At 29.6% G+C, this 56,614-nt stretch overlaps 6 protein-coding genes and 1 pseudogene across 8 annotated transcripts; 2 read left to right on the plus strand and 5 right to left on the minus strand.

Annotated features, from left to right (window-relative positions):
* Positions 1–584: 584 nt before the first annotated feature.
* On the minus strand, positions 585–2,168 carry LOC113857616 (RING-H2 finger protein ATL54-like). Its single transcript, XM_027489692.1, has one exon. It carries the CDS (start codon positions 2,024–2,026, stop codon positions 989–991), a length of 1,038 nt encoding a protein of 345 aa, XP_027345493.1. The 5' UTR covers positions 2,027–2,168; the 3' UTR covers positions 585–988.
* A 1,463-nt stretch (positions 2,169–3,631) lies between these two features.
* LOC113857617 lies at positions 3,632–4,976 on the plus strand. The gene is made up of 5 exons (XM_027489693.1): positions 3,632–3,933; positions 4,043–4,105; positions 4,353–4,435; positions 4,558–4,760; positions 4,877–4,976. Exons 1-5 carry the CDS (start codon positions 3,731–3,733, stop codon positions 4,967–4,969), a joined length of 645 nt encoding a protein of 214 aa, XP_027345494.1. The 5' UTR covers positions 3,632–3,730; the 3' UTR covers positions 4,970–4,976.
* Positions 4,977–8,337: 3,361 nt separating this feature from the next.
* LOC113857618 (classical arabinogalactan protein 1-like) lies at positions 8,338–9,014 on the minus strand. The gene has a single exon (XM_027489694.1). The coding sequence runs from the start codon at positions 8,928–8,930 to the stop codon at positions 8,520–8,522; it is 411 nt and encodes a 136-aa protein (XP_027345495.1). The 5' UTR covers positions 8,931–9,014; the 3' UTR covers positions 8,338–8,519.
* Positions 9,015–11,458: 2,444 nt separating this feature from the next.
* Positions 11,459–16,580, minus strand: LOC113857615 (bifunctional riboflavin biosynthesis protein RIBA 1, chloroplastic-like). Of its 2 annotated transcripts, XM_027489691.1 has the most exons (7): positions 16,411–16,580; positions 15,513–15,894; positions 15,169–15,390; positions 14,738–15,060; positions 14,126–14,255; positions 12,507–12,803; positions 11,459–12,148 (listed from the first exon to the last, which is right to left on the minus strand). In XM_027489691.1, the coding sequence occupies exons 1-7, from the start codon at positions 16,455–16,457 to the stop codon at positions 11,879–11,881; spliced, it is 1,671 nt and encodes a 556-aa protein (XP_027345492.1). In that variant the 5' UTR covers positions 16,458–16,580; the 3' UTR covers positions 11,459–11,878. The 2 variants fall into 2 exon arrangements, with proteins under 2 accessions (XP_027345492.1, XP_027345491.1); XM_027489690.1 differs by lacking the exon at positions 16,411–16,580 and having other exon boundaries at positions 11,513–12,148; positions 15,513–16,239.
* A 1,729-nt stretch (positions 16,581–18,309) lies between these two features.
* LOC113857614 (LMBR1 domain-containing protein 2 homolog A-like) lies at positions 18,310–25,377 on the minus strand. The gene is made up of 14 exons (XM_027489689.1): positions 25,210–25,377; positions 24,729–24,805; positions 24,167–24,328; positions 23,754–23,967; positions 23,215–23,301; positions 22,993–23,132; positions 22,411–22,491; positions 22,028–22,092; positions 21,449–21,624; positions 20,756–20,886; positions 20,576–20,663; positions 19,623–19,836; positions 19,141–19,241; positions 18,310–18,965 (listed from the first exon to the last, which is right to left on the minus strand). The coding sequence occupies exons 1-14, from the start codon at positions 25,375–25,377 to the stop codon at positions 18,543–18,545; spliced, it is 2,127 nt and encodes a 708-aa protein (XP_027345490.1). The 3' UTR covers positions 18,310–18,542.
* An 872-nt stretch (positions 25,378–26,249) lies between these two features.
* LOC113857810 (2-carboxy-1,4-naphthoquinone phytyltransferase, chloroplastic) lies at positions 26,250–29,768 on the minus strand. 2 transcript variants are annotated; one of them, XM_027490021.1, is made up of 11 exons: positions 29,630–29,768; positions 29,277–29,517; positions 28,860–28,963; positions 28,253–28,324; positions 28,005–28,143; positions 27,798–27,904; positions 27,614–27,713; positions 27,502–27,540; positions 27,388–27,417; positions 27,107–27,172; positions 26,250–27,021 (listed from the first exon to the last, which is right to left on the minus strand). In XM_027490021.1, exons 1-11 carry the CDS (start codon positions 29,713–29,715, stop codon positions 26,887–26,889), a joined length of 1,119 nt encoding a protein of 372 aa, XP_027345822.1. In that variant the 5' UTR covers positions 29,716–29,768; the 3' UTR covers positions 26,250–26,886. The 2 variants fall into 2 exon arrangements, with proteins under 2 accessions (XP_027345822.1, XP_027345821.1); XM_027490020.1 differs by having other exon boundaries at positions 27,307–27,417; positions 29,630–29,753.
* Positions 29,769–34,019: 4,251 nt separating this feature from the next.
* Positions 34,020–49,178, plus strand: LOC113859945 (annotated as a pseudogene).
* The last annotated feature ends 7,436 nt before the right edge of the window (positions 49,179–56,614 follow it).

Here is a 56,614-nt window from a genome sequence, read left to right on the forward strand (position 1 = left end):
TTTTATGATTCATGGAAGGACCAAACGCTTCAAAATCAAGTACTATGTCTTAAGAGAAGTGCAGAAGACAGGTGAGATAAAACTAATACATTGCAAGTTATAAAATCAAGTTCAAGTTGCAGATTTGAAATTTTTAGAAACAAGTGTTTACAGCACTTGAGTCATGAGGAGAATGTTAGCGTCTCAAGACAGCAAAGTTTGTGTTTATTTGTTATGTTTGATTCAATTTGAGTCGAGTCATAGGGAAGTTGATTGTAAATATTTATGCTTAAGTTGTTATTTTTGTCGGTTGCTGTTTTTAAGGATTAGTGGTGTCTAAAATTGCTTTTTGTTCAGCAAGTTAGAGTCATGTACTTGTGTTTTGCAGTTAGAGCTTAATGAATTACTTCCCTTTTGTTTTTGCTCTCTGAGTTCTTTCTACAACAGTTGATAAAACCTCAACCCAACAGGAACACCACCTATAACAGGCAATTCATCTTGTGGGAACGTGACCTTCATCTATGAGTTTTATGAAAACAGCTGCATTTTGAGATATTTCTAAATAGAGCAACATCCATGAGTTTTCTTTTCTTTAATCTATAATCAAAAGGTGCAAATAATATTTCATTTTCGTACGAATTTTCACAAGGGGAAATTATTAAACATTAATTGAATAAGTTGTTTATATAAGTGGCCTAGGCCCTTAAATCTATATAAGGTGCCCTGCGTTTAATTTCAGCATCCATGCATTTGAATTTAAATGAAGGAAAAGGTCTAAATAGATTTGATGGTTGGCTCTACAAAACCCAAACATACATCAGGTGTGGCACCCTCTGAGCCAAACTTGGCAATGATAATAAACAACCTTCAATTAGTTCAAGACCTTTTGATTTGCTATAATACACTTGATCATCACATGACTTACTTCATTTCATACAGAAACCTTTCAAACTCTCACCTTGTTGAGAGTAAGAAATACATTTAGTTTTCAAGAACTGACCTGAACCAATCAAAAGCTTCTGAGAGGAGCATTTGGCTTTCTCTGACTGCGGCTATACCATGATAATAGATGTTTGGCGTTGAAGGACCTTGACCTCTTCATTGAACTAGGCTCACTATGCAGATACCTTGTCCTAGAAGAAGAACCCCCTTTTGCAGCAGTAGCAATCCTCTTTGAATTCCCACGAGATTCCACTGACATAACAGTTGCAAGAGCAAGATTGATCTTAGCAGCAGAAGAAGAATCCAAAGACACTGATCTTCTAGGTTGCATGTTAACCAAATCGGAATCTGATCTCTCAGTTTCACATACTCTTCTCCCTTCTCCAACTTCTTGTCCTTCTTCCTCTTCTCTATTCCTCAACTGATCAACACTATTTTCCATTCCACCATTGTCCTCACCCCTATCTTCCAAAACTTCCATCTGGGCAGTTTCCAAAGAACTTGAACCAAAAGCATTAGGCTCCATAGATGGAATCCTTGTAGGGTCAATAACAATAGGAGCACGGCACATGGGGCAATTGGTATGTGATCTAAGCCAAGTATCAATACAAGGTAAATGGAAAGCGTGGTTACACTTTGGCAAAAGCCTAAGATTCTCATCCTCTTGAAACTCACTCAAACAAACAGCACATTCTGTTCCCTCAATCAACCCTTCGCCTCCCTTGTACTTACAAACAGTGATGGCACCAATGATTGATTGTTGAAGACCAATGGTGCGGATATACCAAATGGGGTGGTCAATCACAGGACCATCTTCTTCATCAACAAAAGGATCTTCTGTTTGCTGCTGTGACAAAGCCCTTCTCCTCGACCTACTCCTACTAGAGAAAAACTTTGCATAGATGGCGTAGCAGCAAAGACCAAAGAAAGCTGTGGCTGCAAGAGCAAAACTTATGATCAAGTAGGTGGAGATTTTGTTGTGTTTGCTGGGAGTTTGAATCTCTCCTCCTTCATCTGGGTAGTAAGGAGGGATTGGTGACGGTGGAGTGTAAGGATCACAATAATAACAAGATGGTGGAAACAACTTTCTGTATTGCAGCCCCATGTCAGAAAGAGGGATTTGGATGTGAAGGGAAAGATAGAAAGCATCAAAACAACATGGATGAAGGAGGAGAAGGATGTGTGGTTTGGATGAACACAGGGTTTGGTGAGGAGGGGTTGGAAGTTTGACTTCGGACCAATACGCAAGAGAAGGAAAATTATGTTCTTTTTGGTGCCTTCTACGCGTTTGTTGTGTTGACTTTTATGTTTAGTTTGACTTACGTTTCGCTTTCTGGCGGCTGAGGTCGGTGTACTTGGGCCTCACTTTGCACTGGCCCAGCCCACCTGCTACAAAAATTTTACATCAATAGAGCATGTGAAAAAATGGAAAATATAATGTGAAAATGGTACTAAGCAGCAAAATGCTCTGCAATTTCAAAGATTGTTAATTACTATGGTATATGTATTATAAACAGAAATATATAGCATACATGTCTTTCAACTTCAATGAACCCTAAGGTAGAGATTCTTTTTCTCAAGATTTAGTTACCCATTTAAGATACCAATGGGTTGTAATTGTATGGCTCTCTCTTATTCTTAAGTTTGTTTACCTGCAAATTTTATGGAGGGGGTTACGTGAATCTTTAATTATTTTTTAAAGTGTCATTGTCAAATGATCTTGTAGCATGTTCAACTTGCAAACAACAAATGATAACTTATTGGAGTTGTTAACTTAAGATGAACTTGCTAAGCCAACCAAATTACAAATTAATTATAAACTAGTGGGAAAAGCCAACAACTTCTTTAGAGGGACAAAAGGATAATAATGATATTTGGTGGGAAAGTTTTCTATAAGGATTGTTAATAATATCTCACAGTCAATTTTGATTAAAGAAGCCAATAATTAATAAAATACAATAAAGCTCCCTTTTTCAAAATAACCAGAAGAAAATAAATTCAGCTTTTTTCCCCCTCTTTATTATAATTACATTTTTAATGTTCTCAAATTTCAAACTTTCTTTTTTCTTTATACCATTAAGCTATTTCTGTTTTCTTTTACTCTTTCTTCTTAGTCACGAAATGGTTTTGAAATATTGAAAAGCAGTCTCAAAGCAAGCCTTGTTTTGTTTTTTAAGCTGATTGCCTAAGACCAACAACCCCTATGTTCATATTCTTGTAGCACTGAGACCAACCCAGAAGAAAAGAAAATCTCATCCAAAAATTCCCTTTGCCCCATATTCTAGTTTAGGCCCAAAGTCCAAACTTAAACTACCAAATGTCCAAATCAATGAGAAGGAAAGAGCGATGCTTCCTTCCCTCAAATCAAGGCTTGCTATTTCCCCTTCCCTTTCCCTACTAATAATATCACGTTGTTGTTGCATATTTTAGGAAGCAACAAATCAAGATGACCAAAAAACTGGCCAAAGAAAGGGCCAAATTTCAGTAACTTTGGCCAAAAGGGAGAAAAAAATACCACAAGCTTTGCCTTCAAAGCCAGAAAGTTTAACTAACTTACAAGGAACACACGTCATAATGTATCCAACCCTTAGCGTACGTTTTCCTTATTTAGGCCTCACTTTACTTGGAGTAACCAAATTCATATTTGTTACTCATAGTGATTTTAGCCTGCAAGAGTAACCAATCTCACATGTAAATACCAATTGAAAAGCCAGGCATCTACGTTACAGAATTGATTATTTTAAACCAACTCTTACAATCATCGCCACTCATTTCAGCCATTGTGAAAGAAATTTAAAATCTGTTCAATATGTCAACGAGAGGCTCATGGATAACTCTGAAATTCAGAAGTGTTCTTGATGTAATTTATGCCACCAAATTTCAATTAAGCTATAGTGGCCTACGGAGAAACAGACCAATTGTGTCAGCAGCTAGGATTGAAAGTGGTTATTGGATGCACTCTGGTCTACAATTCTTTAGCACCAATAACAACACAAACACTAATGCAAAAGGGTAACTACTAACTACCCACAACCTTTATTTTTGTTTTCATCTCAAGTCAGTTCCAATCTGACCGTTTAATTTACATGGTGAAATTTGTTTTTAACATGTACTTTGGTAGAGTAAAGAATGTCACAGTTCAACCTCAAGCTCCCGCTTCTACAATCTTCACCTTCCCTCATTGGTATGAACTAGCATTACTTACTATTGATTTGAAATTTAGAGGTCCATTTACTAATTTGGATAAACCAAACTAACCATTGATATCCGAATGTTAAGTTAGCTATGGTCAAGATAACTACTATTTCACTAGTCCTTGTTTAATTGTAAAAGTTCACCTAAAACTACGACATGATTAGGAGTACTAACCAACAAATGAAAATAATAATTGTGCAAAACATTTAGTGAACATTTACTTAATGAACATGCAGGCTAAGATGGGTTTTGGGCACGGTACTTTCTTTCTTGCTACCTTTCTGGAAACATAATTGGGAAAAACTACAAAGAATAGAAGGTATATATATCTTATACACATGGAATATTTAACAAACTAGCCACTTTCTTAATTTTTGGACATTTACTTTGAGAATTGCAATATTATTTAACATCCGGTAAAATGGGCATGGACATATTTAGGAGAGGTAGAGGTTGTGGCTGAAGAGGTGGAAAAGGTGGCAAAAGTGGTAGAAAAGGTGGCAACAGTAGCAGAGAAGGTATCTGAAGACATGGCAGAGATTCTTCCTGAGAATGGTAAGCTAAAGAAAGCAGCTTTGGTGGTAGAACGTGCATCAGAACAAGTTGTTCATGATGCTCAATTAACAGAAGAGTTTATACACATGGTACTATATCCTTATTTACCATATCGTAATATTTTCACATGGCTTCATCAATTCTATGAGTGACTTATGATTATTTTTTGCTTATAGTTTTAAATAACTTGCTTAATGAAACACAGGTTGAGGAACTCAAGAATGACCTGGATGATTTGGAAACTTTTGCTGAACCCGTAATTGACAAGATTGTGAAGAAAGTACCCGCGAATAATTGATGCCAATATAAAAAATCACTTTTATTTCTTTCATGCTATTGTTTGTATTACTGTATTTACGATCTCTATGCACGTATTAATATATTCTTTACTGTGAATTTTAGCTATTTGTAACTTTTTGCCAGATTTTGTTAATTTAGTTTTAATTGGACTGCCCATATTCGAAAAATCTTACTAGAGAAATTGAATATATCAAAGTTTATGAAATTGAAATGAATTAATACTTCATTTTAACATTAAAAAAGTTACTTAAAGATCATCCCTCAACTGCTGTTAACATGAATACCAGAAGGGAAATCAGAGTTGATTCTATCCTAGTTTTTTCATTGTGTAATATTTTTTTTATTCAAATAAGATATTTGGCAAATAATTATTATTTTTCATGAATAATAATTTATCTTCAAAACTAACTAGTAAATGACTATGTTTGGACTTTGTTCAGCTCGATTAATTATCTAGTTCAAATGTTAATATACACTGATTTATTCTTCCTCTTTATTTATATTTTTATTATTTTGGTCTATAATTGACGTGTTAAGCAATTAAATATAACTATTTGCTTTTCTTAAGGGAACTCTTTGCATCTATGTCTGTTAAAATTTCTAATAAATCCATTACACTATTTGGTTGGGTGAATTAAGATGAAAAACAAAAATTACAAAGAAGTAAATTATGAAAGTAATCGGAAACTCATTCGAATGGCAAGTGATGAAGGGGACAACAAATTAAGGCAAATGGGGTCCATTTTAAATATTTAATCTAATTAGAGATTTAAGTATTTTTTATATTATTTATTAAAGTCATTGTAAAAGTGGTACTTTATTTTTTATTTTTAACGATTTATACATAAATTTTAAAACAATAAAAGTTAGTCTCGCTATTTCTTAACAATTTTTTCAAAAATAAAAATATGATAACACGTTTATAATTTAAAGAATATAAAATCAAACATGCCCTAAAGTTTTGCCTATTTTCTTTAATCGAAGTGAGAAACAATTTATGTTTGTCTCTTTTCCTTTTCTTATCTTTTCTGTCTCAACTTTACCGCTTGTCTGCGCTGAATATCTTTTACCCCCCATCACCCAATATTAAATTAAATTTTAAATTTGAACTTAACCTATTAATAATTATAAATTTTAAACTTAACTCATAAACTCGTTTATAATTCTTTTATAAATTTAAAATGATATTTTATTAATTTGATATTTTTATGCTATAAAATAATAATAAAATATAATTTTATCAACATAAAAATATTTTAATATTAAAATAATATTATATATATTTTAGAAAATAAGATCATTTATTTAAAATATATTTTTAAAATAAATCAATAATACACATGATTATGATGATGATAATAATAATAATAATTTTTAAATAAATATAATTTTAACTATCTAAATATACTTATATATTAAAGTTAATTATGAGTTATTGATGTTAAATTTATAAAATTTAAATTTAAATCATTTAAATAAATATTTTAATTTTAAATTTTAATTAATTATATTTAGTTAAATATTTAACAAATCGAGTTCAAATAATTTACCCATTTACTCTTCACGGTCCTAAAAACAGCGTTGGGTTGCTCCATCGTACCTTAATTTTAGCAGGATCGTTGTTTTTCATTCTTTTATTTTTTTTAATAATTTTAATTTTCGAATTTAATTAATAATTGTATTCTATTTTATTAATTGAAAACAATAATACCCTTTAGGGGTAAAATTAACTCTGACCAATTTTTTTCACTTTTTAATTCATCTAAATAAATGAAAAAATTAATATTTTTCATTACAATTTACGTTCAAATAACACAATTTTTATTTCTTTATTATGGTATTTATTTCCTCTTAATTTATTTCCTTTATTTAAATTGCGGGTTAGTTTCAACTATCGATAACTCAAAGGGTGGAGTGAAAAGATAAAACAATATTATGAGTATAATTTAAAAAAAAAATCATAGGAAATAACTATAATTTATCCTATAAAAGGTAGGGATAAAAATTGGATAGACTGGTTTGATTGGTTACAGTGAGAGCCAATAACATCCTTGAGCTAAACAAATAAAAAATATGCAAAATAAAATATCTTTTCTATCTTATTTACAAAAAAAGTAATTATTAATATTTTTATTCAAAATATAAAAAAAAAAACATCCATTTTTAAAATGTATAAATTTTTAATATATTAATTGATAAATTCTCTTTATATTTGTATTTATTTTGAGATTTATATTAACAAAATATTTATTCATTATTTATATAAATTGATATATTTGTTTAATATATAAGACGTCACTTTGATGTTTTAATGTTATACGGATTAAAAAAAATTATATGTTGGGATAATCATATGTTTATGATCGCTAAACATCGCATAACACATAAATTTGTTTAATTTATAAAAAATATTAAAATTTAATGACAAATACAAATAATATTTTCTTGAGTTGGTAAGAAAATGATTGTGGATAGGCACCTTCGTTACGGTACATCTATTATATGCTTTTATGATAATGCTTTTTTCACGTTTCGCCTGCCTTGGAGCGATTAAAAGAACCTCCTACATGTCAATGCCAGCCTCAACACGCACCTTTTCCTTTTTCCCATTATTATTATTATTATTATTATTAGTCTTTAAAATAAAATTATTTATAAAAGAAGAAAGAGGAGCAAAAATGCTCTGACTACTGATTTATTCTACATATTAAAATAAAATGCCCACTCTCATCAAAACGAAGGGTTACACTTTTCCATGTCCTTAACAGGGGCCGTCCATAAAGCAAGTCCTTTGTTAAGACGGTGGTACATCTCATGCCTCGTCACTTCGCTTTAGACATGTGATCTTGGTTTCGTTGGTTCTTGCACTGTCTCAATGGTACAATAATACATTTTCTATATTTCTCTTCGTACAATGAGCGTCAAAGTGAGGCCAATTTTACACCAGCAAAGAAGGAAAAGTAAAGTTGTAGTCCTCCAAAGTATAATTTTTATCGTTCAATTTTCCACTAACTTCGAAAGAGAAAAAAAAAGCATTCATAAAAGAACCACCAAGTTCCTTGCATATGATTCCACCCAATGACCCCATTCCCACTTTAGATTCGATTCTTCACATCTTTTCGTGCGTGTTTTAATAATTACAAGTTTTTACTTACTTTTACAATGTACAATATTTTCCCCATTCGAATAATCTCCTCAATTTTCATAACCTTGAACGGTTACATTAATATAACCAGCTTCACATTGAGGCTTAATCGGTTATATTTTCCTTGAGATTGGTTGTTGTGTATGAAATTGAAGGTGCAAACGTAATTAAAAAATTAAGATTAATAAGCGAATGTAAATAACAGAAGTTAAGAAGAATAAAAATGTATCTCATTCATAATAATAATGATAATAAATAGAATACACAAAATAATGGAAAGAATAATCCTCACACAGCAAATCAGAGCAACCAAAAATGAAGTACAAGAGTTCACGATCCGAGTAAATACGTGATACAATAAGAAAAAAGGAAAAAAAGAAAAATAAAATCAACGAAACTCTCTCTACATAAGCAAAGCCGCAGCGAAGACAACGACGGCTGCAGATCCGGCGACGGTGAATCTGTTCAAAGCCACACCGTTTTGGACAGGAGATGGTGCTTCAGATGGTGGAGTGGAAATCGACGAGGGAGTAATGGAAGGAACTCCGGCCGGCGAAATGCTGGGAGACAAAGGAGGAGACGGAGGAGAGTTGACGGTGGCCGGTGAAGGAGAGGGACCGCTCACCACCGGAGCAGGAGGAGAGGCTGCAGGTGACTCAGCGGAAGGAGAAACGGCAGGCGACGGAGACTTCGGCGGAGAGGCCACGGGCGTCCTCTTTGGAGACAAAGCCGGTGAAGACGCCGGTGATTGAGCGACGGTGGAGCTCACAAACAATGCGGCGACTAGCATCAACACGACGGTGGAGCTAGCCATTCTGAAAAGAGAGTGAGTGGAAACAGAGATTTTAGAGAGAGATAGCGTTTAAACAGAGAATAACTGAAAGATTGAGAAGGTGACAGTGGTGAAGAGAAACAGAGGTTTGTGGGGGTATTTATAGAACCGTAACCGCGTGGAGACGAGTCGTTACGAGCCGTTGATTCGTTTAAATGATTATCAGGGTTGAGCTGACGGTCGCTATTCGATTTGTGAGTGTAAGATAAAAAGAAAAACAGAAAAGAAAACAATGTTATGACCGACCAAAAATGTTCAACAAAACAATTTCTAGATGAATTTTAGTGTTTTTTTTTACATGTATTTTGAGGATTTGTGTACACAATAAAATTATATATATATAAGATATATGATATTATTTTTACTTGTTCAAAAAATAAACGTATATAATTAATTAATACATCTCTAAAATTATAATGATGATATTACGAAATAAAAATTATTCTTTAAAATAAGCTATCATTGATATGTACGACAATAATTTTAGTCTCTAATATCATGATACTGATATTTATCATTCAAAGATCAAATTAATGAGAATTAATAAATTTAAGAATTATATTGATTTTTTTTTTTTAAAAAAAGAGTGACTGGTCATTGATATTTTAGAAATTAAAGATATTTGGTATCAATTTGGCTATTTTGGTTGATAGTTTAACAATGCGAAGAAAGTACATAGGGTAAGAAAAATCCGTCTTAATATGTATTATTTAGAAAACTACCATTAGCTTTTTTAAAAAATAAAGCTATGAAAAAACTTACAAAAAAAAATTGAAAATTCAATTGCATTTAAAAAATGAAAAGGATAAATTCAGTTAAAACTAAAGTATTAAATTGGAGTAATAAAAAATTATTAAATTGGATGGTAAAAAAGAATTTTGAAGTAAATAATTAGCAAAATAACTGCACTCTTTGAGTAAATATAATTTTGGAGTTGTCTTTACCATTTATCATATAAATCCATAAATAAAAATACAAGAAGATGTGAATTGGAAAAAGATGGTTGAGTTGCCTTAAAGGGTCGCACACGACACGCGGGGAGAGTGAAGTGCGAGGGCAAGCTGGTACAGCTGTCTTTTTGAATCAGGACCGTACACGTGTGAGAAGTTTCAAGGATTGGATGTTGGATGGACGCTTATTAGGGAAAGTCGTAACGGTCAGAAACACACAAAAGAAAGAAGAAATCATGTGGATTTTTTTATATATAATTTCGGCGACAAAGTCGGAGTCGGTACCAAAATTGCTCGCACGATACGGCGAGGGACCACCTCGTTTGTTTTCATAAGATTATTAACAATGATAAAAAATTTCTTCTGATAGCCGTTGAACAAAAGAAATTCAGGAACTACAGAAATAATTTATATTCATGTAAATGGTGATAATGTTGACATGCTTTATTGCATATCACCTCGAATTGTTAGAATTGTTGTCCTCCGAGAATCATCAAAATTTCCTACACCAGAGAGGATCACGGTGTTTTAATTGAAGAGAGGAGGAGATTTTACAAGTTTTTAAATATACAGGTTCATTATTTCTAAAAATATTCGCTCAATGTTACAAAATTATCCTTACATTATTCTTAATAATACATGCCAGCTGAAAGGGAAGTGAACCGTATGTAAGCCTTGTTTTTTTAACTGAAAAGTTGCATTAGCATGTTTGGTATATGCTAGGTTGGTCCCTGTTGCTGAAATCATATGGACATTTGGAATATTACCTTTAACAATAATGCTGTGGTTCACAGCACAGCATGAAACCAGTCTTGATAAATTATTATGAAATTTGGAAAGCTGTTGTCATGAAATGTGACTCAAATACTTTAGCTTCAATTTTTTTAATGGTTATTTTTATGCTAGATGAAGTTAACTGAGCAATGCATGAAACAAAGTTTCTTAGGTATCAAAATTGTTATCTTTCCAATATCGCTGCGCGTAACCACAATATAACTGGTAGCTGATTTTATTTTTTTTTGCCTCACTTCCTTTTGTGGAATGGAATTTCATGTTTTTCTCTCACAATGTAAAAGGAATATAATAATAAAACAAAAACAAATAGTGAGCCTCCCTCACTATAAATTTTAGAGCCAAAAAAAAAGCAAAAGTAAAAGTTAAAAAAGAAAAAAAGAAAAAGATAGTACTGCCTTTTTGTATTCACCCATCTTTAATACCTAGTCTCGTTATCTTTTCATTAGTCTTGCATTATTGATTGAGCTGCGTCTGTTACGGTGCGTCCTTTTAGGGGTACATCTTGGAGTTACCGTTATTTAGTTTCTACTTTTCTAGTCAAACTTCTCGTTCCAACTTCTCCTTTTGCACATTGGCTTCATTCCAATCTCTTATATTGGTTCCTTTCCTTCTTCCGAGAGGTGATTCGGACTCAGCTATGCTCCCTTTCAGTGCTTGCTTTGCTGTGCCCTCATAACAATGCTTGCTTTATAATATCTGATTTATTTTACGACAGATTCACAGTCATCATTTAACTTCAAATAAAACGAACATTACTGAGTATACAGTCAATTAAAGTAGTTAATTGCCCACCAATCCGTAATCCAGAAAATAACCTTGATAACAAAAAATGGTACCTTCATACAACCAACCTCTACAACAGTACCCAGTACCCTGTATAATAAAACTATACAAAAGCACCTTTAAATAATGAACGCAAAAGAAAACAAGTCAACCTCAAATTTCCCTAGGCAATACTCTCATCTATTATCCTTTATACATTACATGGCACTAGATAAAGTTTCAAAGCGAAGAATGCTGGAGGAAGCCAAATTTATAGAGTCTGCCTGAAGAAAAATCAGGCAAATGAATTAGCAAAATTGGATCACGAGTCGAATCATTGATTCTCTCTTTAGATCCATCTGCAGGATGGAAATCTGCACCGCCCTTCCTCATCTGCTGTGATATAGAATTGAAAAAGCAGGTTTATAAGCCAGGTGCAGTATTAGAATCATCATCACTACTGGCTTTACCATTGCCACTGTCTTGATAGTTCAATTTGCTGTTAAATTCCAAGCCATACATGTGGCCCATTTTCACACGTTTGGTCTCCAAGTATTTCCTGTTCTCTTTTGTTATAAGTGATATCAATGGGATCCTACCGGAAATTGTCAAACCATAACCTTTGAGCCCAACATATTTTGCCGGATTGTTTGTCATTAGTTTCATAGAACGAACACCCAAGTCCCTCAATATCTGCAAGTATAATTTCAAATTATAACCTTACGACTCCATGCAAAAAAAATAAGACATCTGGAATTCTATGTTGCACTCGACAACAGCATGCCAGTGAACAATCATTGTAAATCACTATGAATTAAAGTGTAAATCATGTTCAACATTCTAGCCATTAAGATTTTTCATTATAAGAGAAATGTTGCTAACACTCTCTTCAACACATTTTTTTGTGATTCGTTAATTGTTAAGGAAGTCAAAGCAATTTCAAATAAGTAATCAATTTACAAGACAAATATTTTAACTTTTTAGAAAATAAACAAGTACTCGAAGTGTGTTCAAACTTCAAAAGAATGTGTTATTAGTATTTTTCAATTACCTGTGCACCAATTCCATACTCCCTCGAGTCAACGGGCAATCCCAACTCCTCATTGGCTTCTACAGTATCTCGCCCATCATCCTGTAGGTTATAGGCACGAAGTTTGTGGCCCAACCCAATACCCCTTCCTTCATGTCCCCGAAGATACACCAACACACCTCTACCAGCAGCCTCAATCTGTTGCATTGCAAGAGCAAGCTGACTTCCACAGTCACATCTGGCAGATCCAAATATGTCTCCAGTGAGACACTCTGAGTGTACCCTCACAAGAACATCGTGTCCATCTCCAATGTCACCCTGTTAAACAATAAACAGTCAAAAGTCAAATGATAGTTTAAATGAAATAGGCTTAAATTTATTTTTTATCCCTATAGTTTATCTCGGTTTTGGTGTTAGTACCTGTACTTTAAAAGTTTGGTATTAAGTTTCTACAATTTAAGTAAACAGCTTATAATTAAGTACTTCTTCAAGATGCTTTCACCATGTTAGATTTATTATATTTTGATGATAAATCTACAATTTAAGCATGTAGGATTAATATAGGTTATTATTACTTTGATGCTAAAAGAAGAGAATATGGAATTATTTCCTTATTAATTAATTGATTAACTCAAATATGCAATTGATATTTAAGGATAATTTTATTTTAATATGTAATATGTATTTATCGCAATACCGGAAATAGGGAAAACCAGTAACCAAAATACTGAAAATAGCAGCTATAGGACAAATGAGTAACAACAGATAACAAAACCAACAACTACTTTATTGCAAGATATGCATCTTACAACTTAGAATCTCCTTCACTCTCTAACCACTAAAATTTAATGGTATTGCATTCTATATAAATAATGACAAACAATCTGGCAGAATATGTTTGCTTTGTTATTCTACGGTGGTTATTTTGACATCAGGATCACTCCGCAGAAATTAAAACTATCTCACTCGCAAAGAACAGGGCAGCTTTGGGATTTATAGACTTTGCAACTGGAAGACAGCTTGTAAGTAGTTCAATATCTTACGATATCTAAACCCAACAAACTTGTAGGGAAAATATTTCCTTTATGCTAATATTTTTAGCTTTTGTTCCCCATTTGACATTATTGGACATGTAGTTATAAGGGCTACTAAATCAAACAATGCTAATTTCTATCTATCTTACTAACAGTATTTTATGACAATAGTTTGTAATTCATACTGGACATAATGAATTGGGTTTTGGTGTTCCTTTAACCCCCTACCCCGAGAGCAGGCATAAAAAAGAAAATCAAGTTCATCTCAATTTGGGAAAGCAGCAACATGGAAATGACTCAATGTTTTAAAAAACACATCCATCCTCTTACTCTCATATTTTAAATTTCACAGGAAAAAAGAAATTTGACAAAATCAATCTCCCTTTCCAAAGAAAAAGATGTAGCTATAGTGCAGTGCCATATGATTAACGTAGAAGCAGCTGCCGATTTGAACCCAACTCATATTGTTCTACCATATTGGTATCCTTTCCATTCTCAGATTTTTTAATTTGTCTATTTTTATTTAAAATCATTCAGTCCAATTATCAAGTGTGATCACACATATTGCTACATATTAGTTCACAAATAAACACAAGCTTTGCTCACCTTAACCATTGCAATATGCTCAATCCCATCTAGAAGTGACCTATAGCAGTTAGCTGCAAATGGCCCCCACATTGTAGGTATTTGTGCATCACCAGCACGTTGTACTAGTTTATCTCTCTTCCTTCGGTACCTGTCATAAAAATAAGAGTCAATCTCCCTGCTATAAAACAAAAAGTACCGAGGCAGCAAAAACAGGCAAATTAACTAACCATAAGCAAAAACATGGGAACAAAAGAAATAAAGCATAAAAAACGAATAACCATTGAGAAAAAATTAACTAACCATAAGCAAAAAAATTTATGTTTCATTACAATCAAATTCAGGGGCATATAGTGGAAGATAAACAAATAGAATTTATGTTTTCATAATGTCATAGGAAAATTCCATTCAGTGAAAATTACAAATTAAAAAATAAAAATTTAAACCAAATATACCTCAATCAATCTTTTTAATTTATTGGCAGTAACCTCAATAGACAAAAGCATCACAGAAAGACAGCATAGGGGATTTAAATTATGGCATTGGCAGTTAAAAGAAACACCTTAACTTAAGACATTTTAAGCATGCATACAATGAATTTTGTTACATCTCCCATGAAATGCAATTGGATACCTTATTAAATCAGCAATGGATATAATTTTCAAATTTTCACGTTCCACAAACTGACGAAGCTTAGGTAATCTAGCCATGGAACCATCATCATCCACAATCTCACACAGAACTGCTGCTGGATTCAAACCAGCAAGTATGGCAAGATCAACCGAAGCTTCAGTATGTCCAGCTCTCTTCAACACACCACCTTCCCTGTACTTTAGGGGGAAAATATGGCCCGGTCGGTTGAAATCACTTGGTTTTGAATCTCTGGATGCAAGGGCCAAGACTGTTGTTGCTCTATCATGAGCTGATACCCCTGTGGTAGTACCATATTTAGCATCCTACAAATACAGTGTAAAGTGTTAAAATATAGTAAATTGCATTGATAAATTCTCAGAAGATACAGAACTAACTCCAAGCATACATTACATGCACCAAATTGTACATACCACTGTCACAGTGAATGCAGTGCGAAGCTTTTCATCATTATCCCGACTGTTTACCATCAAAGGAAGTTCCAATCTCTCCAAATCTTCCTCCTTCATGCTTACACAAACTATCCCAGTTCCATGCTTCACAATAAAAGCCATAGCCTCAGGTGTTGCCAACTCCGCTGCCATTATCAAGTCTCCTTCATTTTCTCTGTCCTCGTCATCTACAACCACTACCATCTGAAGCATTAATGTCAGTTAAAACCCAAAGGCTAAGTCAATGAAGGACAAAAAACCAAAATTTTCAACATCATAAGTCTCCCCTTCACTGGAGGGGATACCCAAAGAGAGAAAGCAACTACCTTTCCATTCTGAATGTCTTCGATGGCCTCTGGAATGGAAGCAAAACCTTCTGTTGGACTGTCCAAATCAAATTCATCATTGTCATCAGAGAAACCACTCCTTGCCGGTGCCGCAGTGTCTGCTCCTAGTGTTCCAAATGCTATTTCATCATGTTGAACCTCAGTTCCAACACCAGCCAGACCATCATTTTTCAGAACATTAGAGCTGTTTGGATAAGATTGTAGGTCTCCTCCACCAGAGTTCAGTGTTGCTTTAATTCTACCAACAGCATTGTAACTGAACGGGACCTTAGAGTTAAGTTGAACAATCGCCAAATCCAACCCGTGTCCACCAAACGAGTACTTGTGCAACCCATTGAACAATTTGAAATGTTCGCACGCCCTGCATTGAACAGAGGAGTATATCAAAGGTACAACAATTATTCGTAATTGTGACATCCAAAATTTATCACAGACAAACACAACGAGTGCAGCTATTCATATAAAACCCGCAGCTTCATAAATTGAACATGCTCGAAAGAGAATCCACGTATATGTTAAATTCAATTCCCTGAAGAATTACAGAAAACGACCACGAGCAAGCCCAGAAACATGATAAACTAAGCATACATACGTCATTCATCATTCAGAATTGAAAATTATAGTAATCTAATAATGTTAGGTTGAAGCCTCAAATTATCCCTGGTTAAACGAAATCAAAGATCTTTGGCACATAACGCTTTCAACTGAGAACCAAACATGCATATCTAAATCTACAATACACTAAACTAATAAATAAATAAATAAATAAAGAAGCATGAATATACTAATTTATTTATTGTTAAGACAGTAAGAAGAATCCTTGGTGCATAAAGTAGCAGAATGGATGAAGAAAAAGAGTGAGGAAAGAGAAAATGACCTTTGAGGACAGAGAAAGGAAGTGGAAAGATTGAGAGAAGAAGGCATTGATAGGGTTTGAGAGAAATTGGAAGAAGAAATGAAAAAAGGGATTGCAAAGATTAGGCAACACACACAGCTACAGCTACCCGCGCGTCCAGATCATTCCCTCCTCCCTTTTTCGCTTTCATAATCAATGAGTCGGTTGAAAATGAACTTATTTCTAAAACAAATCATTATTTAAATCCTTAAAAACTATTAATCATTTTCATTTTAAACTTTTACGTTTAGTAAATAGCAAGATTAAAATGTTAAAAGGAACTATTTCATATGTTTAATATTTAAATTAAATTAAATATTTATTTCAATCATTCAATATAAATAAATAAATGGGATGTACTTTCAAGCTTCACATACTTCAATATATATATATATAAAAGAACCAAGACTAACATTTACGTCAAACTTAGATAATTTTTTTAATAAAATTTTATACGAGTAAAAAAATTAAGTAATAAAATAAATTAAAATTTTTCACATGCTAAATTTAATTTATGTTTCTTTTTTTTTTTTAGTAGATCTCTCGTATGATTTATTTAAAATTAAAAAAGATAAATTATTTTAAATCTATAAAAAAAGATTATTTATTTTTATATTATTTTTCTTCTTTTATCATGCTTTATTCACAAATTCACTTAAATTATATTATGGTTTAAGTATATTTTTTTAGAAGCACTTATAAAAAAACATAAAATTATTCTTATAAATTTAATTGAATTTATATATCTCATGTTTTGATAAGTTAAAAAGAATATATGACAATTGTTAAAAGATAAATTTCAAATATTAATAAATAAAAAATTGTATATTATTTTTTTTACAAATATTTTTAAAAAACTTACTCACTGTTAGAAAAAAATAAAAAAATAAAAGAGGAAATTGATAGAAATCATGTGGTATACAGATTTTGTCACTTTACATTTATGACGAATTCATACTATTAAGCAATTTTTATAAATAAATATTGGATAATTTGACTTTGATGATTCGGTTTTATTTCTATAATCTCAGATCTTTTTTTATTAAAAAATTATTATTCAAAATATGAAAAAAAAATTAGCAATACACTTTTTACATATTATTTTAACACATTTTTTATAATTGTCAATATTTTAACAAATTACATGAATTATTTTGAATAATATGTTTAAAAAAAAGTGTTGCTAACGTTTTTTCAATTGTGAAATAAGTAATAACAACACCCAAGATTGATAACAACTAAAATAAATAAGCATAATAAAACCTTATCTCACTAAAATAAGATCAGTTAAGTAACTCAAAAGAAAAAGAAAATGGAAATGGAAATCACCAAGACTGATAACAAGAATGCAGATAAAAAAGCATAACAGTGAAGCATATTCATACACATGCTCAAATACTCAATTTTTTTTTTCTTTTGGTCTACTAGCTCACATACTCAATAAATAATTAAATACTAATACCCCGTTGAGCTCTTAAATTTCATTCTAATTTTGAAAGGCTTTTTGAAATGTGATCCTTTCATTTCAACATCTTGCAATGAAATCATATTTCTTCCTTTCCAAATTTGCCTAAGAATAAGCGTTAAACTTAAAAGTTCCTCTATCTTAGGACAAAGCCAACACCTCTAAGCATTTGAAGAAGGTGATTAAACCCTAAATCATTTAATTTTTTATAAGCCATATGAATCAGGCACTGTCAAAGTAATGTAAAAAACAAATATATCAAATGAAATTTTTGCTGGGTATCAAATAGGGTTTGTTTTCACAGTAATAAACAAAATTTACAAGCAAAATGGCTGCTTAATTAGAATTTACTATACTCACTCAGTATTATATGATAGGAGTATTCCTATAACATTTCTTCAAACAATTTTCCCGTATTCCATGCGTTTCATTTTGCAGAACCAACAACATAATAAATGTCACTTGATGATCGTCTCTAAAAAAGATCTGTTCATGTAGTTCAGCATAAATCCATCCTCAGAGAACACTTCTTTCAGAGGAGGAAACTTGCTCGTTAATTCTCCCTTTAGCTCTTTTAAATGATATATAAGAAGAGATATAGAGTTTATCTTGCAAATGCCATTTCCATGTAGTCCACTTCATGATCATTTTAGTCACCAGAATCTCTATATTCTGAAGGAGGATGTTTCAATCTCTCAAATATATCATCAAGGGATTCAGATGAAGTGTTTGAATTTTGAGTTGGCTCTTGAGCATTACCAAGAGGGAGGAATCTCTTGGAGTCAATGTTGGATCTCAGATTTCTAAATCCATGCATCATTGATTCCCATTTTGAGGCTAATATAGATGATGGGGCTGAACTTGTGTTCTGAGAATCATTAACATCACTTGTAAAGGGGGAAGAAACTCTTCCCTGAGTCAAATCTTTACTAGACACCTCTTCATTGAGGTTTGTCCTTAATGATGTATATTTTTTGCTCCCAAATTTTCTGCTCATGTCAATCTTAGCGCCTTCATCTTTGTCCTCCACTATATTGATATTGTTGTGTCCCGTGCCACTCTCATCCAAAACCTTAGGAAGAATGAAAGAGAGTGGTAGTAATTAACAATAGAGTGATGCTGGTTCTACAAATCTTTGGTCGGAGGTTTTGATTAGCTGTTCTTGGCTCACTGGTGCAAGGTATATCAACTTATACAAAAAGTAAATGAGCAATGATGATCAAAGCGTAGCAGTTTTAGATGCATACCATGCTTCTGGTGTTCTCAACATCTATGTTCATGCTGAAACTCCTTGCTAAAGGAAAAACAAGTTCACCAACTTTGTGCCCTTGCTGGAGAAGAGAACGCTCTGAGAAGAAAAAGTAAGGTAATAATTTCAGATGTTAAGGAGGTACCCCAGCCTAGTTTTACAGAGGTGTGTTCTACATTTGATATCATTTAGTTTTTGCTTTTAAACAGTACGATTTAGTTACTTTAACTCAAGAAACCCTAATTATTTTCTAAAGAGAATCCACTGAATGGTGAAGGATTTTTATAATTGATTTTAAGGTTTTGTTTCCTATTTCATTTTATCCTTTATCTTTTTAATTAATACTTCGCAATAATTTTCCTTCTTTTCCTATCTATGGTGTTTAAACCTACTGTAACAGATTACTACATGATAAATGTCAATTGTTTTATACCAAAAAATGGGACATTAAATATAGTAACTAAAAAGGCTTGAACTCACCTCTCTGCAAGATTATTACTCCGGATGGGTCAAATCCATCCATATCTTCTGCATCATCATTGAACTTGAATATTTTCCAATTCCCACAATACTTGATGACCCGGTTAAAAATATTGCCTGCTACTAGTGAAGTGTATATAACCATGATGAGGGGGTAAATTTTGTTGAATCCTTTTCCAAAAAAAGGCACAGCATCGTCAATGTTACCCATTTTCTGCACAAAATTTTGAGTGTTACAACTGGAGAAATATCACTGTTTGGGAAGAGGTCAGGAATCTAATTTGCAGTGATTAGGTGAGGCTATTTTAAAACGATCTCTCACTTACTAAGGACTCTAAACAACATGCAACGTTCATTAAAGATACCCACAAACACACAATTTGATTTTATCATTTTTATGTTCCTTTGATGGAAACACTTCCCTGAAATTCTTACTGTTGTGTGACCTTGTGTTGATTCATTGCTTCATCAGGCACCAAGTCAGTTCACGAAGGTATAGAGAAATAGTTTGCATCAATTAGTGAGGGAGACAGAGAATATTATCTTTGTATTAATACTTTCTTTTTAATAAAAAAATTATTATTTTTAGATGTTTAAAATCAATCTTAAAGATTGATGCTAACATTTTCCTTAGAAAGTAGTTATATAAGGAGGATAGGCTTCTTTAAAGTGAGCAAGTAAAGTGTATCCACTCTTGATTTAGTTTAAACTTTGAAGTGTATTGTGATATTAACTTGGTATATTTTAAGAGTGGATAAACACTCGGTCAATTTAGAGACAGATTCACTTAAAAAAAAAAATCTGCTAATAAAAATTATGAAGCATGAAAGTAAGGGTCACAACTTATCAATATCATGCACATTAGTTCACGCAATAACGATAATCATATACACTAGCTATGAATGCCAGTGATTAATGACATCATAAATAAGCACCAGACCATTGTAAAATACCTTTTCAAAAATGGTTTTCGCATCGCCACCAAGGTTAATGAGATTGAGAAAGTTGTATGAAATGGGTGCTGCATATCTTGCAACCATCCTACACCATAAAAGTGATATGCAAAGACAAACAATTTAGAATAATGTACTTCGCACAAGTGACCAAAAAAATATTCTAAAAAAGTGACTTACGAGCATATCATAAGCAAGCTTACTGAGCTTGTTTGTCTTGGTGTCAGTGAGTAAAACATCATCGTTCCCATTTTAAACAAGGAATAATATGTACATATGCACATATACATCAAGGGGATGAAAGCAGCCAACTGGGCAAAGAACCCAACAATCAGTATTCAAGAATATGAAAAAAACAAAATATTTTAACAGTTTCACGTATGAGGCAAAATAAATACATTTACATGTCTAAACAGTGAATTTTTAGGCATGTTTTTTCTTTCTAAGAGATGCTGTCCTCCTAATCTGCTCTGCAAGCTAATAGGCTAATAAAAATAAGAATAGTTCCCTTCTTCAATCAATATCAATAATTTGAATTCACAAAATTCCAGTGGAAGCAGCAAGCCTCTAATCTACTTCAGTTTTTATTGACATCAGAATTGAACTACCTATGACTTTTAACGAAAGCAGCAACAATTGAAATTAACTATTCCATTCCACTTCTTTCCACATCAATTTTTCTGGTATCTAATAACACCACTTCTATTAAGTTAGTTGTTAATGGTGTTAATTGTGGTGTATTTTTTACTAAGAAGTGAATTAACCATGATTATAATATTGTAGGAAAAAATATAGCCTTAAAGAAAAATTTAAGAGAAAGAAAATATACTTATTTCAAAGAAAACTACATTGGAACAGGTCTACAAAAATTACCTGTACAAGCACCTCTTTCTTTCCTGCAGCATGTATTAGGATAGAGAAAAGGGATAAATCAACTCCTCTGGTTAGTATGGTAGCCTCTGCCAATAGAATTGCTAAGGACATGATGCCCAATATAATAGCCGACGATTTCACTAGCTGTTTCCATAATATGCATCGCCATAGAAACTCTGTGATAAATTAACATTTTAGGAAGATATAATTGTTCTATTTAGCATCTAATATGAACAAATTTGTGAACAGCCAATTACTGTTAAAGATATAAAGTCATTGATAAGTCGGCTTTAACTTATAAATAAAATTTAGGTACTTTTAGTGCTATTGTTCAATCAAAATTAGAGTTTTATTTTGATAACCTGCAATAACTTCTCATCTTTTACAAAGGTGAAACTATAATTTTAATTGGAAAACAACATCAAAAGTACTTAAGGAACTCTACCTAAGTTTTGTCCTTAACTTATAGGCTTAAAGTCTGTAGGTGACATTCTTCTTTTTCTTGCATTGAGAAAACAACAAATATATTTATCAGGAAAATTGGAGAAAGAGAACAAAAACTTAACAAGTGGTAAGTACCAATTGTATCCAAAAGTGCACCTACTTTGCCTATACGTTCAGGCCTCAAGCATGAAATATATTTCCTGCAAGAATGGGGAAAAAAAATCTTAATAACAATAAACATAGAGCTACTGCACATTACTTGATAAATAAAACACCTGAGTGAAGCCAAAAGGTAGACTAATTAGTATCTTATAATAGCGCGGATGTTGCCTCCTATTTCGCTTACTTTCAAGTTTGTTGGCTAAAAGAACCTCAGAACATTATGGTTTTAAAAAAATTATCGGAATCATATAATCTCACATAGTTTGCTTACTATTAACGTAATTTGACCACTGTCAAAAGGAGAGTGAAGAGATGATAAAGATACTCAATAATAAGAAAAAAGAAGTATGACAAACCATCCTGTAGCATCTCGGCGCTCATAATTCTTTATGGTATCCTCCAGTTCAAGGGCTGCTAGGACAAATTTTGTATATTCACTGCAAATAATAATAGTACTTAAAATTTAATGATAAAAAATTTATTTAGAACTTCAAGCGAATATGTAAATATTGAAAACAAGAGCAAATTAGTCAAGTATTATGCTAGGTTGTGACAAATGGCATGTCAGCAATGAAAAACTCAAATTCTTTTCTAGTAAAAAATGTGGTCTTTTATGAAATATCAAGGGAATCATCATGTAAACTGAATAATGTGTAGCACAAGGGCTAAGAAAGAAAGAAAATAAGGATCTGGAAAAAGACAATAAAGTTTAAAATGAATTTGCTGCACACAATTGGTAGGTTCACTAATGTATACACACACTGTTGGAGAACAACATTAAGCCATATTTTCTCAACCATATTGCATTTAAAATGTTATGCAATTTTAAGCTATTTCCAAGAGGAAAAGGATTTTGTTAAGGAACAATTACTCCTACAAGAAATCCTTGATTTTGGTAAATCTACATAATTAGAATTACCAAGCAGATCAGTGTCTACCTTCTATATCGATAGTACTGCTCATGAGCTCTTCTAAGATGTCGCCTTAGTGCTGCCATAGATTTCTCATCTGTGTCATAATCCATGTCACGTTCTCCTAGTCTCCCACCCTGTGGTTTGAAGGAGGGGTCTTCCTTCATCTAGAAAAACTAGTCATATGAACATGTTGCAATAGAACATTTAGAATCAAAACACCCGTATGTGTACACTTAAATACTTTACCATCTGAAGCAACGATTTGTCAATTATATTCATGTACGGTCTCAAAGAATCCCGCTTGGACATTTGCTTTGATGTTGCCTGTGTGATCTGACAATGGCACACCATGAAAAGTCATATCTGCAAAGAATAAAGGATAAAAACAAAGTATTTCTTTCTATCATTATTATGCATATTTAATTTGATCCACTAATAGTACACCAAATTTTACAATAAAATCTCAATACATGGGTGGGATAACTAGTAGAATATAGGAAAAGTGGATGTAATTCATTAAGATGAAAGAATGCCAAAAAATTTCTACAGTTTTCTATTCCTGCACAAAATTGAAATTTGATTCACAACAAAAATTATGATTAAGAATGCAGAACTCAATACTTTGATCCACATACTTGAAATTACATTAACAGCTTTATTACGCTTAAGGATTACAACCCACTTCCAGGACAAGACATGCTAAAATGCAAATTTAAAGGACTTTCGGCAAAACGTTAATTCAATTGTTAGAAGATCGTTGTAGGCCAATGCAATGACTAACTTACAACAATAGCATTTGAAAAATCTTGATGTGCATCGTCTAATTTCACGGCCATTTTTGCAACTTTGTGGGAAAGAACTCTTTGCTGAATGGTCCAATCAGCATTTAACCAAATGCCCCTTGGAATTTCACTCAAACCAAATCCAAGTAGAAATGCGCCAGTAACCAGTCCAAATGTATTAGAGCAACCCATGGCAAAGCCCATAACATTCCCACTCCTGCAAATTATTAAGCCTATAGTTAGACAAGGTAGTTTGGCTCGCAATAATTTGAAAAATCCAACAGTGTATTGAAAGTATGGAACTGAGCTGTAAAATCCATCAGCAGATAACAAAAGAAGAGATAGATCCAATGATTCAAGTAAATAAATAAAATTATGAAAAATAATACAACTCTAAAAGAAGGAAAGAGGCAAACCAATAATTTTTGTGTAAAGCAATTAGTAATATCAAGCCAAAGAGTGCTACAGAACCAACACACAGATAGAAAACAAGGTTTCCTTGTAAGCTGGTCTTCAATCTTTCTTTCACTGTAAAGTCTCCAGCATCTTCATAACCCTGAATAGTGGGAACCACAGCCCTGCTTAGAGAAATAATTTAATACAAAACTATGAGTGTGTATTTCTATTCACCTAGCTGCCATAAATATCCTAATTGATTCCCACCAGAGGTATAGCATAAGTAAATGCACATCAATATCGTATACAACTTCATATCAATTAGGTTAACTTTTGAAAAAATATAAACAGTCTTCTAACTGCTGCTTCTTCTTTCTATGTGCTAGTGTATTTAACATATTATATTATAAATAACAAGGGGTAGCTTAAAAACAAATTAAATTTGTGTAGAAGACTTGATGGAAGCACATATAACAAACATCGTTTAGAGAGCTAATGAATTTCAAAGGAATCAGTCAATAGGGTACTAGGTGTTAGTTCAGGACAAGAATATTGAGAGCTCTATAAAAGGAAGAAGCTTACCATGTAAGTAAGAAGGTACTCCAATATGACAAACTCCATAAGAAGGAAATTGCTCCATGTTTATCAGCATGCATTGTCTATCAAAAAAGGGAGTGACTCAATCAGGTTGCAATTTTAATTAAATATAAAAAAAAAAGTAGCTATTAATAGAGGAAATAAACTCTCTAACTTCATTCTATTTGCTGAATGATTTGTTTCTCTTTAAAAGCACAAACTTTATGAATAAAATATTCTCTACTGAAATGTCATTATCTCATGAATATTTAACTCTATCCCTTATCTCATGGCATATGAAAGAAACAACATAGAACTATTAATAACTGAAAATCTTCATTTACTCAAACTAATGCAGTTCAACTGCAATATAAATCATATACCCCATTTATTTTCTATAATGAACCGTCAGAAAAACCTGAAAGAAGAAAATATATAAGAACAAAAAAGAGAAGAAAATGTTGTAAGTTGAAGTAGCATGTAATACCGTCCATATATCAGCAGGGACGAGGATGATGATGGAGAGGGAGCAGAACCATGTGTATGCAACGGTGAAGAACACATATTTGGGTACATCAGGTCCAGAGAAATATATCAATGTAAGAATGACCATGCCAACAGTCACTGGTAGTGAGAACAAATAGAACACCCACATTTTTACGTACACTTCCTTATGTTTCACACTAAATATGCATGCATGTCACTTTTCTCATATGCATAATATAATAACTTTCTCTCTTCCTCTTTCTCCTTTTCCTATCTGAAGAACATTTCACAGAAAAAAGGGAAATCAGAAGATGTCTGGAAAACTGAAAAGAGAATTTTAAGTTAGCACCTAACTTGAAGAACAAGGAGAACCGGTCAAGGGAGGACCCTTTTTATCTCTTCTCTACCTCATTTAGCATGTTATTTCACCCAGGTGTCATCTCAATTGCAAATGATATATATGTGGTCTCTCAGAATAATACATATTTTTTAATGGATTAGGACCTCTCAACAGAGAGATAGACACAAATTTTATAAAATAATGACCCACATATAATTTTAATTAATTGTCAAATTCGTTACCTCATCTGGTGAGATAAAGTTCTTGTTATTGTTTGTTGTATTGTGACTCACTGGCTCTTTAAGGATTTAAACCCTTTTATAATTGCAAGTCAATAATAATTGAATTAAAAAAATTTATTTGGGAACTATCCCTGAACCAATTGGACGTAAATAAAAAATCTTAGGGTCGCTGACTAGCAGTTTATAACAGGGACGTGGGTATTACGAGGTTAAAATTCGAATTGATATGAAAATCATTATTCATCATTAAAAATCGTAAATGTCTTAATAGAATTTTGTATAGCAACTAATCCGTATATAAAATCACAAACTTTATAGTAAAAAGCTTTCACGTGACATATTTTGCTCTATTGCGTGGATAGATCATGTGCACATGCACCAGCACAAAACATCGAAGTTGAAAAAATGTGACCTTAATTCAAAGATAAGTAATTAGAATTGACAATAATGAATGTGTGGGTTCGGTAGTCTATAACGCACTTCTTTCTTTTCTGAGTCATTCCTTGAAAAAATATGCATGTCTAAGTCTAACTTTTTACAATACTTACCATACATTAGCTATGACAAGAGTTCGTTTAATTCAAAGATAAGAACATCGTGCTCTATAACTCCTTGCCGAGGAGGGCTACCATTTTCTTTTTCATTCAGGAACTTACGGTTACACCAAAATATTATATGGTAAATCCAATTTAATAGCAATTTCTAAAGTTTCTTGGCAAATATAAAAGAAGTGGCCTTATTTCAAAGAAAAATTTCAAGCAGCAAATTTTGCAGTGCTGCTAATCAACTAAGGGCTGTCAGTGGAAGCTTAAATGAGGCACATAGGTAGTGGAACCATCTCTGACCTGTTCTGATTAACGAGGTAAATCTGCTGCACAAAACTCCTGATTGGTATCAGTGTCATATGGTTTCTTCAAGCTTATTTGGGCACAGGAAGGGGAAGAGAATGAAAATTGTTTCAAACTCTTTGCATAAAGAGTGTTCATGACCCAAAACATATTGTTCTAGCACCACACTGACTTGCATTCTTGATGACTTGATGCTCTTGAGCAAATCCCTCAATGCACATAACTTCCTTTTTCCACAAGCAAAATCTTCAGCTGAATATTGCCCTTGACGTAAATGTTGTATTAGCCATTCTAGCCATTACTAGTCCTAAAGCCAGTGCAACTCCAAACAAAGCATGCAACCTCACGCAGTAGTACTTAGCCATGAAAATCTTGTTCTTGTCCTGTAAGAATACAACTTTGATTTAATAGCAAACTTTAGGACGTACACTAAGGTCAAAAATGAATCACCAACAGTTTTTCACTTGCCTTGTGATTGTCTTCGACAAATCTGACTACCAGGTTTCCCATCGGCAAGGTCAATGTACAAAGGAACTAGTACAACCATATTCACGTATAAGAATAAATCAAAAGTCCATGGTTCACAATAGCAACTGTACCCGTAAAGAATATGGAAGAAATCAGAAACGAGATGCATAATGTTAGTTTATGTGTTTCCGAGTACATACTATACAAGTGAGAGGTAGTGCCTTGCTAAGACCAAAAGCAACCAAAATAGCATAGAGCATAAATACTGCCACTTTCACTACCTCTGCACCTTTTGTAGTGCCAAGTCTAACCTGAAAGAGAATTGGAAATATATAGGTTAGGTAGACTCACATCATTATGATAAGAAAATTGTTCAATAAAACAAAGGCATGTACCAAAGGTGACAGTTTCCCAACTTCCTTGTCTCCTTCCACCTGTGTTATGCATAAAAAATGTCACCAACTTGAAGTTACAATAATTGGATTTAGATAGCAGAAATGAAAGTACCTGATGGAAATGACTGCAAAACAGAATAAGAGATGTTGTGAAGCCAACAAGAATTGATGCTGAAAGAACTGTTCCACTTAAGGAGAAATGGTCCATCACACTGTAAAAAACATTCAGAAACAGTAATCAAGCCATGAAAAATGAAATATTATAAGTTACATTGTAATCAGGTAGCTGGGATAACCTTGCACTGCCTTGTAATAAATAAAAAGCACTAGTGGCAAAAGGACCAAATGCTGCAAAGCACAAGGGCTCTCCCAGCCCCTGGTAACTTAGCCGAAATGGTGGACACTGCAGCAGAAATGGGTAAAGTATAGGATTTTGAGTATTAACTTGTAACTCTGAATAACTTGCCAACACAATTCTGATGTCAGAAGAAACTTGTTTATACCTGATATATATATCCACAAATAATTGCAGAAACAAGAAACAATATTGAACGCATGTTTCTTGCCACAACAGCAGTCCAAGTCAGCCCAAAAAAGCCAAGAGCAAGGCATAAGTAAGCAGCAATGAAGGTTCCTGTACGGCTTTCCAAATTCAACATAAGGAATAATCAAGCCGAGTTATTTCTTTATATCAAACACAGAAGCAAAAGAAAATAGAAAAACACCAAAAGAAAATTTGAGAGAAACTCACCTGCCAACCAGGTTTACAACTGATTCCTTTTTGTTCTTGTCAACTCCAGTGTCAAAATCATAAACATCATTGCTGTCATGGCGACACATAAGAAATTACTTAAGAAAAAATAAAATATTCCTTTGGGAGTGTTTAAAAAGAATGATGCATTAGAGGAATGTAGGGAGGGGGAGGGGGGTGGGGGGTGAAGTGAATATTCGCAATGTATTCAATTCTGTGTTTTTTATTAAGATGTGTTGGTACTCTGGATGACAAAAATGAAAACAAATAGCTAGCTAGCAAAGAAACAAGTTAGATATCACTTTTTTTTACTGTTTTAAGGACAAGAATTTAACAAAACGGTACAATTATGGAAATTTTAATTGTGTCCATGTTATTACTAGTTTTAAAAGAATATCAAGCATCTGAGTTGGAGAATGGAAGTTTAAGTTTGACGGAAAGTAATGGCCACCAAAAGTTCTAATGATGAGGAGTTGTTACAGGAGTGCGTTTTCATTATATATTTAAGAAAATAATTTATAAGTGGTAAGATTTTGTGGTGTTGAACAATTGTTTATCTCTATTTTATATTCACTCACTCCATCCCTTAAACAGTATTAAAACTTACCTTAAATTGAGCCAGGTAATGACAAGAACTGAAGAAGCCAAGAGAACAAAATAAAATCTAGCTGAGAAGATCCCTGACTGCAAATAAGCTGCTGCACTGCCAACCTATTTGTGGAAATCAATGGATAAATTAGAGCGCTCTCACACAACGAGAAAATTGATATTAAAGCAAAATTGTAATGCTGGTGCATTGCTTAAGATGACATGAATTCCCTATGAAAAATTATGGACAAGCTCTAATTCTAAAACAAGAGCTATGGAAATGAGTTCAACTTAACATAGAAAAGGGAGGGATAACCACTTAGAGAAAATCTTCTCTGGAAACTTAACATGCTTCAAAATATAATAGCTTCCATCTATATAACTGTTTTTAGCTAATGTAGCTACTTATGCACACTTTAAAAGTTCAGATGCTCACAGTGAGAGGAATTAAAGCAACAGAGTAAATTGGCAACTTGATGGCTCTCCAAATCAATGTTTCTATTGAAATATCCTCCTGAGTTTCCTCTTCAATCATAGAAGAAATGGGTAACTCTGCTTCTCTTGCACAACACACATGTTGATATTGATTTAATCTTTTAACTTGCAACCTTCCTCTATATCTCCTATGAAAGACCTTTCCAACACTACACGTTGATCTTTTGGAGCCATAATGACACCTGAAAATTAACCAACAGGTTCTCTTCAACCCAGTTTCACAGTAAACAATTCACATTAATTTCTTCAGCCTTTAATTTCCCATTTTTGCTGGACAGAGAAGAGGGAACTTGCCTTTTGAAGTAGCTTTGCACCTGAATGTACTCGCTGAGTTTCTTGAAACCAGAAGCATGGGTGATGTTGCAACACGTGGCAGCCATAGAGATTAATGCAATTGTAATCCCAAGCTCTTCATATCTATGTGAATAGTTTGATGAGTAACTGAGAAGAATAAGAAAAGATAGATAACCGAAACTAAAAGGACAAGGGAAGTTGAAACACTTCACATCGTAACACTTTCCATATCTGCCAACTGAGAAATCCTATCTCATTACAATCCCTTTGTGGACCACTAGAACACTGCCATCTAAGATTACTTTCTCTTGCCTCACTCATCAACCCATGCATTAATTAATGAGAGCAGTTACTTCAACAATTTTTATTTTTCATCGTGAGCGAAGGGTAAAAATAAATAATTTATTATGTATCAGGGATATTTTTAATTAATTATTGGAGATTAATTTTTCAACATAAATATATTATCAAAATAAATTTAATTTTTATAATTAATATATTAAAAAATTTAGTTATTAATAATTGTATTGATTTTATAAATATACAAAATTATATTATAATTGTATAAAAAATATACATTCACAATAAACTTGAACACATACATATATATATATATATATATATATATATATATATTCAAGTAAATAAATTTTATAAAAAAAATTATTAGGTACTTTATTATATTACTTTAGTTTAACAAATAATATATTTTTAAAATATAAATAAATTTTAAAATTTGGATTACATATTTAAAAAAATTAATCAATCTTATATTATATAAAAAGATATCAATTAAGTGATGCAGGTACAAGTTTATCAAATGAATGTTATATATATATTAAAAAGGTGTTGGGACTCAACCTTGTCTCCCTATGAACCGATCCTGTTTCCAATATGATAAAAAAAAAAAAAGGTATTTGATAGCTTTCATGAAATTTTATAAATATAAATATTTCAAAAGGATCACCTTTCCTTGTGTTATAATTTTTCTATTAACAATATGATAATTTTTTTAGCAACAACAGTGATATCATAAGTTAGATTCCTCAAAAAATGGTCTTTGATCACTATTGGGCTTCGGTTCTTTGTCACAAAGATACGGGCTTTGGGCTGCCCTTGGATTCCTTACCTTCCCTTCACAAAAAAAAAAATGCAAGAGCTTCGGTTAATAATAATAATAATAATATGGATTAAAGCAAAAGCTTCGTCGGAAGAGTTTGGATTTTGGAAGTTGCTTTATTATCTTTTTAATATACACGGAACAAAGAATTTTATAAAAATGGAGTATTTGTAAGGACCAATATATATTTTTTTTATTAGTGATAAAAAAAATATTATTTTCTCAATCTAATTTATTAGAATTTTTGCTTGATCGGTCGGTGAGAGGTTAATCTCTCATATTACAATCGAACACTAAACGTTTACATTTCTTGTAAAATATCAAAAATAGAAATAATTGTAAAATCAAGTACAAAAAAAAGTAAAGTGAAATTACGTAGTCAAAATGCTTATCCAAAACATTGTGTCAAATAAAGCGAGATAATATAAGAATAATACTGAGAAGGGGATAAATATTCTTGTTTTGTAATTTTATTTTCAAAATGTTATCTGTGGCGTAATTAAAAATATTCCTAATTAACAAAAAGCCATATGTATGTAAAGGAAAATGTTATTTTGCATTATATTTATTTTGGCTATAATGCAATTATTTGTTTCCTTTCCGTTTTTTAAAACGATAATTTATTAAAAATTGTTAAATTAATACAAAAATTAAACATTTTTTTTTCATTTAGAATTTAGACGGGGAAAAATACGACTTGGATACAATTTTAATAAATTTTTAAAGTAATTTTTATGAGATAAAAAAATTAGTATAAAAAATAATAAATTTTTTCATAAGTTAGAAATAATTTATCTCTTCAAATTTTTAAAAAATAATTTTTTCTCTTAATACTTCCAATTTTATCACTTATTTTATTTAAATCAATTTTTTTCTCAAACGTCACACTTTCATTTTTTCGAATTTTATTATTTCAATATACAAGTATAATAATTCCTCTCATTCTATATTTATAAAAATTAAATTAAAATTATTAAATAAATTTAATTAAAATTTAAAAAAATTATATATTAAAAAATTATTTAAAATTTTTTATAAAATAAAATAATTTATAAATTTCTTACCTTCAATTAATCAATTTCAATCGCGCGCAAACACCGCGAGTTAATTTGAGGCGAAGTTGATTTGACATGTGATGGAGTTGTATTATATGGTGTGTATTGATCATCTTGATAATATTGAACCTTGAATATTTGGTTATCTTTATATTCTAACAAGTAACATATCATGATGTGCTCCTTCAATCACGCCTCAAACAAATCTCAAGTTAGGAAGAAAATTACAGGTTACCTAAGAAAGTTTAAAACACACCATTTTGTCAAAGTACTTTTGTCTTTTTTATCAACTGCTGTTTCCTTAATAGATAATAGAATGTATATTAATAAAATACAAAACATATTAGATATTTATTTTTAAGAATGGAAAACTTATGTACCTATTAACTCAGAAGGTTCAAAACAAACACAAACTAGCTCAGAGAGTGCCACCATTTTAGAGGAGAAGGCCAAATGTTCAGAGGAGAAAGTGTTGCATTTGTGATCGCAGAGCAAGGTATTTTTTTTCTTTGACATGGGAGGGATTTCAGTGACTATCATGTGTAGAAAGGAAGGCAGCAAAGTAATCCTTTGTTAATTTCTTTTTATCATTTGATTCATTCGTTCATTCATTTTATATACTAGTTTTGATATGGACTTAATATTTCTTTTTATTTTTGTTTAATTTTTTCTGTAATGTTTTCTAAATTTAAATATGTAAGATGATTACATTGTGAGTTTTTTTTTTTTTTTGTCTTAGTTCTTCTTCTTCTTCTTCTTTAGTCTTTAGTATTTTTTAAATTTAGTGAGTGTTAAATAATAATGTAGCTAATTAAAAGTCTGTTATGTGTTAATTTTTTATTTATTTTTGAAATCACCTGAATATTCTTTCTGTCCTTTTCACACTCGCTGACAGTTTCTCATATTAAAATATAAAATCGCGAGTTTTTTAATATAGGCTAAGTTTACAAAAACCAGCAAAATGTTTAAAAAAAATATAGATCGAAATTAAATTTAAATTTTTCTAATTTAACACACTAATGTCTGTTGTCTACAGTAAGTTGATCCAAATGAATCAGATAACTTGTTTTATCAACTCTAATCAAAAGTTGAATAATTTGGAATCCTTATGCATCCACAAATTTTTTGATGGCCTTCTTAACCTTAGTTTTAAGATTATAATAAACATGAAAGCATCTAAATGATTTTTTATTTCTAATATAATAAATAATTTATTTTTAATAAAAATTATTTTTAAGTATTTAAACTCAAACCCTAAAATCAGATTTATTGAAAAATTAATTATTAAATAAAAAATGATAAATATTTTTTAAATAATAAATGCATGGAACTTTTATTAATATTTATTTCATAAAATAAAAATTATTAAGAAGGTATTATAGTAGAATTCTAGTATGCTATTACTTTTTAAAGATATTTTAAAAAAATGTGCTTAAAGATATATGTTAAAGAGTTTAAATATTTTATTAAATTGAAAAATATTTATTATCTTAAAATTAAAAAATTATTTAATACATATTTTTATAATAATATAAAATATTTAATAAAGTATATGTAATACTTTTAAAATGTAATTTTAAATACACGTTAAAAAAATTATTAAAAAAAGTTATCTCAACCCATAGAAATTAAGACATTTGTGAGAGCCCATAAGAGAATAAATGAGTGCGGCTAAGGTCTATTTTCTCACCATTAATGACTTGGAATGTGTGTTGTACATTATTGAGGGCATGGTAATAGCCTAGCAATTAATAATAAATGTTAGGAAATAATTTATGTATAATTTTTAAAAATATTTTTGTTATTTTTAATTGAAATTAAATTTTATTTAACAAAAAAAACATATATTTAAGATTGTTCTAAAATAAAATTAAAAATATCTAGAGAATTGCATCTATATTTTGTCCTGAATGTTTGGCGTTGTGCATCCAAGGAATGTATTTTGCAGCATTAGAATCGCAGCTTGTGCTCTGTAACAGAAGAAAAGGGTAAACCAAAATGACAAAATCAACTCTTCCCTTAGATAAGTGTCGTTGTTTAAATCGCCATACTTTCTTACTATGCAATATCATAGAATAAAAAAAGCTCTTCATTTATTGTTTATTACTCAAATAAAAGGCTGGGAAAATATCAGTAGCAGAACAGGGTCTTTAACTATATAGATATAACTTGCACAATTCACCAAACCAAGTTCCTTTATCTTCATACCCTCTTTTCTTAGTTTCACTGTCATCTACATATACTATTCATACATAACTGAAAAATTGAGAAATGACCACCCTTCTTCATTCACGTGATCAACCCAAGGTTTTGCAAACTAACCCACAAGTTCTTACTACATATGAAGGTGATGCCATAAAGTTAACAGAAATGAATGCAAGTGTTGAGGGAAAGGAGGGCATAACAGTGACATGGGAGAATTTGTGGGTCACTGTACGAAATGGAAAGAAAAAGAAACCAATTCTGCATGGTCTTACAGGTTATGCTCGGCCAGGAAGGATTCTGGCCATTATGGGCCCTTCAGGATGTGGAAAATCTACACTTCTTGATGCTCTAGCAGGTAATTAGTACAAGACTAGTACGATTTATATATTTGGTTTGTGGTGATGTCCTTTACTATACACGTGCTTATTATGAGTCTCATGGTATGGTACCAACTTGCTATCATGCTGATTGCTGAGTGAATAGTGACATCCTTTTTTAGTATTACAACCATTGCTTTTAAAGGAAGGTTAAAGAATTTTAGACAAGTGTGTGAAGTTTTCTATGCATCTTTAAATTCTTTTTGTGAATTACTTGTTAGAACAGCATTTAGGTAGTTGGTCATGTGAAATTACATTAGCAATAGTTATACGTTGGAGGAAAAGGAGAGTATTTAAGTTTTTCTTTTTGGTCAGCATCTATTGTCTTGATGCTAAAATAGTATAGTTTAACAAGAAGAGGTAATTTCTTTTGTTTGATATGATCTGGTTTTAGTTATATAAATGTAATGCCTATCATATGATTCAAACCACGATTCAGGAAGATTGAGCTCAAACATGAAGCATACAGGGAATATTCTAATCAATGGCCACAAACAAGAACTGGCTTATGGAACATCAGTAAGATAAAATTCCATAAAGCTACCTCAGAAAAAAAGTAGCATTTTTTTTTCTAGGCAAAAGTAATTGTTTTGGAAAGGAGATTTCTTAACCTCTCTTGTCGCTACTACCACCGTGTGAAATCAGGGCTATGTAACACAAGATGATGCTATGCTGTCAACTTTAACTGCTGGAGAAACTTTATACTACTCAGCTCAGCTTCAGTTTCCAGATTCCATGTCCATAGCAGAGAAGAAAGAACAAGCAGACATCACACTGAAAGAAATGGGTCTGCAAAATGCCATTAACACGAGGGTTGGAGGGTGGAGTTCTAAAGGCCTGAGTGGGGGACAAAAGAGGAGACTTAGCATTTGCATTGAGATTCTAACACGCCCAAAACTTCTCTTCCTCGATGAACCAACTAGTGGACTTGACAGTGCAGCTTCCTATTATGTTATGAGTAGAATTGCAAGTCTAAATCTAAGGGATGGCATTCGAAGGACTATTGTTGCATCCATCCATCAGCCTAGCAGCGAAGTTTTTGAACTTTTTCATGATCTTTGTCTTTTGTCTTCTGGTGAAACAGTATATTTTGGTTTGGCTTCTGATGCAAATCAGGTTAGGAATAAAAATAGTTAAAAAGAAGCACATATTGATTTGAAGTTGATAAAATACATAGTGACACTTTTGATTCAGTGCAGTTTTTTGCTTCAAATGGTTTCCATTGCCCAACTCTCCACAATCCTTCTGATCATTACTTAAGGATCATAAACAAAGATTTCGAACAGGTACACAAACTCTCAAGTTTGGCTATTTTGGAGGAGAACGTCAATTTATTTCCCAAAATTGATACAATTTGGTTCTTAACAGTATAAAAAGGTAAAATTGGTCATTAACTTTGATAATCATTGATTACTTTTTACCCTGATTATCAATTACTTAAGTCCTTAATTTTGTTGCACATCAATTGATTTGATCCTTAGGGAGTAAATTAACTAATGGTTGTCAAATTTAGGGACTATCTGGATTGTTTTTCTAATGCTAGTGACCAAATTTATTAGTGATGTCAATTTCAAGGACCAAACTAATTTGTTGTTGTCAAAGTTAAAGATTAAATTTTCCTTTTAGTAATATAATTTACAAAATTGAACAGTAGTGCCAACTTCAGGGACTAATTTAGTGCTTTACATTTCAGGAGTCTATCTTCTAATAAGGAAAATGCAGCCAAAAACCTGAAACTTATTTGATTCATCTTATTGTTCTTATTGTTTCCAGGATGTTGAAGAAGGCCTTGGTAAAGGAGTACCCACAGAAGAAGCGATTGATATCCTTGTAAATTCTTATAGGTCATCTCAAATTAGAAAACAAGTTAAAAAGGAAGTGGCGAAAATAGGTGAAAGTGTAAGTTTCATGTTAAATTCCTCCCACTAAGACTACAACATCGAAGAATAATTTCACAAACCCAAAGACTCGTATACTTGAAAGACTAACTTTTGCATGCTTTTAGGATTGTGGTGCAATAAAGAAGAAGAGGATCCATGCTGCATTTCGCACCCAATGCCTTGTTCTTATAAGAAGATCTTCCTTGCAATTGTTTCGTGACATAAGCAATTACTGGTTACGTTTAGTGGTCTTTATTTTAATAGCTATAAGCATTGGCTCTATCTTCTATGACCTTGGCACAAGTAATGGATCTATTCAGGTATCATATATAATAAGCATAGGACAAAATTTATGTGCAGTTAGATGTTTTTTACGTTGTTCTCCAGTTAAAATTAGAGTTTCAACTTTGTAACGTTTGTTGACAAGGTCGACACAGGTTAATCCCACAAAAGCCAGCAAAAACTGGGTTTTACCCGTTTTGGGCACTTTTGGTAAGTCTGAATTATATCTGAACCTTTTCAGCCCGACCCAAAAGTCCACTACCCGTCATGGGCCAGTCTATATGAGTCGGGCAGCTCATTTTGCTATTTCTATTTATTATATAGATTACTAACATAAAACTCCAATTTTAATTGAAGAACAACATATATTATACAACACTAAACTTTGGTCCAAATGCTTTGCTTTAACCAACAAAGTTGATAAGTAATACAATATCCTCATGCACGCTTCAGGGGAGAGGTTCGCTGCTCACATTTTTTATGTCAGTTCTGACTTTTATGACCCTTGTTGGTGGATTCTCTCCACTTTTAGAGGAAATGAAGGTAAAATTTCTGTCATTTTGTACTGTATTTTAAGATAACGTGATTAGTACTAATTCTTATTTCTAATTGAAAATGTTTCCATCTATCATCATGTCAGGTATTTGAACGAGAGAGATTGAATGGGCACTATGGTATCACAGCTTTTCTAATTGGAAACATATTTTCTGCTGTTCCTTACATGCTCATGAGCTCTCTGATTCCTGGAGGAATAGCATACTACCTTTGTGGAATGCACAAAGGATTAGAACGCTTCTTGTACTTCACTTCTTTGCTATTTGCCATAGTGATGTGGGTTGAGAGCTTAATGTTGGTTGTGGGGAGTATCTCTCCAAACTATGTCATAGGCATGTTCCTAGCTGGTGGAATTGAAGGGCTCATGATTTTAACAGGTGGATTCTATCGACTACCAAATGATCTTCCCAAACCATTATGGAAATACCCTTTACACTATGTTTCTTTCCTCAAGTATGCTTTTCAAGGATCATTCAAGAATGAGTTTGAAGGCTTAACATTTTCTCTAGATCAAGATGAAGGCACCAAAACCATGAGTGGTAGAGAAATACTGAGTGACACATGGCACGTTGAAATGGGTCACTCTAAGTGGGTTGATCTTATTATCATGATTGGAATGATTGCTCTGTATCGAGTTCTGTTCTTGGCCATCACTAAGAGTAAGGAGAAGTTGAAGCCTTTTGCTGCAGCCATCAGTGGTTCCAGAGCATAAAAGTTTAGTAGAACTGGAATCAGAATAACAGTGATTCCTAAAATGTGAACTAAATACAAAAATTGCCTGATGACAAATGTGGCAATGGATATGTTATTTACTAACAATTTTATAAATTCTATCTTTATAATAACTTTGTGTGATAAATGTTACCATTATGTGTGTGCGTAGGGGATAATAGGATGAATTGAAACAAGAAATTTATTATTTATATTTATTATGAAAAATATACTTTATTGATTTAATCAATAAATTATATCATAATATTCTCTCATGATTATATATGTTAAATTCTAAAATACATAATTTAATAATACATATTTGTTTATATTTTCAATAATTTATTGTATGTTGAGATAAAGTAATATGGATATATTAATTTTTATGTTATATAAAGTTACGTAAAAGGATGGAGTTAATTTGAGTATTTAGGTTACTTCCGATAATTTAAATTTAAACTTTATGACCTAAACTTCGTAATTTTGTTATATTTAATTAATTATTTAATAAAATTAATTTTTTTATAATATTAATAAAAAATAATTCTACTAGACTATCAAATAATATAAAATAATTTAATCAAATTTTAAAAATATAAAACTCTGTATACTTTTTAAAATTTCACATAATTATTTCTTTTAATTTATAATTTTTAAAAATATTTTTATATATTAATCAATAACTAAACTTGAAAATTAAGAATATATATTATATTATTATTAGTTTTTGTGTATGATATTTTGTAAATTAATTATATTCTATAACAATAAATAGTTTTATATATTTCATTTGCTGACATTAGCATTTAGTTTTATGTGTATTTTATATTAAAATCATATTTTTTATCATTTTTAAAAATTATGACATTAATAAATTAATTAATTTTAATTTTAATTTAAAATTTGTTTAAAAGTTAATTAAAATTAACAATGAGAGAAAGAATGTTTATTTTATACTAATTTTTTTAAAAAATATATAAAAAATAATTCTAATAAATCTTCTAAATCTTTATAAATTTATGTTATCTTAAATTGAATTTCATAACATTCTTAAAACCTATTGAAAGCAATTCACAAGTTGATTTTAGAATGATTTGAGATGTTTTTGAAAACATTGAAACTGATTCAAATAGAAACTCCAAACATCCCTAATCCAGTATGGGACTGATGAATGGGATTGAATGCTGTATGTTGAGTTGCATGGTGGGTGGTAATATGGTTGGTGATGGATGGGTATGTTGAATGCATGTGTTGATATTGATGGTGATTTAATGAATGGTCCCTTGCATCCACATGAAAAATCTATTGTGTTATGGTTATATTCTATTATTCCCTCCCAAACTGGGGAATGCCGTTGCATTTGCGTACTTCATGCCTTGAATAGTTTAAATAAATTAGATTGCTTAAGCAAATTGTATAAAATAAAATATGCTTATTAAGATCCATTGTATTCTTGGTATATGTATATTAAAAATATGAAAATCAAAAGAAAGTTAAAAATAATAATACATCATGTCGTACACCCTATCAATTCTTAGTAGTTTGTAATAAAATGATTTTAAGAAAATTTTGTATTTTTCAATGCTATTTTTGTATTTTACATTAAATTTTCAGTGTAATATGAAATTTTATTAAGATAATTATATTGATGATATCTATATTTTTAAAAAAATTATTTTACTAATTTTAGAAGTTAATTACACTGAAATATTAAAAGTGCTACTAAGTTTCTTCTAGTAAAGAAATAATTGATGCAAAAGATTATTAAAAAGTAATAATCTATGCACAAATATATATATATATATGATAAAATTATTTAAAAATTTAAATGTTTTTAAAAATATTTTAATCTAATTCTACAATAATAAAGAATATATATTCAAATGATAAATATTTAATAAAATTAAAATATTTTTAAAATAAGAAAATAATATATTCATTATTATGAAATTTATATAAATAAAGATATTAGCATAAAATTTGAAAGTTTGTGTAATACTATAAGAGAAATTTTATAAATGTAAACATAATTTTTTTAAAAAAAATAAAAAGTTTATATAAAATAATAAAAAAAGTAAAATTATTATAGTTAGGATGGACAGAACAAAACCGCCCAAATCTTAAATAACTTAATAACATTTAAAGTTATTAGGCGGGTTTAGGGAGGTGATGGGTAAAATATTCGTTTGATTTTCACCGGATCTCACATTTAGAGCTCCAAACAGTCCATAACTAGCTAGTTCACACAAGACAATTTTAATATTTATAAATACATGTGACATATTATAAAAGGAGATTATTTTATTAAAAATTTTGTTAATAGTAATAAAATTTTATTATATTTTTATAACTTCAATACAATAACTATATATTTATTTAAAAAAATATAAAAGTTAATTTTTAGTCAGATTATAATTCTACAACTACATTATAAATACAATTTTATTTGTATTATTTATTTAATATATTGTTAAAATAACTTCATATACTTATTTGTTTCAAATTGTAATATATATATATATATATATATATATATATATATAAAATTAGTAGATTGGTTCTTTAGTTTTTTTTTTTTTTTTAGTTTACTTTATAGTCTTTTATTATTTTTTGTTTTATTTTAATCTTTTAACTTTTAAAATTATTGTAAAAATTTATTTTTTAATTTTAATTCTTTTAAATATTTATCTTTTTGTCTCTTATAATTTTTATTTTTTTTACCTCTCCTTTCAAATTTTTCTTCTTTTTATTTGTTTCCATCAATGTCTTTGATCTATTTTTTTTTTTCAATTCAAACTTTGACAAAAACACATCATATTTTTTTAAAAAATTCAGCTAGATCTTGGCAACATGGGAGCTATCACCACAGCTGTAGAACATGAGTTGAATAAGGTATTAGTAAGCTTCTTGAAAGGGGCAGAAGAAAATGAGAATTTAGTGCATGCAGGTAAATATTAACAACAAATAAAAAGAAAAAGAAGAGATATGAAAGACCAAGAGAAGGAATATGAGAACACCAATTCTAAGAAATATATTCTTGGGACATAGATGAGGAGTAAGACCAAGAGAAGAAATATGAGAACACCAATTCTAAGAAATATATTCTTGGGACATAGATGAGGAGTAAGAGGAAGAAAACAAAAAAGTAAAATGCTTTTGAAAATAAAATATTAAAATAAAATAAAAAATTAAGGGACCAATATACTTAATTAACCAAACAATATAATAAAATAATATAAGAATATAATTGTAATAAAAGTAATTTAACAATAAATAAATATAAATTGTTTAGGTAAAGTGTAAGAGTAATAATAAAATTTATAATTATTTATTAATTTAAAACAAGTATTTCATATCAACTTTAATTTAAATTTATAACATGATATCTAAACACTATTTATTTAAATAATTTTCACTTCTATTAAAGAGAATTTATTTAAAAGATTCTTATACGTCAAGTATATAGGCTAAGAGGATAAAATACATGTTTTTTTCTTTATTCTGTTAATTTTTAAACTAATAAAATCTATTAGTAATGGCAATAGGTAAAGAACCCTATAGACACTTCAAAATTTATCCACAATAGGTAGAATATTTACCCACTACATAAGTATGAATAAATACCTACAAATTTTAATGGAGATAGATGTTTGTATGGGTATCTAAGTACCTATCTCATTGCATACCCGCATATATATATATATATATATATATATATATATATATTAATTGTACTACTTATGTAAAGTTATATAAGATTAATATAAAAATATTTTCAATAATAAAGTAAATCAAAAAAATTATTTTGGTTCATATTTTTAATAGAAAAATTTATTTACTATTTTATATTGTTTAACTAGGCTAATACAATTTAATTATTATATAGTTTATATGAGATTGACTTTTTTTTTAAAAATTATTTATATATGACACACATAAAATATTTTTCACACAAATATTTTCGTTAATAAAATCATATTAATATTTAATTCATAAAGTGAATGATAAATAATAAGCATATTGTAATTTGTTATTTTTCTTATAATTTTATATTCAAAAGTTAGAAAAATTATTTCAGGTGTCCACTTCTCGTTGTCATTTAGTACTTGAACTTAACCTTACTCTTATTTCATTAAAACCTATTGCAACAAGTATAAAACGTTATTCATTAGAGCTAGTTGTCAATGTTGCCACAAAAGGTCACCAAGTGATTCCACACAAGCGACCACACATTCTCGTTATCACTATGTTATTTTCGTTTGATCAGATCTCACAAGACATTTAGCACTTGTGATCTTTAAATATTTATTTTTTTATCTATGCTTGTACTTTATTTGGTAACTACATATTGAATTTTTATATTATTATACTATTTATATAAAGTTATATAAGCATATTTTTTTTATAAATATTTTTTTTCTCAAATCAGTACAAGTAATGGGTATGGGTATGCAAGTATCCAAAGGGTACAGGTACAGAAATTAATATTCATCCTCATGTGAGTATGGAGCTAGGTACAAGTATTTTTTTAAAATGCAGGTATGAAAATGAGTAATATAGTACTCTACCCATATCCTACCCATTATCATTCCTAAAATCTATATATTTAATATCTCTTATGCATCAAATTGAATTAAATTGATTATATTTTATCTGAATATCAAACAAATACTTTTCCTTCATATATCAATTAATGCTGATATTTTAAAATTATACACACATTTTTCATATGATCATTAGCTTTTAAATTAATACAATACTCTTACATGATTTTTAATTTGAATAGTATAAATAGGACTTTATTTAATAATCTGATTTATTTTTATTTTTAGTAATACCTAATGACATGACAGATTGCTTTAAAACGTTAATATATTTATGATATTTTATGATTGGATATATTTATTATTATTATTATTGAGTGGATATATTTTCAAGCATGCCTAATTAATTTGTGCAAATGATTGTTTTATAAGATTGTTTAATTTGAAAGTCTTTTTTTTTTCAAAAAATTATATATTTAATAAAAATGAAAATGAAGTAAAGACAAGCCAAGTAACTGTGATGCAACTTATCATAATTAGAAATTGAAGCAAAGATATAAAATTGAGGTGCCATGCCTAGAGAAATAGATATATTATAGTTAAAGAACACCATGCATTAATTGTGGTCGACTAAAACCAGCTAACTAAATTTAGTACAAGGGTCCAATGTTTGTGGGCTTTTGGGATCTACCACACATTTATTTAATTTTATTTTATCGTTGAACCTACTTTTGCCATAAAAATAAAATAAAGAGCAATAATTTAATCTGGTTGCTTTTCTAGCTTAAATTCACTTATAAATAATCACCTGCAAGTTGATCAGGGTGTACTCAAATAATTCAAATTGACATGGGAGAAAAACAGGATGACATTACTGTGACATGGGAGAATGTGGAGGCCATAGTTACAAATGGAAAGATTAGAAAACAAATTCTACATCGACTTACAGGTTATGCTCAGCCAGGGAAGCTTTTGGCTATAATGGGTCCTTCAGGCTGTGGCAAATCCACACTTCTTGATGCTTTAGCAGGTGAACTAAGAACTAGCTTATTATATTATTATTCTGAGCCATATATACATATATACTTCATGTATTATAACTACAAAATTTTAATTTCAATGAAGTTGACGCATCATGATAAGCATGTTAAGTTTTCATTTAATACCTTTATATACTCTATTAATATATGCCTGTATTTATCTGTTACTTTTTTTAGCAATGTTAAAAACAGTGCATATTATAATAAGTTTCTTTTGTGGTTGGAACTTGAAAGCTAGTTATTATGTAAAAAAACTATCATGTGTGTATGATTCGAACAACGTTGCAGGAAGATTGAGATCAAACATAAAGCGAACGGGGAAGATTCTAATCAATGGCCACAAACAAGAACTGGCTTATGGAACATCAGTAAGAGAAAATTCCATAAAATTACTAGTATTAGTAGAAAAAAGAAATATACAATTGTAAAAAAAAGTTTTTTATTAACCTCTTTCCCACATCACATGAAATTAATTAGGGCTATGTAACTGAAGATGATGCTATGTTGTCATGTTTAACTGCTGGGGAAACTTTATACTACTCAGCTCAGCTACAATGTCCAAACTCCATGTCAGTAGCAGAGAAGAAGGAACGAGCAGAAATCACACTGAGAGAAATGGGTCTGCAAGATGCCATTAACACACGGGTTGGAGGGTGGGGTTCTAAAGGCCTAAGTGGGGGACAAAAGAGGAGACTTAGCATCTGCATTGAGATTTTAACACGCCCAAAACTTCTCTTCCTTGATGAACCAAGTAGTGGACTTGATAGTGCAGCTTCCTATTATGTTATGAGTAGAATTGCATGTTTAAATCAAAGAGATGGAATTCAAAGGACTATTGTTGCTTCCATCCATCAGCCAAGTAGTGAAGTGTTTGAACTTTTCCATGATCTTTGTCTTCTGTCTTCAGGTGAAACAGTGTATTTTGGACCGGCCTCTGATGCAAATCAGGTTAGGAACTAAAATCCTTGTAGAGACTAGAGTGGCACATACTAACTTGAAGTTGATATATATAATGATACTTCTCATTCAGTGCAGTTTTTTGCTTCAAATGGATTTCCTTGCCCATCTCTCCATAATCCTTCTGATCATTACTTAAGGACCATAAACAAAGATTTTATTCAGGTAGTCGAACTTGCAGAGTCTAGTGTTTATTGGAAGATTTGAAAATCGATTAGGGGTATTACATAGCTGAAAATTTGAAACGTACTTGATTTGTTTTCAGGATGCTGAAGAAGGCTTTGGTAAAGGAGTTACTACTGAAGAAGCTATTCATATCCTTGTAAATTCTTATAAATCGTCCGAGATTAGACATCAAGTTCAGAATGAAGTGGCAAAAATAAGTGAAAGCGTAAGTTTGATGTTGCATTCCTTCCATTTACACTCCCATGCACAAATTCTTATTTAATAAACATTTTAAAATAATATTTTATATTATAATTTAACTACAAAATTTATTAAAATAAATATATTTTTGATAAATATATTTAAATAATTATTTATTTCAATACATTCAATTTTATTTTATTTTTATAAACGATAACTCATAATAACTTATTTTAATGTTATATAAAAAATTATTAAAATAAACTAAGAATAATTTATAAAATCATAAATTATTTTTTATATAAAATAAGCTAGAATTATCTTATCATAAACTAGTGATAAAGTATTTCAAAGGAAACTCGAATATATAACATTAGAAAGAATACCTTGAACTGTATACCATTTATGTGAATAATTAACTTTGGGACGTGTTTATTAGGATTCGGGTGCAATCGGGAAGAAGAAGATCCACGCTGGATTTCTCACTCAGTGCCTCGTTCATACTAAAAGATCTTCACTGCAAATCTATCGCGACATAAGCAATTATTGGTTACGTTTTGTTGTCTTTGTGGCAATTGCTGTAAGCATGGGGTCTATCTTCTATCAACTCGGCCTCGGTAAAGGTTCTATTCAGGTAAAATATCAATAGTATCTTCTTCTTCTGTTTAGTCTAAATATTTCTTACACTTATCTGACTTTTTTTTTTTTTTTTTGTAATTATAATATATTAAATATAAATTAAATAAAAGACTGAAATTGAGTATAAATTTTTTTAAATTTACATAACTGTAAAAAGATTCTGTCATATATATATATATATATATTAGGATCTATTGATACTAGATGTAAGTTTTAAATTTACACTAAATTTTAACTGTACAAATAAATAAGAAAGAGGTAATTTTTTAACTGTTAAATTGTTGATTTATACAGTTGAGATTTGGTATTTTCATGTTTTCTTTTTTGGGAGGGTATTACAGTTATTAATTACTAAATAATTAATAATTATATTAAATTTAAAAAAAATAAAAGAAAATCTTAATTTTACCCCTTCAACTTCTTTCTTATCATCACGTGCTCATTTATCTCTCACATCTTCTTTGAAGATACTTAGCTTGAATGCTTCTGGTTACTAATCCACCCCAACACAGTCAATCCTCATCTCTCTTCCACTGCACAGTTCACCAGAATTTAGAAACATGATTACGCGTGAATTATTCAAACTCACTTTATTAATATTTGTTTAAATCTTAAAGACAACCCAAGGGAGTTGTGAGAGACAAAAGGAATAAAGATGAGAAATAAGTTGATTTTGACATAGTTTATAAATTATATATATAATTATAATTTTATTTATTATATTTATTTAAAAAATGTTTAATTTTTTATCATCTTATATAATATTTGAGTGTTATTTTAGATAAATAGTTATAATTTATTATTATTTTGCTTAATATTTTAGTATAAAGAATTATTAAATACTAAATTAAAAATAAAATGTATTCAATGTTTGATTAAAAAAATTAGCAGGTCATAAACAAGCTAATAAAATAAATTAAAATTTTTTAATCAAGTTAAACTTAAGCTTTATACAAAACTATTTTAGACTGAACTCTTAAATTAAGCTTTAAAATTATTATTTTTTTAAATTTTAGTTACTAAAAATTTAAAAACTCTTTGTTAATTCTTAATTTATTAGTAAAAAAATAGTGAATAACTTGATTTTTTATGTAAAATATAGAAAGATTAAATGAGTGAATAATAAAATATTTTTAAGCTTTTAAGAATTAAAATTAATTGTTGGGAGAGATTATACTCACTTTGGTGATCTCTCTATCTTCTAAAAGAATAATTTTTAATGATGGACTAAAAATATCCTTAGTGTGTAAAAAAAAAAAAAAACTCACAGATTAAACATATTATTACTTTGGTTTGGAATGAGATGGAGGGAGTTGAAAGATTTTTATAAAATTTTCACTTAGTTTAAAATTTTGAAAAGAGGTGGAGAGAGAAGGGGACTTAAATTCCCCTCAATCAATTTTAGCTTCAATATAAAATTGTGAGAATTTGGAGGAAAGAATTTTTTAACTAATTAAATAAAATTATAATTTAATATTTTTTTTGACCATTTTATATTAATAATAAATTTATTTATTGTTCTTTCACTCTCTTCTCTATGCCATCCACTACCCACTATCTAGTTACTATTATTTTTATTTAATTTGATTTTTAACATTAATACATATATTATTTAGTTCTTGACCTCTTTTTTTTTAAATTCTATTATGTGGTATTCTGTTATATATTCATCACTATTATATTTAACATTTTGTGAGTTGATGAACGTTCTATTGTATTTAGACAAACACATAGGGTAGAGATTTTTCTTTTCTATGTGAGAAAAGCAGTAAATTATGGTTGTACAGCAACATATAAATGGTCAAAGTTAATTGTTTGTATAAATTAATTTACTCACAATACTTGTACTGATAATTTAATTTTTAACAATAATTTATATCAATAATGAATAATCCAATATTGAATTATAAATAAATGATATGTTTTATCTGTCTATTTACAATATTTGTTTTCCATTAGTGTGTAATATTTTGATATACTTTGTTAGATAAACTTTGGCCAAACAAATTGTTTCTGGACGAATTGAGGTACAAGTAATTAATATACTTTTTTTAACATCACGAATTCACTTTTAAAGTTAACGTTACTGAAAAATCAAATAAACGAATGGATGAAAAGAATAATAATTTCAACTATTAGGCACTAAATAAAATTTGATTTTAGGGTAATAAATAATGTTTTATTCCGATGTTTATGATGCACAAAGTTGAAGCCTGAAGGGTAATGCAATTTTCTCTCGTGCATGGTTCAGGGTCGAGGATCGCTGCTTACTTTTTTAAATTCAGTTCTGACTTTCATTACACTTATTGGTGGGTTCCCTCCATTAATCGAGGAAATGAAGGTAAATTTCATGTTCTATAAATTGAAGTTTTATTTAACTATATGCTACTCCTGTGCTTCACTTCTTATCCGGTGTAACTTTATATGATATAAAATCAATCTAGTTAAGTGTCATTTTTAAAAATATTAGTTAAGAATTAAAATTGAAAAAAAAACTTATTAAACTAATTAGAATATTTAAATCAAACAAATTGCCACCCACAACCAAGTCGTTTATGAGAGGAAGAAAGATGAAAACATTTGTCTGTTATCAGTTAATTAAAATTTAGGTCTTGTTACCAAATGTTTTATGAATATTAATTAAAAATTAGTAAATTTTATAAAAAAAAACTTACTTTGAGATACAATAAAAATCCAAAAATAAAGTATATTATTATAGTTTAAATAAAAAAAATCTATTTTAAACTTTTTAATTAATATCTTTAGACTTTATTTGAGAATTAAATTAAGAAAAATATTTATTTAATAAAAACTTTTATTTTGAAGTTTATGAACGCAAAGAGAACTTAAAAAAATTATGTAAACTCATAGTTTTAAGTTATCTTAAATTAAAAGTTTTCTATCTCATTTTTTTCTCCTTCCTAGCTTATTCCTCTAATGAGTTTAACCCCTTTTTTTTTTTACCCTGGAGACTCCTAAATAAAATTGAAGATATTAATTAATTGTTTTTTTAGAATTTAATTTGGATATGTACAAGTGTCTCTCCAGCCTACATTGAAAAGACCACAAAGTGATCTGGTAAGTGATAATTTGACTTGATTTCTAGCTGAAATTGTTTCCCCTCACTGTGTCAGGTATATGAACGTGAGATATTAAATGGGCACTATGGTATTACGACCTTTCTTATAAGCAACACATTCTCAACTATTCCATACATTGTAATAATATCTCTGATTCCTGGAGCAATAGTTTATTACCTTTCTGGATTGCATGAAGAACTTGAACGCTTTCTATACTTGGCTTCTATCCTATTTGCTGTTGTGATGGGGGTAGAAAGCCTTATGTTGGTTGTTGGGAGTATCTTTCCAAATTTTCTGATGGGTGTGATCGTTACTGGTGGAATTGAAGGGATTGTGATTTTGACAGGTGGTTTCTATCGATTACCAAACGATCTCCCAAAACCATTATGGAAATACCCTTTGTACTATGTTTCCTTCCTCAATTATGCTTTCCAGGGGTCGTTTAAGAATGAATTTGAAGGCTTGTCATTTGTTTTGGATCATGATGAGGGTTCCAAAACAATAAGCGGTAGAGAAATACTGGCTGGGACATGGCATGTGCAAATGGGACATTCTAAGTGGGCTGATCTCATTATCATGTTTGGAATGATTCTTCTGTATCGAGTTCTGTTCCTCGTTATTGCTTAGACCAAGGAGAAGTTAAAACCTAATTTTTGTAGTAATATCTTTAGAACTGGACCAATCATTAAACCAGAAGAGATTCTGATTGACAGTCCAGTAATTTATAACTGTAGTTGAATTATAATTGGATGGTATATTTGTAGTGTACTATATATTTTTATTTTTATTTATTATATTTGTTTGCTGTATATGGATATGTAAATTTATGCAAAATAGTAATAATTTGTTGTATCGATAGTAAGAAAGTTACTTCGTTTGCAAGAGATTGGGATTCGAATTTTTGACACATTTTGTTGCATGTCAACTTTTGTTTGAATTACATTACTTCATAATTATTATAAATATTGAATTTTATTAATCTAATATAGCATTATATGATTTTAAAGTAAGGCATAATCATCTTCTAAATCCACTGATACTTTATTCAGTGTAGTTTTACTTCAAATGGTTAATGGTGTTTTTCGCCTAACTCTCCCCAATCAACTAATCATCCTTCTCCTCAGAGTCTATAATAGTGCATTAGCAAGGTCAAAGCATGGTCAATCTACCCTAACCTAATCCTGATTATAACATATGCTACATGGATTCGATCTATATACGATTATAACAACTACTTATACTTCTACTACTAATGTATAACAAGGTATATATACCCCTGAACGAAATTTAATTTTAATTCCAACATATAATTTTTAAAACACATTAACATGCACTAACCTTTTCTTTTTAAAATAACATGCAATAATTAATATTTTTCTACTCAAGAGTGAACTTCAACAAACTATAACTTCTGTTTTTTATATTTTTGAATTACTTCTTTTTCCTTTAACCAACATTGTTGCATATTTTTCTTTTGGTCAACAACATTGTTGCATTAAAAACTTTGGGTCCACAAAACCATGAAGCTTAAGCCTGTCCCAATGACCATTTTGGACCTATAAATAGATATTCTAGATTACTTTTCCTTTCTTACAGTGACCAAACGTCCAATAACTTGTCAATTGGACCAAACCTAAAATAACCAAATAATGGGCCTAAATTTAGACATTTAGATAGAACCTTGAAAACAAACCCAATCCATTCTCAACTAGTGGAAAGCGCGTTGCTTCCACTACTTCGGCATCTCCTGCAACGAAATTACACTATAACAAGAAACAAAATTAATTTGCTATTTTTTTAAGTGTTTTTATACTGTGTATTAATCAAAATTAGAGTTTTATTTTAATAAATAAACTTTATTTAATATTATTATATATTAAATAAAACTCTTATTTTCATTGACATATAATATGATATCAACATTAAAAATCTGTATCTGTTTTTTTTTAATATATAATAATATGTACCGGGGAAAGGAGAATCACATTATTTTAAATATATTATTTACATTAATTTTTTATTAAATCATTTTTAAAAATAAAATAATTAATTTACAAAACAAATAACTTCTAAAATAATTAACTAAGTACAGAAAGTGTATTAAAATATTATAATTTGAAAAACATGCAACTAATATTTCTCTCAGAAAAAATCACCCAACCAGGGCTATGTTTAAATATTTAATAAAAAATAATAATCAAGAATTAATAAAATAAACATATAAATTAAAAACATCTAAAAATCTTTCGAATCATAAGTGTAATTAATTAGGCCTGAATTCAAACTCATTTGATGAATAAAAAATTTATTCATTGTAAATATTTTTGTAAACACTTTGAATTCTCATACTTAATTCAATCAATAAATTATTATTAATTGAACATAATATATATATATATACACACATTTAATATTAATGAAAATACTTAAAAAGAGATCAATAATAATATAGACTTATACTATAAAATTTATTAAAAGAATTGCTTTTTTTTTTCTAAAAAAAATTCGGTTCAAGTAAGGGAAATCTGTTCTGAAAAGTAATTTAGAACTTTAAACATAAAGTTATAAAAAACTTAACATTTTACCAAATCATTATTCTTTATCCAACCAAAAGAGAACTTTAGTTATTTATTAATTTTGATAACTATTAAAATTTCTTTAATTAATATTAAATACAATAAATATTTACAAATCATCATGAAAAAAATATTTTATTACTAAAATTTGTTTTAAAAATTAAATAGTTTAAATGATGCATTTCATTAACTTAAGAACTGAGCATAAATAATTAATAATAGTAAAATTTTATTAGAAAGAGAAGTATTTATTATATTTTTATGACTTCAATACAATAACTGTGTATTTTTTTATAAACATTTTCTATTTTTGGATACTTAAACTCAATTCTAAGGATTGCAATTAACAAAACTTTTAAATGCTTTTATATTTATATTATATTTTACACTTTTTATTATTATATGTTTGATTCAGGTCTCAAAAAATTAATAATATATCAAATTATTTGTCAGCTATTTGCATTCAAATTTATGATTCTTGGAACAAAATTTAAACCTATATCCTTGAAACCTTGTTAAAAAAGTTGGATCAAATCGGTCAATCAACAGAAAAGTTGATGAATTGATTAAATGTCTAATTTGTTTAAACTTAAAAAACTGTTGGCAATTTCAAGGAAAATTGGTTGGGGTAAAAGCATGGGGTGAAAATTAATTTAAATTGATTATTTTTATAATTTTAAATTATTTTATTCAACTAATTTTTTTAATAAAATAAAGCTCTTATATTAATTGTTTAACCTCTTATATTATTAATTTTTATCTTACAACAAATTAGTATAATTATTTTATAGTATATTAAAACGTTGGCAATTTTTATGATTTTATATTAAGTTATTTTTATTCGAACGTTCATGCTATATAGACAAAATTTACTATATAGTAATAATCTAATGAATGGCACATTAATATATGAATTAATTTAATGATTCACAGCCTTTAACATATATTTTGATAAGAAATGTTCCTAGTGATCCATTTGTTATTTTTTTTATTGAATAAAATCAGTTAGATTTAACTTAAGATGTATAAAGTGATAAAAAAATATTTATTATTGATTTAAAGTTAATTATACTTATAAAATACTTAAATTTAAAATAACGATGAATAAAATTTACTTTATTATTTTACGTATTTTTTATTTTTAATAAGTTAAATTTAAAATATGCATATGTATTATCAAATCAAGATGTAATATTTATTGAGACTAACATGATATATGTAAATTCACTATAGATAAATTATCATTTTCTCAACACAAGAAATTAAAAGGACTATCAACAAAACTAACAATACTGCACATTGAATTCTTTGTCAATCACCGCTGGCACTAGTGTGAAGCTGATTTATTAGTGCATTAATTGCACGTAGATATTTATTAGTGTAATGTCTATGATAAATTGGGGTAAGTTGTTATTTGTCCTGAATATTTCAGTTTTGCGATATATATGGTCCAAATTGGTATAATTAATGATTCTGCTTCAAATGTTTAATATCACTCGTTATGAATTTTTTTAATAAGAAATTAATGATTAAATCAATAAGATTAAGAAAAGTAATTAAATTAATCATATTACTTTTAAATATAAATTTTATTTTAAAAATATCTATGATATTAAATAGTATAATTAGTGTAATTATTACCTCGTAAATATATGTTTAATAAATTTTTTTAGCAAATACTCTATTAAAGTTTATTCTATAATTTTCATAATTAGGATAGGAAAATACTCTATTTTATTTTTTTTATAAAAAAACAGAAGAAAATATTAAATAAGTTTTTATTTTTTATAAATATTATTGTTTTTAAAATGTTTTTTATATAAAAGGTATTATAATTATATTTTTAATCTAGATCATAGGTATGTTTTATAGAAAGCAATTATGTTAAAATCGGATAAAACTATTATGTGTCAAATGATAAATGTCTCTCTTTTAATAATTAACATAATTGTATTTATTAAGATTTGAATTTAAGATTACATATTTGGTTGAAATAATTTTAATTAATTGATTCAAATGCTCTGTTTTTTAAGGTAATTTAATTTGAACATCTTAAAAAAAAAAAAAAGAAGTTAAAATCTAGCCTTTGATAAAGTTCAGTTTCTTACTCCTTCAAAATATTAGTCAGAGCGTATCCCAAATTCATTTAGAATGCAATTCAAACATGTGAATTTGTATCTTGAGACGAAGGTTGCAATATTAGACTTGTGAAAGAGATGGGTGAAGGATATAATATCCATTTTAACAAGCACCTAAGATGGATAATGAATCATAAAGTTGGGGAAAGGCCAAGTGCAGCGTATGAACACTACCAATGGAGCATTTTTGTATGTTTATCATCGCAACCAAAAGTCAATGAACTTCCAAGTATGGAGTTTAGGAATAAGAAAGATGATATATAAAATGTATTTTAGAATATAAAAACAAAGCTTATGATCCATCATATTTTAACCCAAGTAGAGGCATTTGACTACTTATAACAATACTATAATGTTCATGTTGGATGACGTAAAAATAAATAGATCATTATGGAGGGTTTCGAAAAAAATATTATTATGCATTAGTTTTGGGATCATTGTTTAAAGCTTACTGAATAAGGCATAAATGGTCACAAAAATAAAGTTTAGGGTTCATTTGGTTTAACTATTTTTTGTTTTTATTTTTAATAAAACAAGAAAAAAAACGTTTTGAGTGTTTGAGTATTGTTTTCATTTTCATATTTAGAAAATAAAAATATCAACTTTAAAAATATTGAAAATGATAAATGAGTTGTTTTAAGTGATTTCACCTTGATAAATTCTAATGACACTTGTATTTGTTTTGTATCTCATTTCTTCTAACATTTTGCCACTATTAGAACTGCTTTTGCAGTCTATAAGAGATGGCTTTGGCAACACAACCCACTCTATCAAACCAACCAAAACATTCTTTGTTCACCCAAATAGAGTTATTTGTTAGGAACTCGACCATTTGTTTGTGACAACATAACGTGATGCTCGTTGATCGAGTGGGGGTGCTATTGCTTAGTGGTTAGAATTGAATAGTAATAGGCCATAGGATTGGTTTGATGGGGGTGTAATTGATTGTCCTCTAATATCTACTAAGTTACTTTTAGGCTTTTGGGCTACAATTCACAATTTCAACACTCAAAAGTCAATTCGAAAGTACCATCATTAACATAAGTTCACTTTTAGGGCTATACTTCACAATTTTCACCATGTGATAGGGCATGGTAACTCAGTTCTCAACACAAGAATCTTTCATAATGGTCTTTGAAAATGAAAATAACAAAAGCAAACATATTTTAAAAAAACTTGGAAAAATGAAAATAAAAATCTGAATTCCTAACTTCAAATATAAAGAAAAAATAATTTTAGAAATAGAACAGCTCCTTAAATACTCTTGTAAGCTAGTTCTCAAGATAGCAATGGAGGTCATACGAGTATCTAAACGATAATAAATACTGAGAAGTAAAGATTATTTATTTAGAAGTTATCTAAGTATAAAATACTAAAAAAAGTAAGTACTTTGTCATAAGTTAAATGGAATTAGGAATTTCACTTTTAAAAACGTTTGTTGGTGTATGAAATTGCAATCGTAGTTCTTAATTGTAATTCCAGTCCTTATTCTGAAGAACTATAATTAGTTCAAAATCATAATTATTTGAGTTACATAAAAATAAAATGAAAATATATAATTCTAAATTGTATTTCAATTTTAATTTGACATTACCAATTAGGAGCCATGCATGTTGGTAAACTTACATGAGTTTGAGTTAAAAATTTGATTTATAGATGATAATAATTATAATAGTAATAATGATGACGTTAATATTAGGATAGTAACGGTTAATAGTTAATATCAACTTTAGTAAGTAATATTTGTGTAAATGAAAACAATGATATTAAAAAGAATAAGGTAATCAGTATAGTATATAAGTTATTTTTAAAATAGGGTTAAAAATTGAAAAGTGTTAATTTTAGTTGTGTTAAAATTCTAAATGAAGTTGAATATTTAAATTGAGATACTAATTTTTTAAAAAAAATTCAAAATATCATAACTAATGTTTTAAGATTCAATTCAAAATCTAAATTCTACACTTAATTAATTTTACGCGCCAAACCGACATTAATTAAATGTTATAATAGAAAATATATTTAATATTAGCAAATCATGGAGTTAAGAGACAATGCTCAGAAGGATTTATGTGGGTCATCCTTATCCAATTTGCCCTACAGATCTGTTATTCATGACCTGTTTACTTTTGAATTTAAACTACTTTTTCGTGATCACAATTCTTTTTTACTTATTAATTTTCGTAGTAATATTTTGTTACATTTTTGTTCGCATTTGCAATTAGTTCAACCAAATACTAGTAGATCTAGGTTAAGTTCAAAATTAATTGAAACTTTACTGTTTATTTATATTGGTTATGTGATAATTTTTTTAAAAGGAAAAGTAACCTGCATTAATGATTCCTTGTCTTTTTTATTAGAGATTCACATTGAAATTTCTAAGAATAAACCATTTTTAAAAAAAAGTGACCAGACCTATCTTAGAAATTCAAAAGCACTAAAGTAGTTCCTTATTATATTGGCAATTCAAAAAATCATTGATGCAATTTACCCATCCTTTCTTAAAGCTCAGATATTTAGCAGGTAATACTATTAAATAAATTATAATTGATTAAATGACTCATTCGTACTTTTACAATCTAATTCAGTTCATATTTATACACACATGATCTTTGAGACAACCGTATGATTATTGGAAACGCTAACTAGGTAATTTTAGATCTGAAAAAAATCTCAACTTTTGAAAGGGATATATTTATTAGATAAAAGATTGATGCAGAGTTTATCAATTGTTTTAATAATTCATGATAAGTTGTCAAAATGTTCTTGTTGCTAGCACCATATTCAATTTTTTTTCTTATAAACTTTTAATGGTAGAAAAATGGCCTACTATAGTGGCAGCGAGGGATGAAAAATCAGTGTTTGATCTAGAGAGGGGACTTGAGAAAAGAATATCACGTCTAAAGATTATTAATTACTTGAGTCTACAAGCTAAGTAGATAAAAATTGGATGTTAGGTAAGGTAATAGTACAATCTTCTCTTGTTATACTAAAGTACAAGCTGCATATGACGACTAATAATGTTCGTGTCACAACTTTTCAGCTACAATGAAAATAGAATTGAATCAACTTTTAATACCACAAAATGAGAGTTTTATTTACATATTACATAATTGTAACATTAATATCATGACGGCCCACTAAATTTTAAAAAATAATATTCTGGAAGAATTCCAGTGGGTTAATAATGAAGGGCCCAACGACCATTTTGACCCGTAATATAAGACCTAGAAGGTGTTACTTGCCCATTCATGCACTGTCCCTGCGTTAACTGCGGTGGACAAATCAAACTACATCAACTTCCATCCAAACTAGTTTTGTTAGATTCTCTTTCAAATAATTCTCTTATTTTTATCAGTTTTTTTAAATTTACTTATTTAAAATTTAAGATAATACTAATTTATAATTTATAATTATATTTTTATCTTACTTAATTCTTAAATGCAAACTTATTAGAAACAAA

The sequence above is a fragment of the Abrus precatorius genome, unplaced genomic scaffold, assembly GCF_003935025.1.
Source record: "Abrus precatorius isolate BTA unplaced genomic scaffold, Abrus_2018 Scaffold2, whole genome shotgun sequence".
NCBI classification, from domain to species: domain Eukaryota; kingdom Viridiplantae; phylum Streptophyta; class Magnoliopsida; order Fabales; family Fabaceae; genus Abrus; species Abrus precatorius.

Excerpts from the sequence above, each read along its gene's own strand:
- LOC113857616 (XM_027489692.1), bottom strand. The coding sequence starts at position 2,026 with ATGGGGCTGCAATACAGAAAGTTGTTTCCACCATCTTGTTATTATTGT.
- LOC113857617 (XM_027489693.1), top strand. The coding sequence starts at position 3,731 with ATGTCAACGAGAGGCTCATGGATAACTCTGAAATTCAGAAGTGTTCTT. Across the intron at positions 3,934-4,042 it reads ACAAACACTAATGCAAAAGG|AGTAAAGAATGTCACAGTTC; the intron begins GTAACTACTAAC and ends GTACTTTGGTAG. Across the intron at positions 4,436-4,557 it reads AAAACTACAAAGAATAGAAG|GAGAGGTAGAGGTTGTGGCT; the intron begins GTATATATATCT and ends GGACATATTTAG.
- LOC113857618 (XM_027489694.1), bottom strand. The coding sequence starts at position 8,930 with ATGGCTAGCTCCACCGTCGTGTTGATGCTAGTCGCCGCATTGTTTGTG.
- LOC113857615 (XM_027489690.1), bottom strand. The coding sequence starts at position 15,950 with ATGTCACAATTACGAATAATTGTTGTACCTTTGATATACTCCTCTGTT. Across the intron at positions 15,061-15,168 it reads CTGCATTCACTGTGACAGTG|GATGCTAAATATGGTACTAC; the intron begins GTATGTACAATT and ends CTGTATTTGTAG. Across the intron at positions 12,149-12,506 it reads AGTATGGAATTGGTGCACAG|ATATTGAGGGACTTGGGTGT; the intron begins GTAATTGAAAAA and ends TTATACTTGCAG.
- LOC113857614 (XM_027489689.1), bottom strand. The coding sequence starts at position 25,377 with ATGTGGGTGTTCTATTTGTTCTCACTACCAGTGACTGTTGGCATGGTC. Across the intron at positions 24,329-24,728 it reads AGTACCTTCTTACTTACATG|GGCTGTGGTTCCCACTATTC; the intron begins GTAAGCTTCTTC and ends TTCTCTAAGCAG. Across the intron at positions 23,133-23,214 it reads ACAAATCGTTGCTTCAGATG|ATGAAGGAAGACCCCTCCTT; the intron begins GTAAAGTATTTA and ends TAGTTTTTCTAG.
- LOC113857810 (XM_027490020.1), bottom strand. The coding sequence starts at position 29,715 with ATGGCTGCCACGTGTTGCAACATCACCCATGCTTCTGGTTTCAAGAAA. Across the intron at positions 29,518-29,629 it reads GTGCAAAGCTACTTCAAAAG|GTGTCATTATGGCTCCAAAA; the intron begins GCAAGTTCCCTC and ends GTTAATTTTCAG. Across the intron at positions 28,964-29,276 it reads TTGCTTTAATTCCTCTCACT|GTTGGCAGTGCAGCAGCTTA; the intron begins GTGAGCATCTGA and ends TTCCACAAATAG.